The following is a 71,239-nucleotide window of genomic DNA, read 5'->3' on the forward strand; positions in this document are numbered from 1 at the left end:
TTCTCTCCTTGTATGCACTGGAGAGCCTACCATCCCTTCAGCAAAACTCGCTCTGCAGTTCAACAGTCCCTAACACCCAATCTTCTCAGCCCCTTTGAACACTCAGGTTTCTCACAGCAGTTTGGGGAAGCCCTTCCTTGACGTCCTGTACTCCCATACCTCAGAACAAGATCTAGCCACCATCTGTTAACAAACTTCTAACTGGGGTTGAATCAAAATGACCTTCCGAGACTTCTGCAATGGGACAAGAAGAAACATGTGAATAAATTGATCATAGTCACAGGTGGTGTGAGTCCTTCCCCTGCCTGATACCTTTCACATGAAAAAGGATGGTTGGATCAGTTAGCAAAGACAACCTACGTTAAGAGCCCTGTTTTGAATTATTAGAGGTTAGGAATCCTGTGTGATACCCTGGCACAGAGAGGCCATCTGTCACTGTCTGGGCTAACACAGTAAGCCAGGCTTCTATCTATACACCATCCGTAGACTTCTCCCTGAGCTTTGCATCTTGTTTGTTTTAGTTTTCATTTTAAAACACATTTTTATTAATTTGAGAACTTCATACTTGCATACAATATAACCTGGTCGTAGTCACTCTGACCTCTCTCCCACCTCCTCCCAGACCCACCCCACACCCCCCTATCCTTTCCAACTTCCTGTCTTTCCTTCCTTTTTAAAGTGGCCCATTGAGTCTAATCGGTGCTGCCCATATATTCCTGTGTGTGGGGCCATCTCCTGGAGAATGGGCCACCTATCAGGGGCCACACTCTTAAAGAAAATCAACTGTCACCCAGAAGCCATCAACTGTCAATAGCTCCTCAGCTAGAGGGTGGCAGCTGGGGAGGCCCTCTCCCCCACAAAAAAAAATGTTGGCCAGTCAAGAAATCAGCAGTCCTGTGATGTTCACAAGACACCATTTCACTCAAGTCCTCCCCAGTATCTATCTGGTTCCTACAGTCTTTCAGTTACATCTCCTACAATGGTCCCTGACCTTGGGAGGAAGTGGTGATAGAGTGGCTGGGTTCTCCACAGGCCCTTACCCTCTGTGCTCTGACCAGTTCAGCTTCTGTCCACTGCACAAAGAAACTCCTCGGATGAGGTCTGAGGAGCTGCCCATCCTAAAACAAACGGCTGCAGAGATACTGCTCCCAACAGCTGCTAATGGAATTAACAATTCCCTTGCTGCTGGTGAAAAGCACTGTTCTAGAAAGACTTAAGAAGCCCAAGGATAACAGATACTACAGCATCCACACCACATACAGACCTGTCTAATTACTGGGACTTAGAAGCTGTGCAAGTCTGGCTAATGTGATCCCCAATGTTCCTTTTGGAGAGGGCAATAAATAAGAAATGGATTACTGGAAGAAGCGACTCAGTCCAGCAGCCAGCTGGGAAAGAAAATTATATTTGTAACTAGTAAACAGTGGGCTCCAGTCAGGTGGCAAAGGGAAGTGTGACCCTGGGTCCTGGGGTCACACGTTAACCACTGTTGTAAAACAGAAAAAAAAATTCTAACCAATGTTTTTAAAAAGGGATTCGAAGAAAGGGGGTTCCTAAAACACAGCTTTCGAGACTGTTCATCTCTTGACCTTCAATTTCTGAGCCTCCTACCTGATCCTCCCAAGGACTTTACAAGCATGCAGCACCATGCCCAGTTTCCGTGGTGCTGGGATGCACAACCTGGCAAGTCTCTCACCCTTTCTAGGTGAGTCCTCCCCATAGTCCTAGCATGTGTACTGTGAGAGTCCCTCCCCAAGCCACTTCCATGGCTCTCTAGGCTCTCCCGTTCTCAGGGGACCCTTGCTGCAGCCCTACTGCTAGTGATTCTGTTTGTTACTCTTCATCACTTACCCCAGATGTGTGGCCATATCCGCAGAGTGAGGACCACATAAGCCCCGGGACACCTGAAGCTCGGATTGTTGCACCTTCAACAGTGCTGCCCCCACTGCTTGTGTCCCGCTGGACTGCCCCTCCCAGGCCATCTCTCCCCTCTCTCTGCACTGCCCCATGCTCCTCCAGGTGTCTTCATCAAAGTACTTGACTGTCCATGAGTACATAGAGACCTGGCAATAATGGGTTTTCTGAGACCAGCCCTTACTCATCTATGTAGATGGTATGAACTGTCCTTCACACTCTGACTTCTCCTGTGTTCCTGCCTCAGCTCTGGCATCCTGTCCACCTGCCTCTGCCCCTATATCCCCCCTTTGCATCCTTTAGTAGGGCTCACACCCAGGCTCCAGAGCACCTTCTACAAGCATTTTAGCCTCCCCCTTCCTGCTGCTTGCTCCCCACTGTCCCCAGAGTCTTGCTCCCCCTTTACTCCAGTCTTTGATGGAATGTCTCTGTTCCCCACTCCCCTTTTGTTTCTGTAGCGTTCTCTACACTGTTTGTTCACTTAAAGCAATCTCTGTCTTTCACCTTAGCCATTCTGGCCTCTGCACAGAGTCCACAGCCTTATTTCCTGTGAGTGCCAGATGCCTAAAGACAGCCATGGCAACCACAGGCATGGGAGCGGGGGCTCAGTGTCTGTAACTCAGCCTCTGCCTCAGCTTCCCCTCTTTGGGGAAGAGGCAATAAGGAGCAGCTTGGGGCTCCCAGGAGACTAAGGAAGATTATTTCAGAGTCCCAGGTCCTGAGCTCCCAGGGACTGTAAAGCTGGACAGGCCCACCTCTCAGGGCAACTGAGAGCTTCAGATACATGGAACAACACCCCCTTAATTGGTGACACTTGGAGCTGAGCATGGACAGAACACAGATGCCAGGTGCCAATGTCTGGATGAAGAGCAGTTTGCTTGATCCCCAGGCAAATGAGAGAGTGCTGGCCTCTGCTCAACTGGCATAACCATCCTTTATGGTTAGACTGCCTCCCCAGCATAGATGTCCTAGCCTTTCCCTACCTTGAAACTGCTGTCCTGAGCCTTACTGACACCACTAAGCATGCGGGTGGGGGTAGGGGTGTGTGGGGGGGGGACCACAGTCCAGCCCTAACTCCTGTGAGAGCGGATGGAACTACTTCCAGAGATGGCCTCCCTTTCTCTTTGGGCAGTGGCATTTCCTCTGTGAAAGTCACACCCAGCACAGAAAACGCAGCCATGCATGCAGGCCCAGCAGCCATTCAGCACTGGCTCTTCCCAGGGTCCTGCAAGCCTCTGTGAGCAGGCACTGCTTGCTCTCCTGGAGGACTTCTTAGCCGTGAGTACTGACCATGCAGCTTGGCAAGGGGTGGGAAAGGAACCCTGAGCTTTCAGCTCCCTGTCCCCACAGATTCTGCCCCACACCAGCCCTCAGTGTCCCAACCAGCCAGGACCGAGGCTGGGAAGAGTCCGCTCATGGAACTCTGGACACCATTGACACAGCACAAAACACCATTCTTGCTCATTGCCAGGGTACCCAGTGCCCCATGCTGCCCCCTGAGCAAATGAGAAGGGGCGTCCGGACATGGTCTCTCCCCCAACTGTGTCCAAGCAGGACACAGCCAAGCCCAGAGACAACAACCAAAGAGCCCCACTGTGTCTCATGTTTCCGAATTCAGTCACCATGCTTTGTGTCCTCCCAGTACCCTGCTGTGGCTGACTCTTTCCCACCCTTCTTCCATCTGCTCCTATGGTCTCTAGAAGCAGGCCTCTGGTTCTAACCCCACACAGCCCGTGGCTCTGGATTTCACCTGAATAAGCCATTCTCCATCCCACTTTTATGGGTCACCTTGGGTCAGCTGGTATTCCAGTCCACTAAATGGCGTCCTGAAGCCCGGAAGTGCCCCCTCCTCACCTTTCAGCCACCTCTACGGATGTAGACCCTCATCCACCCGTGGTTTCAAGGGACTTCTCAGGAGTTTTCCAAGACAGAGGAGGGTTCCCAAGCTCTGCCATGATGATGACACAAGATTAGTCAGTGGCAAGAGGATCCCGAGCATGAATATATGTGTTTAGAATCTCAGGACAGTCCAGTCAGTTGCTCCACCCCCTGCATGCTTTGCATAAATGCTAGCTAGAATCCTTTCTTGGTAACTCTGTCCTTAAACCCCTCCCAGGACTGGCCTGCTTCCACACTAGTAGAGGGGCAGAAACAAAGCCCATCCCAAGGAGCTGAACACAACACAAAGGAGCCACAAGGTTGGTGTTCCAGTTCCGGTGGGACTCCTTACCCAAACAAGGAGCTGACCCAAGACTCTGGGGCTCTTAGCACAGGCTTGAGCAACAGTATTCTCAGGTCTGGCTGGCCTGGTTCTGGAGGGGAGGAGGAGCCAGACACCTCTCTGTTAGCCAGAGATGGGCGGAGCCAGTGGGTGTGGGATGGTAAAGGTGGGTTACAAGAAGGAGGAACTTACCTGGGGAGCCTTGGAGGTCCAGGACAGTTCCAAAGGGTATAGCCTGCAGTCTACAGGCAGCCACTCACTATGCCCTCATCAGGGAGGGGACAGGCACCGGTTGGGCCTCCAGGAGGAACAGCTGGGAGGAAGGAGAGCAACAAGGTTATTGAAAATGAAAGGATCAAGCACATGGGAAGATATCAGAGGGGACCTAAGTGTGAATCTGGGGAGATGCTCGGCAGCCCTCAGAGGGGTATGAGCCACAGGACACAGGATAGGACCCGGAGCAGCTGGACCTTGGAGCCTTAGTGACACCAGTCAGAGCCACAGACCATCCACCACTCCCCAGAGCAGCATGTGCCTGGACAGAAATGGTTTTCAGGAGAAAAGATGACAGTTCACCTTAATGACCAGCACACCTTACTCAAGACCAATTCCTATACAAACTCTGCCCTTGGCAGTGGGGCTTCCCAGAATAGATCTCTCAGCAGAGAGTTGCAACCCAGCAGATCAGCACAGGTGAATGTGAGCAAAGGAGCCTGACCCCTCACTGACCTCTATGTCACAGGCGTTGTATGACACATCAGACTGGGAAGCCCTGGAAAGCAAACTGAGGCTCAAGCGGAGGTGAGTCCTTCACCCTGAGTGTTTGAGTGAGGACCAAAGTCCTGGCAATGTGTGTCCAGAGACTTGGGTTAGGGGTGCAGATGGCAGATCACATCCCCTTAGCCCAGGGCAGGGAAGGCTGCAGGAAAGTCGTCTGGAGACAAGGGATGAAGTCCCTGCACAGGGGCAGTTCTAGAGCTATGCTCAGTCTCTCATGAGGGCAAAGGTGGCAGGAGATTGAGTGGGGGCTGTTTGAAGCTTTTTAAGAAAATATCTTAACTCTAAGGGCTGGGGAGATGGCTCAGTCAGTGAAATGGTTGCTTTGTAACAAGAGCTTGAGTTCAGATTCTAGCATCTGTGTAAAAAGCAAGCTCGGGCCTGGAATCCCAGTGCTAGGAAAGCAGAGACAAGCAAATCCCTGGGGCAGCTGGTGGGGCCGTCTGGGGAGCTCGGACTCAGTAAGAGGTTCAGCCTCAAAAAGTAAGGTGGAGCATTATAAAGGGAAAGGGATGTCTGTCTCCAGCCTCCACATGTGTGCAGGCACACACACACACACACACACACACACACACACACACACACACACACACACACACACCTCACATGAATACTCCTCCTGTTTTACATATGGGAAAACAGGCACAGATAGGATAAGGAACATTCCTGGAGTCCCACAGCTCTTCTTCAGATTTTTTTTTTCTTTTTTTTTTTTTGTCTTCTTCTTCAGATTCTGACCCTCGTGCCCCTCTCAGCCTCACTGTCGGTGGGTGGGGAGCAGTGAAGGGTGGTGAACAGATGTGTGTATTGCTTCTCAGAGATTCAGCAGCTCACTGGGGAGATTCTCCCTCACCACTCCCAACCCCCATGCTCAGTCCTTTCCCCGGTAGCTTTAGCTTGGGGATAGTGGTCTGATATATGAGCACATCTCCTGGGAATTCACAGCAACAGCCAAGAAATTAATTTTATAAAGGTCACCAAGCACCTTTGCTAGGTGACAATAGCTTGTCCTTGAACCTCAGTGGTGGGCACACCAGGAACAGAGCCAGCATCTGTCTAGGAGAATTTTGTAAGTAGATAGGGACTCTGGTCTCCTCTAGTTTGCATCCTGGGCTGGAGGCCTATGTGAGCTATTTTGAGCAATCATAATTTGGGGGACAGAAGAGTCTGGAGGGCTTGTGTATGGGTAAGAACTGGGAAGCCTTCTGGAGAGAGGTAGTCAGCCTCAGGAATAGTTACTGACCCACTGGCTTCCTAAAGCCAAGGCAAGTCCCAGATACAGTCACAGACGGTGGAGTGCTGGCTAAACAAATGTCACAGATCAGCAAAGTTTCATTTAAGTTGAGCCCAATCACAGTGCTGGTCATGAGGCAAAGAGGCTTTATTCCTTCTGAAATTTAACTGGGGCTTCAGTGATGGCACATAGCAACAGCGGAGACCCTGACAGTATGACTGACAGTCATTGTCAACCACCTGGGCCATGTCAGACACAGCCACCAGCTTCATTGTGTGGCCTCTTTCTGAAATCTGCAAGAAGTGGCTCTGCCTTCTGCTTAGAGAGGCTCCTGGTTGCTAGTCTGCACACCGCCCATCTCATTGTGCAACTAGCCACCAGCTCAGAGACGGAGTACTGGGGATGCCCAGTCCGGCTTACTGGATCTCCATGGACCTCACTCCTTAGCCTTAGTGCAGCACACAGCACCCTTGGGAAGGGTCCTTAAGACTCATCTGAGTCAACCATCTGACCCCCTTTTATCTGCCTCAAGAAGAGGACCCTCATCAGCCTGTCTTCCAGGCTCTGCACTGGGAATGGCTTTCTGTGTCCCAGCAGGTGTTCCAGAAACTCCCAGGTTTCTCTCCCTCTGTAAAGTGCGGTTTTCCCAAGGCTCACAGGCCACACATGACCTATGCTCAAGGCCTAGGGTAGGTCCATGTGTGAACAATCACCTCATAGGTGACTATGTCCCAGAAAGCAGCAACAAGGCTTGGCTGGCTGGCAATCTGTCCTGCCTCAGCTAGTCCCTGTTGCCCAAGCCTTGGACGACAGCATCCAAATAGCTCCTCAGATGTAGCTGGCCTCTTCTAGCAAATCTGAAGCCCAGTGTGGCCTAGATCATATGAGTGTCTGGGTGAATTCACATTGCAGGTCACCCTCTTCTACTAGGTGGGAGGTGACATAGTGGGGCAACATACTCCAATAGCACATTGCGGGTGACATGCACCATGCACATCTGGGGGATGATGTATTTAGGCAGCTGGTGATGTATCTAATCTTGACCCCCCAAGGAGACAATCCAGTTATATGTGAGCTCTAGAGGCCAAATGCCCTGGGAAGGATTTCTGGGTAACACAGTCATGTTGGTCCTCACCGTGCATACCTACTGATGTCACAGGAGGGCTGTCCGTAGTTCATGTTGATGGGCTGGGCTGGTGGAGGGAAGAGATAATCTTTGTCACATCATCTCATGGATATAATCACTAGAGACAAAAAAAGGACACCGAGGGAAGACAGGAGTCACCTCCCTGTCAGGTCTCTTCTGACCTAATAGAGGGTCAGTTTGAGGCAAGACTCACAGAACAAAGCCCATCTGTAGGATGCCTTTTGGCCTGGCCCCAGCTCCTCAGAAGGAGCTGCCATTAGCCTCCTTCACTGGGAAGATGTCATAAACAGAAGGCCTCACTGAAGGGAAAAAAACCCATACATTGAAGAAAGTACAAAAGGCATGATGCCACCAGTCCTAGAACAGGGTAGGGTGAGGGGGGGAATCAATGTCCTTGCATGAGTGGTGTGACAGGAACAGTCATAAAAAGTGGCAAGGAGATCTCATCCTACATTTCAGGTCTGGGCTTCAAAGAAACCAAAGAAACTTTTAGCTTCAATGTAGGACAAAGCTCTTTTCTGTCTTGAAGTGACCCAGAAGGATCAACTCCTGGCCCTTCCTGAACACAGCTCTAGGTCCTGATGTTGGCAGTTCGGTTCTCTCTGACCTCCCACTCAGCAGTGCAGTGCTGAGACCCCAGCATCCGGCTCCTCTCATTTACAGAACGGCCTGAGAGAACCCACTGTCTTTAGAAGAGAAGGATGATGGGAAACCTGCCAGTGGGGTTCTCGTGACTGCATCCAACATCAGGAGTCAAAAGTTTAAGGAAAATCAGAATATCCAAAATATCAAGAGTCAAGCTCACATTGGGATGATTATTTCTCTTATTTTTAGTATTTCATTTTTTGTCAGCTTTATACTTTTATCAAGTGTGTCATTGATTTGCTCCCATTACCTTTGCTCATCTCCCTCTGACTCAGAGTCACTCAGAGTCACTCCTACATTCGATCTTTCTTAAATGTGTTCAGGTCTCTAATAGGCAGCCACAGCGTGGCATGTTCATGGCAACAACAGCCATGTCATGTGATCATTCCAAACCCACCAAATCCCAGAAACATCAAAAAGATGAGTTTTAAAGGAGGGCTCACTGCATCCCAATGCCCTCAGAGCTGAGGATGAGGGACAATCCGCTGCTGCGGCTGTAGGTGGAAAATTTGATAACCCGTCTACAGGAAGGCCAAAGTATGTCTCACAGTCACCATCATGGCATCTGGGCCACCCAAGCACCCTCTCTATCTAAAGTGGTCACCAAAACACACACACACACACACACACACACACACACAGGCTGTTTAGTTCTTTTGTTAACTTGACACAGGACACTTGGACAAGGGAATTATCAGCTGAGGAACTGCCACATCACATGGCCTGAAGGCAAGTCTGCGGGGTGTCTTCTTGATTAGTGATTGATGTGGTAGGCCCAGCCCACAGTGGGAGGTGTCATTCCCAGGCAGGTGGTCCTGGGTGGTATAAGAAAGCAAAGCAAACCACGGGAAACAAGCCAGTGAGCAGCACTCCTCCCTGGCTTCTGCTCCAGTTCCTGCCTCCACCTTCCTGGCCTGACTTCCCTCTATGATGGACTGTGACCAGACATGTAAGTCAAATTATGTTTTCCTCCCTAAGCTGCCTTTGGTCATGGTCTCTGTCACAGCAACAGAAAGCAAGCTAAAGCAGAGGTGATACAGGACCCTGGCCAGAGCAAGTCCACAGCCAAGAGGAAAAGTGGTTGCTTCAGTAAACTTCATCCCAGGAAGGCAAGGAGGGTGGGGTAACCGCTCCAGAGCTGGAGCGTAGATAGCTCCATGTGGACTGTACGCTCTGGGCTTGGTCCCTTCCCTGGGGAACCAGTGCAGCTATTTGTATTACAGAGGGTGGGTAGGGTGCTGACTGGAGTGTGGATGGACAGCATGGCACACAGACAGCACACTGTAGGACCAGGACGATCAGGTGAGGCTCCCCTGAGCCTCCCCACACCTCCTCTGTGAGAATGTTGACACTGAACACGCATGACCCTGAAGGGCGCTTGCAAGTGAACACAGCTGATATGACAAAGATAGTGGCTTCTTTGCTCATAGGATAGTGTTCTACAGCACTCAGTACTATCAAGATCATGTGGAGCACATGTGTGTATGTGTGTACATATATAAAGATCATGTGGAGCACATGTGTGTGTATACATATTTAAAGATCATGTGGAGCACATGTGTGTGTGTACATATAACAGGATCATGTGGGAGCACGTGTATGTGTGTACATATATGCACACACACATATAGCACTCAGTACTATAGAGCATGTGGGAGCTCCTGTGTGTATGTGTGGTATGTGTGTACATATATGCACACACATAGAGCACTCAGTGCTATAAAGAGCTTGTCCACATATGTGTGTAGGTGTATATGCACATACACACAATAACCTGGTGACACACCCTGTCATTGCAGCACTCAGGAGGCTGAGACAGGAAACTCTGAAGTCCAGAGTCAGCCTGGGCTACATAGTGAGACCTATCTCAAAAGTGGAGGTGGGAAGAAGGGGAGGAAACACACACAAATGTACACACCCCATTAGAAATATACATATTCTTTCTGTATGTACACACCCCATTAGAAACATACATATTCTTTCTGTATGGACACACCCATTAGAAATAATATACATATTCTTTCTGTGTGTACACACCCATTAGAAATATGCATATTCTTTCTGTATGTACACACCCCATTAGAAATATACATATTCTTTCTGTATGTACACACCCCATTAGAAATAATATACATATCCCTCCTGTAAAATAACTGCTAATAAACAACTGTTGACATTCACATCTTTTTAATGCTTTTTCTTTTCCTCTCTCTCTCTCTCTCTCTCTCTCTATCTCTCTCTCTCTCTCTCTTTGGCTTTTTTAAGTTTTTTGAGACAGGGTTTTCTATGTGTAACCCTGAATATCCTGGCACTCGCTCTGTAGACCATGCTGGCCTTGACTCAGGAGTTCTGGGATTAAAGGTGTGCTCCACCACTGCCTGGTTTAAGCTTTAAAATTGCACATGCACATGCACAGGCGTGTGTGTGTGTGTGTGTGTGTGTGTGTGTGTGTGTGTGTGTGTGTGTGTGTGATTGAGAATGTACCCTCAGAGGCCAGAAGCGGACTAGGATCCCCTAGAGCTGGTATAATAGGTGGTTGTAAACACCTTGGTATGGGTGCTGGGAACCCAACGGAGGTCCTCTGTAAGAGCAGTAAACACTCTTAACCGCTGAGCTGTCTCTCCAGTTCCCAGCACAACTTTTGTTTTTGTTTGGCTTTTGACTTGCCTTGGTTTTCCTCAGTGAGAAGGTACTAGCCCTCACTTCTCCTCCCTGCAGAACTTGCGTCTTCTCTGCCTCCGCTTCTGAGTTCTGCTGTCCTTCTCTGGCATCCTGAATAGTTTTGTCCCCTCCTTTGGGCAGTCACAGCTGAGACAAACCATAGTGAGTGAGTGGCACTTTAGTGCAAAGCAGAGAACACATTTCTTCCCTGGAGTGGGCACAGCCTTGTACAGGGACATAGCTTGGCAAACGGAACATGAGCTAGATTTTACCTAGTCACCTGGCAGGCACACAGGAACAGTACCGTGATCGGGGAAGTGCTCTCTACATTTTATTATCCTCACAAGATGGGGGGAAAAATGGTGCTAAATGGAGGCTGGAGAGACGGCTCAGCAGTTAAGGGCACCAGTGGTTTTACTGGAGGATCCAGGACAGTGTCTCTTGCAGGACTCATGTATGCAGAGTAGCTGGGCCCAAACATGTCACTGGTGATGTAACAACTTCCCCTCCACCCCAGATAGAGTCTAAGAATGATATCATATAGCAGACGGTGGCACATTGGCTATCCAAGTAACTCCCCACCTCCCATCTCAGTCCCCCCATGGGAGATGATGGGGGTGACATCAGGATGGACTGTGACAAGGGAACAGTCTTCAGGAGGTGCTTGGTTCTGGCTTCCCTAGGCTGAATATTGTCCTCCACATTCATGAACCTGAAAATATGACTTTATTTGGAAGTGAGGTTAGTGAATGATGTGATCAAACTAAGGGGGTATTGTCATGCTAACTTAGAACGGGATGACTGGTGTCCTAAGAAGGTGTCCTTATATGAAGGAGACATACTAGTTACATGGCCAAGTGGCCGCAGAGTCATACATAGCCTAGAGCAGTGCATCTCATGGCCAAGGACACAGAGGACTGCCAGCAACAGCAGAAGACAGGAAGAGAGGCTGACCTCCACTCCACCTGCAGACCTGGGGCATGAATTCTTGGTGTTTAAATTTCATAACCTGTAGCACTGTTATAGTGGTCCCAGTGAATGAATACCGTAGCACATAGCAGGAACGCAATACATTTTAGGTAGTATTACTATTTAAGAAGAAAGGGCTGGGCTGTAGCTCAGTGGTGCAGCACTTGCTTAGCATGTATGATGCTCTGTGTTTCAATCCCAGCACTGCAAGCAAACAGCAAATAAACCAGAAGGATATAAAAAGTGTCTGGAAATCCTGGCTTGGGATCAGACACAGGAAGGAAGCATTAGGGTGTCTTTAAAGGTGACAGAATGTTTGGGGGGTTGAGGAGACAGACAGGACCAGGACTGTGGGCTTCTCTTCCAGATCTCTGCTTGCTGGTTACTTAGCTTCCTTTATTTTCCATCTCCAAGCACTTTGACTTCTGCTATTCAGTGCTGTGTTTAGGTAATCCTGTGTTTTGTACACACCTGGGATGGGTGGGGGTGACACTGCTCCCTGCAGTTTAACAGCCCCTTCCACCAGGTCCAAGAGACTGAGTGCCTCAGCTTTGCCTGCCCGACTACACTGCTGGGGGCCCAGGCAGCTGTGGGATGTGGGGAGGAGATGCTCCCAGCCAGGGAAGCCAGGTTTCTGCCTGAGGCGGATGGAATGCTAACACACCCTGGAGCAGAGAGACAGAAATTGCCTTTTAGACGGCTGCCATCAGCAATATTCAGCAGGCAGGTTCTGCAGGGCAGTTTAACCTTCGGTGACCTCACAGCTCAGCTGCGCAGGGCGCTCTCACACATACTCCGGCTCATAGGCAGCTGTTCAGATACATTTGTGACTCTACAATATTCTACCCATGGTTGTATTTCAAAGGGAGAATTACAGGTGATTTTTTTTTCTGTTTTGTGTGACTGGGAGTACACACACACACACACACACACACACACACACACACACACACACACACCACACACACTCACTTGCTCTCAGACCTTCACACTCACCATCACTGGGAGGTTAAACCTGAGAGCTTCCTGCTAATCAGGCCACACCAAATATACAGTTGGAGCTCAGCAAATAATTAATAGTAATGAAAATTGACGTTGTAAAAATTAAAGTGAGTGGGCTGAGAGAAGGAACTGGTCTGGTTGTCAAACCACAGGCCTAAAGGGACACGAATGGCTTAGGAGGATCTTTTAATTAATTTCAGAGTTTCCCTGTTTCTCTCCCACCAAATGAGCTGAGCTGTCAGGACCCTCTGCAGAAAGACTATGGAGAGGTGATCCCATTTAAGAACCAGGCCTGTCCAGGGCCTCCAGAATCCTGCCCATGGCTAGGGAGGCTTCAAGTGGGGTAACACAGTCCAAAGAGGGGTTCATTTTATAAATGTATTTTTATTACTGATGAATAGAACGAAGAGGTCCACCTTATTCATAGCTAAAATAAAAATGGGTCTCTACTGCCTGACCAAGTTCAGCCATTGCACTGCAGCATTAACTTGTATTCTAACAAGATTAAAATATATTTGTCCTGGGGATTAGCATACTTAAGTCTCCTTTTGCCTTTTTAGTGGTGGCAGGGCACTTTGATCTGCCTTGCGTGGCAAGAGCGGCTTGGGCCCGGCTATCCGACTGCCAAGTGTGAAATCAGCCTGATGTCATCCCCATTCTCCATCTTTTACATCTTTCACCAGTTTAATTATATTTCCGCCACAAAGCTCCAGCACCTCATTGCATATTCAAGTTTGACCAGGAAGCATTTCTTTAAAAAGTACGAATGAAAATACCCTTTTGGGGGAAGGGAGGATTTTGGGATGGGGTGGGGAGGTGTAAACCTTCATGGAATGAAAGAAATGAATGGGTCTAGCGTTGACACTACAGCTGTTCTTACCTGTGTGGAAGGGTGTCTGTGACTTCCACCAGTCCCAGGAGGTGGGTACTATGTTCATTCTGGAACCATAGGGCCTTGGGTGCAAGGTGCAAGAGTTGCTTGGGCCTATGACTCCTGTATGTTGGCTTTACCTTTTCCCACTACAATCTATTTTCATTTCCAAATGGCATTGCCATCTCAGCATAAGAAGAGTCTCTCTCCACACACATGTTGAGTGAGCTTCCACCCAGCTGCCCCATGATTAGGAAATGCAATTGGCTAAGGACAATTCCTTGAGTCTAATTGGTCTTTGATCACCTTAAAAGAAAAAAAAATCAGGACATTACAACTAAGCCAGGCCTTCTCTCTCTCTCTCTCTCTCTCTCTCTCTCTCTCTCTCTCTCTCTCTCCTTCCCTCTTGCCCCCCTCCCTGGGGAGCTGCCCAGAATAAAACAAAGTGGGCAGCATAGCAGTAGGGACAGGTTAGTGCTGGGCTTTCCTCACACAAACCTTCAGCTAACACATATCTCCCAGACAGTGAATGTTTTCTAGTTTCTCTTACTCACAAGTGACCACACTGACCATATTGTGGCAATCTGCCACATATCCCCCAGGACTGCTTGGAAAGGCTATTCAGTCATCAGAGGGGGCCCAAAATCACCCTGATATAGTCACCTTCCTCCAATGCCACCAGAAACCTCTTCCAGTATGGCTGGAGGTTGGTAACACAGGATAGAGGAATATTTCAGGTAGAGTGCCTACCATGCCTTAGAGTTTGTGGCAGCTGCTCTCTGCAAGAAATGGAAATGGACCACTTATGGGATGCCTGGGCATTGACCCTCAGACCATGCTCATATTCTACTGATATCTACTGGAGAGCCTCAAAGGCCTGACGTCCCCTAGGATTCCCCAGCCCTTTGGGCACCAAGCTGCAGGGAATAGATGTGAAGATAGTGTTAGCACTGGGAGCAGGCAAGTGCAGTTCTGGGCTTCACTCTGCTCAGACAAGCCTCTTCTGTGATTTCCGATTTCTCTTACCAGTCACCACTGCTTTCTGTTAGCCAAGGTACAGCCAGCCCAAGAGGCCTTTTGACAGGTGCAGGCTTACAGTTGTTTTCTTTTGAATAGTCACTCCTGTTAAAATTCGAAGCTAACAACACATTGCTTCTTAAATGGGATGATATAATTATAAAATTATCTCCACATAATTAACTCAGGATTATGCTTTATTCTAGTTAGCATGTAATCAAAGCCTGTTATGCTTTTAGCTATAGAAACATCAATTAACTGAAAAGGGTTAGTTAGAGCTTTCTCTGTTGAATAGCTCATCATATCATAAGGATGCCCATTCATTCTTGTGGGAAGAGCCACATAGCAGAATGGCTCGATGCGAAGGGTGTGCACAGGCTGCCACCCACAAACAAGGGTTGGAGGTGACCTTCAGTCACGCAGCTTGGTTTGGGGCCTGCAGATGGGAGATTCCCCTTTCTGTGCTTGGGGTGAGTTTGGCCTCATTAGCAACCTCACCCCAAGCAACCTCTACTCAAGGCAGAAAAATAACATGTGAATCAGAAAACAAGGTGCATGAAATTTTTTTTTTTTTTTTGGTTTTTTCAAGACAGGGTTTCTCTGTGGCTTTGGAGGCTGCCCTGGAACTAGCTCTTGTAGACCAGGCTGGTCTCGAACTCACAGAGATCCACCTGCCTCTGCCTCCCAAGTGCTGGGATTAAAGGCGTGCGCCACCAAGGCCCGGCTTGCGTCACCAACACCCAGCTGCATGAAGTCAAAACCAATGTGTGTGTGTGTTGGGATGTGTATGCTGAATAAGGGACTGGAGATTCTTGGTTCATCTACCAGCACAAAACAACAAAATGAAACCCTAGAGTAGGAACTGCAGTGTAGCTCAAGAGGTACAGCTCATCCAGCATTCATGAAGCCCCAGGTTCCATCTCCACACCAAATAACCTGTGTGTGCTGGACGGGTCTGCATTCTAGCACTGGGAAGTGGAGGCAAGAGGACCAGATTTCAAGGTCACCATCAACTATTAGGGATCGTGAGGACGGCCCAAGATACCTGGGACCCGCCCTGGCTCAAAAATAAATAAATCACACCCTGGGATGGAGGTGAGTGTCTATGCTTGCACTCCACAAAAACAAAGAAAACAGACAGCAATTCCATGAAGTGTGGGGAAGCATTTTTTCTGGAAAGTGCTGGAAGTCCTTTACTTCAGCCATTGTCTCAGTTTCCATGACCAGGGTTTTCCTTTTCCTTTTTTTTTCTGTCTTTTTCTTCTTCCTCCCTTTCCCTCTCCTCTCCCTCTCCCTGTATGAGAGAGTTTTATTCAACAGATCAGTCTGTCCTCAAACATGCCTCTCCTAGCTATTATATCTTCTATCCTCTCTTACTTTTGCCTAGACAACTGCACAGATGCTGTGCTGGCTAGCAGAAGCAAGCGAAATGTGGGAGCCTGGAGGACGGAGGCACCTGCGCTGAGAGGGCAGGGCGCAGCTGTGAGCAAACCTAGGGACTCAGCAGCAGAGGAGGGTAAGCTGGTAAGCCTCCCGCTTGCTGAGCCTATTCAGCACCAGGCCTTTGTGCTCATTAGCTCACAAAAAGCCCTTGCAGGAAACTCATTAGGTAGATGTTCTTTCTGTTTGAAAAAGAATGACTCCACTCCGGGGAAGTCTATAACACACTAGCTCAGAAAGTAAATAGCAGAGCTAGGATTTGAACACAGGGATATCTGCTGTCAAAACTTGGGGCTAGGGGTGTAACTCAGTGGCAGAGTACATGCATTGCATAGTACACACACACACACACACACACACACACACACAGAGAGAGAGAGAGAGAGAGAGAGAGAGAGAGAGAGAGAGAGATTGATTCTTGGTCCATGACTTCAAAACAACAGCAACAAAGTCACAATAACTCAAACAAAACTTTGGTGCTTTCCATAGACCCATCACCATTCTTAAAACACTAGGGACTTTATAGAAGTATTTGCATGAAAAACACAGAACCAAGGGGTCCCCAGGCCGCTTTATGAGACTGTGGGCCTCTGGTAACACAGCTCAGCCTTACGTTTCTTCTGTAGGCTCCACTCTTCCCCTTACATACAGATGCCAGCATGTAAGCATCTCCATCATTTCACTTGGGAGACTGAAGAAGGGTCCCAGTTCTCACCTGGAGCTTTTAGTCCTGGAAGCCCCCAGGAGACTGTGGAAATGAATGCCTCACCCTTTGACCTTCCAGATACTCAGACCGCAGCGGAACAGACTGACAGTATGGAGAAGGTGAGAAAGCAAAGTGGGGAGCTGGAGGTAAGGACTGGTTCTCGTTTGCCTTTTTTTTTTTTTTTTCTCCGAGTTCTGGAGATGTGCAGTGGTGACGATTTCTCAGCATTGTGGGTAATTACAAGTGTGTTTAATATTACCACAGAAGTATACACAGAAAACTGGTTAAGATGGTGAGTGTTGTCATTTTACTGCAATAAAAATCCGGGGGAGCCCATAGTATTAGCAGGGTGGTTGGCAGGAGAAGAATTTTACAAAGTGCGGGTAATTGTGCCCTTTCTCTTAACGCCTAAATATAATGAAACTCCAGATTCCTTAACTCGATGTATTGTTGCTGAGAGTGAAGAGCAAAGCTCCCCAAACCATGAGACAAGTTTTGCCGAGGGATGTCCCAGAGACCCGCGGGGAAGCGGGCAGTCGCAACAGGAGGGGCAGACGCTCCTTGTGCTGCAGCTGGGGCCTGTGACTATCCATCCAAGGAGGAGAAAAAAGAGAAAAGGAAGTTAGTGGAGGGGGTAGAGGTTGGGGGAAGGAGGAGGGCAAGCCACGATGACAGAGCCTGACAGCCCCCATCCAAACAAAGGACTTGGCGGGAGACGAGAACCCCAATGCGCCAGCTGAAAGGAGCGAAGCCGGCCCCTTCCGCAGGCAGCGCGCTGGGACCACGCGGCCAAGTTTCACGTCTGGACAGACGAGCAACAGCAAGCAGCAGCCTGGCCTGGTTTCCCCCACCCCCCAGACCGTCCTGCAAACAGTGACCAAAACAAGGCCACCATTCCTAGCCCCACAGAGGACCAGAGGCGGGGTGTGACCTGGCCCTTCCCGCCTGAGCTGCCCATCTAACCCCCTCTCTAAAGAACAAGTGAGGCAGAGCACGGCAGCCCCTCAAGCCCACTGGGCCTTTGGCTCCTCGTTGCTCTGTGTCTTGGGGGTGGGGACAAGGGGAAAAGGCTCTCTGGGACGCCTTCCAGGCTGAGGGGGTAAAAAGGCAGCCGGGAGGCAAATCTCTCTCCACCATTCTTTGTTTTTGCTCCAGGCGCTGCATAGGACTCAGCGCTGGAGGGGGCGGGACCCGAAGTTCTCCTTTCCCAGAAAACCTCCCTGGTGTTCCTCGGGTAACACAGATGGTCCCTAGGGCCAGAAGAAATCCTGCCCTGCTCCAGGAGTTAACTTAGGCCTTGCTTGGGACTAGGCCTGAACCTTACCCCATACTCACAACTAGGCAATCTTTCCAGGGGAACCCTTCCCCCAGAGGGTGCCCCTAAATCCATCCACGGACTGAGCCTCAGCTGAAGTCTTACTGACTGGACCAGGCCATACTATCACCAACAACGAACGGTAACACCATCCTCGAGTTTTCTGAGCAAAGCGCAGGCCCACCACGCTTGATTAAATCATATAATTAGGAACGACTTTAATGAATATTATTACATTTCCGGCGATTTCAAGAATGCCCTTTTCTTTTCCATGGGCAGGCAGCATAAGCATAATGAGGTATTTGAGGTTATTAATAAAAACAGGCATGGTCTACTCAGGGTTCCAGCCCTGCAACTGTGAGGCATTAGGGCTTTGCTTGCAAATGCGCCCTAGAGTCCTAGGAACCCAACGGTGCACCCCTCTGTGGCTCCCTACCTCCCCTACTTCTAGGCCTAGATATAACTGGCCCTCCGCAGGGATGGAACCAAGGCGCAAAGAAGGGGTGTTCCCAGTCCCGAGGCCTGTGTGGGGAGCTCAGGGGTGGGGTGGATCGGTCTTGGGAGTGTGATTTCTGTCGCACTAGCGCGGTCCATGCCTTCAGGGGTGGTGCCATGGCCTGTGTCTTAGCCAGTCCTTATTAACCTCTCAGTGTGAGGTGGCTCCCCCTGGCAGGCTGTAGTTTTCGATGGAGCCGGGAATCTCCTGGGGACTCTAGGGAAAGGGCCCAGGCAAAAGGAGAGCGCAAAGGTCGGATATTAAACCAGCAGGGGACAGAATGGTTTTTAGCAGAGGCCTGCCAAAAACTCTGCCTTCCAGCCTGAGCTCGGAGGCTGACAGGAACGTTTGCTGCATACATAGGTGTGTTGGAGTCTCGGCATTTGTTATGGGCGTCAGTTATACCAGTGTCAAGCCGCCAGAGTCCCCCTACATTTGTCCTGCCCACTCAAGGAAAAAAACAAAAACAAAACCCCACAGAACTGGAACTCTTTGTGAGATCAAGCTGGGAGACACCTGGGAGTCTCCTTCCTCCCCCTCCTTAAAAGGCATTTGAAGCCAGCTCCACACTGGACAGCTTTTAGGCAGAGGTGACCCCTAGTTTCTAACGATAGTGTAGGCCCCCAGAACCACGTCAGGAAGAGCGCCTGATATGAGAGTGTCAGGCTGGTCTTTTCAGCACCGTTGCTGCCCCTGACCCCCCATGCGGCCTGCAGGTCACAGCTCTCTCTGAGTTGGATTGCCCCACTCTCCCTTCATTTCAGTGGGTTGTAGAGAAATGTAGAGAGGCATACCAAGGCCCAGGGCAGGAGAGTGAGTGAGATGTAAAAAGCAAGGATTTCTTCACAAACGGAACTTTCCTGTCCTACTTGGGATTCCTGCCTCCTGCAGAGTGACCTAGCCAGAGTCCAGGGGCTGGGCTCCTTAATGCTCTGGAGTCTTCATTCCCAGTCCATCTCCAAAGCACACAGCACTGCAGAGGCCGGGTCAGAACCTGGGGATCTGCAATACCTACAAAGGTGCCCTGCACTCCCAGCCGGTAGGAACTGTTTTGCTTTTTGTTTCTTTTTTCTGCTTGCCCCAGGTGGGAGAGTGAGGCTGGCAGGGTTGGGGTTCCGCATGAGTCACAGGCTCTGGTAACTTGAATTTGAAGAAAAAAGAAAGGAAGGAAGGAAGGAAGGAAGGAAGGAAGGAAGGAAGGAAGGAAGGAAGGAAGGACTCGAAAGAGCAGGTAGTAACCGAAGGAACTGAAGGCCCTTCCAGTTCAGTCTCCTATCACAAATAAAACAAAGTTTAAAAATCCAAAAATCTGGCATTATTGGCTCGCTAGTGTCTGCTTGGCTGCCTGTGGGACCTGGGAGCTCATTACCCCCTCAAAGCTGTACACCCTCCTCCTACCGGTGTTATGATTTGAAAATGGACCGATGCTGATATGCTTTTATTAAAATGAAGGGAGGCCAACAGATTAATGTAAATTGTGCCAGTGTTTTAAAGCTAAACGCTAGGAGTATGTAGAAAATGGGGACCCTGGAATTCTCCTGGGGAGTGGCATGGGGGCTTTTGGTGCCCCTTTGCAGTGGACCCCACCCTATTCCTTGAGGGTCCCGAGTGGCAGGAGCTGTGGTCCAGCATCGGCCTGGGAATTCCTGATGGCCCAGTGGCCAGAGTTGTACTGAAATTGCCTAGAAGGTAGCCCTTGGCAACAAACAATCCTTGACACTGGGTTTCTCTTCCTGGGAATACAAGCAAAACAAAACAACTTTCTTTCAAGCCAAGAAAGTTTGAGAACACAGCAGTTTGGCTTCATGAACTACAAAACACCCTGCCTCAGAGCCAGCCACTTCAGAGCCATCCCTTCCCCAGAATCCAGCAGATGTCCGTTGCTTTGTGGGGTGAAAGTGAGGGAAACAAAAGTTGCATTTAGGGAAAGGCCATCTCTGGAGGACCACAAGTTCTTCCACCCAGCCCACTTGCAGCCAGCATGCATACAGTGGGGAGGGGTGGGGGAGACCTATTAGTTAGATTCTCATACATGGAGAAACTCCAGTGAGTGGAAGCAGTGCTTTGGTTCACTCTTCCTGGAGACTATATGGGGACAGAAACTACTTCTCTGTTCTGTGCTTTCATGCTAGATATCCCTAGGTCAATATTTAAAAGAAACTATCTCCTCTTGTCCCAAGGGTAGTGCAGCACCTGGGTGCTGGGGAGACCACCTCAGGGTGGTTCCTGGGCTCAGACACAGACAGGGAAAAAGTCCACCTTCTGCCACTAGCATTTTATAATAAAGAGTTGTTTCTTTTTTATTTAATGTAACTTTCAAGAATTTAAACACACGAAAATGCACAGGCAGGAATGTTCACAAGTTTGATAACCACAGTTGTAAGTAGGGAACATTCATTCATTTCTCATAAGATTATAAATATTTGATAAGGTAAAATGCACATTTTATAAACTTAAAAAAGGACAGATTTGCTTCCTGCTAAAAGGCATGTTGTTTCACTGATTCCCAAGCAGCAGATGGTTGTTCACAGACTTTTAAATTACAACTTTTGTTTTTATAGCTTCCTTTTCAGAAGGTTGGCACTAATATGTACAAAGTGAAAGTATTGGCGCAGTGAAATAAAGAGGTTTAAGGCAAGAGAGAGATCCACCGTCAGTCCTCAGCAGGCAGCTTGACAACCAGCTCAGCCGAGAATACCCCTGGGCCACTGTGCTGGCCTCAGGTGGACATTTGGACACCTTTTCCCATACACTAAACAGAAGACAGTGTGGAGTTATATATAATGTGTTTGCTTATATATATATATATATATATGTACTTGGTGAGGGATATATTGAATATATTTAATTTACACAGTACCACACCTTCAAAAAATAAAATGTATATTTTCTTAAAAAAACAAAAAGACAAAAAGTGGTAAGAAATGATTATTTACACGCTTCCTCTAGATTCAGGAGGGTTCCGAGTTCCTTTGAAAGTCAAGGTAGCTTCAAGCTCCAGAACCCCAGCTTCACACAGGCCTGGGGTGTGCATGCGCATGCACACACGAGTATGTACACATACATGAATTTACCACTCAAAAATAAGTGAAAAAGAAGAAACAAGGAAAAGGGAAAGGAAGACATACCAACTCGCTCTGCCGGCCCGAAAGCTGACCTCAGTGGGGCTTTTGGGTCAGGGCTAGCTGTCCCTGAAGCTCAGCAGGAAGCCTGCAAGCCTGCAAGTCACACTTCCCCTTCTTCCTAGACCCCAAGCGCTACCTACAGTGTTCAAGGCGGGAGAGCTGGCGCTGGCAGGTCGCCATGGGGCTATGGCTGGACAGGGGTCAGCGACACAGGCCTCTGAGGTGGTTGGGAGGAGAGGCAGTACAAGGCAGGCAGCCTGGAGAGCTGTGGACTTCCTAGGATCTCAGCCAAAGAATTGCACCCTCCCCTCCCCACTGAAGTCCCCACACTGGCACTTCCTACAGCCCTCGCCAAGCCAGCACAAAGCAATCGGCAGAGCCCACAGACCAAATAGGAGCTATTTATTCGGTTCACAGTCCTGTGAAATGCAGCAATAAAAATTCTTTGGACTTTAGCAAGTTGTTTTAATTTTTTTCTTTTGAAAAAAAAAAGGGGGGAGGTGGAATCCGATGTCCCATAATAGAACTCAGGGAATTAAAAAAGAAAAAGAAGAAAATGCTGAAACCCTAACCAGCCCCCTTTGCAGAAAGAATAACAATAACATAAAATTAGCATAACCTCTTAAACGCAAAAAAAAACTCAAAAAATATTTTATAGTCAGATATTTTGGATTTTACACCACCTGTAAATTATATGTACATAGATTATTGTAGAACCATAGCTAATACACGGGATTTTCACAGATAATGCTGGTATAATCTTTATACACTGGCCCTTTGTTCACGGTTTTTAAATTATTGCATTGTTTCGCGAGGCCCTAGACCTGGCCGGCCTGCCCGCCCTGCGCGCCCTACTCGCTGTCCGACTTGCCCTCCTTGGCCGTGGTGGAGTGGTTGTACAGGCCCTGCGCCATGAGGTGCACCGCCAGAGTGTTCTTGTTGCCCGTGGCTTTCTTGATTTTGGCCCGCTTGTTCTGGAACCAGATCTTGATCTGAGACTCGTTGAGGCTGAGCTCCTGCGCCAGACTTTGGCGCCGCTGCTCTGTCAGGTACCTGTTGGTCTGAAACTCGGCCTTGAGCCTCTGCAGCTGCTCAGCAGTGAAGGCGGTGCGTGGCCTCTTGTCTTCTTTGTTCGGGTTCTTCTTCTTTGGTTTTCGGGACCTGGGACCTGTAGGAGAGAGGGCAGAGGTTACTAACTGCTGGAGCCTATCTGTTTACCAGTCACCCAAGTTTGAGAGGTTCCAGAGAATCCGGAGAAAAAAATGACTCGTCCAAGGCCACCAGGGGCGAACCGCGTTGGGTGTGAGTGGGGTAGGGGGGACCAGAAATGAGGTGGATTGGCAAATTTAGCTAAAAGGCCTATAGCAATCTAGGGAATCCTCATAAAAGCTAACTAAAGAAGGAATGCCCAACCAAAAACTTTCTGGCCCTGTTTGTTTTTTTCCCCCATCCCTTTCCAAGACTTTCCACACAAAGTCCTCTTTCCAGCAAAGAGCATGGTGTAGTTGAGAGGAGAAAGGAGATAGGGTCAGTGAGAGGGAATCCTGTCCCCCTTCCTACATAACCTCCAACAAGGAGGGCTCAGGACTGGGCCATAACTGAGTCCCCTCCTGTGTGGCCTGGTGAGTCCAAGTTCACTGTTTCCTTGAAGGACTCCAATGGAACACCTCTACGGCGCCTCTGGGATCTCTCTCTTGAGTCCTGTCCAGCGGAGAGGCCTGGTTCCTGCCCAGGTGCTGACCACGGTGGCTTGTACCTCCACCCCAACCCTGGGGCTGCTTCAGCGGAAGCAGGTCACCCAGCTGACCTTGGGCAAGTCTGTAAAGTGACCCTCCTAACAGCTTCCTCACAAAGGTTTCCACTGGGGCCCCACCCCCTTCTTCCTATGGAGTTGCCAGCGTTTGAGGCAAGTGTAGGTGAGGCGGGTGGTAGGGCCCCATTCCTAGAGAAAGGGTAACGTGTTAAGAGTGTTGGGTTAGAGGGTTCTCTTTGTCGGGGTCAGAAGGTTCACAGGGTGCTGGAAAGGCCAGCCGGACGACCGGCCATAAGCAGAGACCTTCCTGGGTCTTTCCCTATGCAAGGAGTATGAAGCAACTTTGCCATCCTTCCATTGAGGCCCCTTCCGCTGGAAGCGGAAGAGGCTGGAGAGGGTCAGACCCTCCCCCTTTATGGCTAGGAACTGGTTGTTCTGTCCTGCGCTGTGGGGGTGGCGGAGGGAACCGGCTGTGTGGTACCTAACTCCTCCACCGGTTGCCTAGAGCCGTCAGGGGCAGCCGACTGGAGCCAGGGCGGGAGAGGACTCTCACCTCCAGCAAAATGGGATCTGAGTGCTCTCATCAGAGGGCAAACCCCCAAAAGGGTCTGTGTGCACCAGAGGAGATCCAGAGCGGTGCAGACTCAGAGCGGTGCAGACTCCTGGTGTTTTGGGTGTACCCGTGGCCACACACACCCGCCATGCCACACAGTCACCTTCGCACCCATGCTGAGGGCAAGGAGCACAGGCTCGGCGCCCTTGGACCTAGCTTTCGCTGAGGCTTCGAGGGCCATGGAACGACCCTGGAACCCGCAAAGATGCTAGGACAGGAGGCTGGACATGGAAGAGGCCTGGCCTACTCAGCCCTACCTCCCACTCCTGGAGCGGATCTCAGACTCCCCTCGTCCCCTCCCCGGGAAGAACGAGATCTCTATGTTCCAGCCTCCTCCACCCCGGGGTCCGTGTTCTTTAACACACACTCCGGATTCAGATAATGCTTATTTCGGAGAAAGAACGTCTCCTTAAAAACAATAGTTTCAGTTCCTCTTTCTGTGAATTCTCTTCTAAAAGGCAAACACTTAGGGGGCTCAGGGAAACAGAACTAAACCTCGGCAAGTATCCTCTGCCCCTCCTTTCTTTCTCAAACACCCAGAAAAGAAATATTACTTACAGGAAGGGGGTTCGTTAAGCCTAAGAAAGCTGCGAGATGGGCCACGCGGGCCATGCTGCAGGATCCGCAGGCCGCCAGGGCTTGGTGCAGCCGGGACTTGCGCGCGGGCGCTGCACAAAGCCGACCGCGACTCAAGGCCAGTCGGCTTTGTGAGCTTATATGTTAATTAAATATTAACAAAGGAGGGAGGCGAGAACAATGGAGCAAATTTCAGGTCTAGCGGCAAAAATTTGGATTTCATAAGAGACATACGGGATGCTGCAAGAAGGTAGTCGAGAGTGACCCAGTCTTGCTCTGAACATTGGTAAAGGACTCCCGTAAAACTACTGAGGATTCAGGGGACGGTGGGGGTAGGGAGGTGTTTAGCAGGCCTCACTCAGCTCCCGGACAAATGAAACCCGTTGCTAATGGCACTTCCTAATCATAGACCCGCATCTAATGTAGCTGGTGGTTTCTAAGAGGTCTTTAAAATTATAAATGAATGAAGAAAATATGTCCCAAACCTCCTCACCACCCCCCTCCTCAGCTCACTCTTGGCAACACCATAAAACCCTTAAAGCTTCCTTTCTGCTAGCGGGATGCAGGCTCTGGGATGGCTGCACCTTCTCCAAGCTGCCTACTGGCAGGACGCTGTGCTGCTACTGCACGCTTCACCAAATAAAGTGACAAAGGAGAAAAGGTGTCTCCGTTTTCGCCACTTCCCTGCAGTCCTTCCGCTGCTCCTCCGCAGTGGTCACCCTAGGCCAAGAGTGGAGAAGAAGAGCACCCAGCCTTGGAATAACCAGCTCTCGAGGGACTCTGGACCTGAGGGTGGCGGGGAGCTTCCGGGTTCCAGACTTTTCAGAGCAGGGGCGGTGAGAGACATGGGACCAAGTGCTCACTTCCTGAGCATCCTCCAGCTACCCTCATTCAACTGAACAACTACTGTGGGGCAGGGCATCAAAGGCAGCGAAATGTCCACAAATGGGGAGAGGGGGAGAGAGAGAGGGAGAGAGAGAGACAGACAGAGAGAGAGAGAGAGAGAGAGAGAGAGAGAGAGAGAGAGAGAGAGAGAGATTTCTGTCCTAAGTCTATATTCACAGAACCAGTGCCGCTTCCAACTGCCTGGCCGCTACTCTGTCCTGCATTGGCGAGACAGTGCTGCCGTGCGTGAGGAGTGTAAGCCTTTGTGTGTGTGTGTTCAGGAGAAAATGTGATTCTTTTCCCCGGGAAGCGCCCGCCCAAGTCCCGCGGGTCTCCCCTTAGCGGGCTGGGACACCCGGTCCCACGGGCTCACCTGAAGAAGGCCGGTCAGAGTAGCGCGTGCAGTAGACCCAAGCGGGCCACAGCATGGGCTGCGCGCCCAGGGTGGCGCTGGCTTGAGAGCTGTCCGAGTCGGAACTCACCGACAGGTCACCGCCGCCTAAGCCTCGGGCCTTGAGCGCCCCATCCAAGGAACCCCCCGGGTCGCCGGTTTTTTTAGCTCCGCCGTGCAGCGATAGTGTCTTGGAGCCGCCCTCCCCGTCCGCCGCTGAGTCGCCGGCAGCAGCAGCGGAGAGCGGCCCTCCGGCGCTGGGCGCGCACGCTGCGGTGGACCGGGACTCCCTGGCGCCCGACCCCAGGAGCTGTTCGGCTGCGCTTGCACCGCCGCCACCCTCTGCGCCGCCAGAGCCGCCTTCGCCGCCTCTCGCTCCGCCCGCACCGGCACAGCACGTCCCGGTGTCCTTTCGGCGGCCGAACTCGGGCCGCAGAATGTTATCGATGAAAAAGTTGGTGATGCGGTGCGGATGCTGGTGGTTGCCCGGCGCCTGCAGGACCGCGGGCAGCATCAGAGCCCGCCGGCGGCCAGTGTCCGAATCGCCGGGGCTGCTGCCGCCGCCCGAGCCGCCGCCGGGGCTGGATTCCGGCTGCCTCTGCGCCTCCGCCGCTGCCTCGCTGGGCTTGGAATCATGCTCCTCCATGCTTCACAGAAAATCCCAAACCGCCTCTCCACCGGCCCTCCTCCAAAGCAACCTCAGGCCGGCCCGGAGGCACACACCGACACCCGCGAGCCCCCACCCAGAGGAGTCCTCCAAAGGCGCGAGCGGTGGCTGCGGCCAGGGCTGAAGTCCTACAGGTCGCCGGGAGCGCTCCGAACCGAGCCACGTTCGGATCCACGAAGTGCGTTAGCGAAACACCAGATTTCCCCCAGCTGGCCAGGAACGCGAGGACATTCAAAGGAGGTAGCTCCCGGTCTCGGCGACGCACCCGGCTTGAGACAGTCACCTACTCCAGCGGGGACCTGGGACGTCTGCTCAGCTCTGCTCTGCGCTCCTCTTGGTTGGCCAGTAGTCTCGGGCTCCGGCGCCGCCGCCGCCTCGGCCACCGCCGGCCAGAGCTGCACGCATGCAGGCAGCGCGCTCCCCGCGCTCACCGCCGCCGCCTGGGCCCGCCCGGGCCGCCACCGCTCGGCCGTCGCCGTCCGCCTGTCCCGGCCGGCCCTCGAGGCTGAGGGGCGCGAGCGCTCAACGCGCCCGCTGCCGCCAGCACGCACATGGAGGCCCGCGGGCCCGCGCTGCGCTCCGCCCGCCCCGGGGCTCCCCGCGCCAGGCCGCCGCCCCGCTGCGGGCCGGGGCGCCCCACGGGCGAGCGGCTGCGCCCCCGCTGAGCCCGCGCAGCCCCGCGGCCCGAGCCGCATGGGTGAGGGGCGGGAGGCCGGGCAGGGCTGGGCCTCCCGCACTCCCTTCCCGGTCTGCGCGCCCTCGCCGCCTCGGCCTCCGCGAGGGCTCGGGAAATTTTTCAGGCCACTTAGCGCAACCTGAGACACTTTCACTCTGGATTTTTGTTCTTATTTTTAACAGAGCCCCCTCGAGTGACGTCGCGGGCCGGTCTCCTGGACACGTGCCTCGGGCCAATGGCCGCCGCGCCGCGCATCCACGTGACGCGCCCGCGGCAGCTTGGTGACAGGAACCGCCTGCCGCCCCTCCCCCGCCGCCGCCTCCCCTCCCCCCCTTAAAGCAGCCGCGCTCAGGGCTGGGGGCGCGGGAGCCTGTAACCCAGCCCGATCCACCGCCTCTGCGCTGCCTAGCGCTTCTCCCGGCTCCTCTCGGCTCGGAAAACCGAGGAACCTTGTGACCGTCTCGCCAGGTCACTGCTACGCCTAAGTGGATACGCGCTGAACATTGTTATTTGTAACATTCCTATATTGTTTACGGTGGGGAGAGATCCCACAATTCCTTGCACAAAAATGCATAAATAAGATTAAATGAGCTGCCGAGATACAAAGGGAGGTTTGTAACCCGCTTTCCTTGCTGGTGGAGGGGAAAATTGTCACTTACATTTGACTTTGGTTACCCGGCAGCATTGAGTCCTAATCGCCAGGCGAGAACGCGGGGTGCTCCTCCTACAGACACCTACTTCCTGAGCCTGTGCAGGGCGCGCATGCACAGGGAAGGAGTCCACCCTTGGACAGTGGCGCCTCAGAAACCTGAACATAGATCTTTATCTATGCGAGAATACAGTTTAGGGCTCCATTTAAGGAAGGAGAAATAAAAGAGTTGTTTGAGAAGGGTTATAACACAACCTTCTATTTCAGAAAGGAGTGATGACTGCTTAGCCAAATCCTTAAAACCATCCGAAGCAAGAGTGATCCTGATTGCAGCTGTGCCGGCAGGCAGTTCAGCACACACACACACACACACACACACACACACACACACACACACACACAGAGAGAGAGAGAGAGAGAGAGAGAGAGAGAGAGAGAGAGAGAGAGAGAAGGAGTCATTAGCGCTTTCCAACCCCTACACTGAACTACTAGGCTACCCATCTCATTACCTTTGTCTTAAACCATTTAAGCTGGTTTTGCGGGAAAGCAAGGCTAATTTGAAAGAATAGGAGTGCTGTGACAGGGTGGGGCCCCAATTTGTTTTTCCTTCTCTTGTCTTTATTCCCCCTCTAAACTTCTCTCCAGCTGCTGACAGAGTGGCCCTTCTCTATTCTTTTCCTCCCACCTCCCCCAGGGTCCATCCAGTTTGCTTTCCTCTCCCCACCAAGCATACTGGTTACTACAGACTTGTCTGTCCATTAAAAAAAAAAAACATTTTTATGGAAATGCATTAACTTTGAGAAACAGAAGGGCAGCTGATGGGTGCAGGAGTGTTGGCATAATAAGTAAAAGTCCTCAGACAGCCTGGGGTCAGAGGGAGGCCCTAGGCTTGCCTTGCTGGCTGACCCCAGGCTGCTGTTGTTCAGACACCCTGCCTAGTGGGCCACCACACCTGAACTCCAGGTGGCACCTATAAGGAGCTGTCAGGTCCTGGTGAAGGGCAAGGATCATGGCTAGCAGCTCTCAGGCATAGAGGCCTGTCAAGCTATCCGGACTTGTGGCATATCCTGCTGGCAGTTGTGTCTGGACTTGGACCTACACCCAGCTATGTCCTTGTTATGTACACTGTCTACTTGGCAGGTTTCGTCGGAGGCAAAACATTCCTAAAGGCTGCTCCAGGGAAAGTTAGCCCACAGAGAAAACTCCTACCAGGACTCATGCTACTGGAGGGTCTTGGTCTAGGTAGGTGTTGAAGACAGACAAGATGTCTAAGTAGAGAAAGCACTCTACATTGGGGGAAGGGTGTGTTTCTTCCTGCCTCTATTTTGCTCATTTGAAGTGGTGAGGTTTGTTGTTGTTGTTTGGTTTTTGAGGCAGGGTTTCTCTTGGTAACTGGGGCGGGGGGGGGGGGGGTCCTGAAACTGGCTCTGTAGACCAGACTGGCCTGGAACTCACAGAGATCTGCCTGTTTCTGCATCCTGGTTGCTGGAATTAAAGGTGTATGTCACAGGCCGACCACTGGGCCTCACTAAGGTTTTTGACTAGGAAAATACCTGTTGGGTCCTTCCTAGCAAGAGACAGAGCAGGGCAAGAAAGAGAGGCAAACAAAAACAAAAACAAAAACAAAAACAAAAACAAAAACAAAAAACCTTCAGAGTCTGCACCTACCTGTCTCTATGAACACGGGGCCAGTGAGTGGGGATGGAACATCCTACGAACAAAACCATTTTAGGACTTGAACTATTACCAGCCAGTGAATGAACTCTCTGATTTCTCCTAATGAACATTCTTGTCTCCTAAACTAGACCACGATAGGGACTGCTAGAGCTCAGAGATTCCTGTACCCGTTCCAAGTTCGTTTGCTTCCCTACCTGTCCCATGAAAACAATTAGGCCCTCATCTGATGTATTTTCTAATTTCTTGGGAACCTCTGCCTCGGATAGATTGTTCCAGCATTAGATAAGCCATAGGCGCTGGGCTTTGTACTCTTTCCCTTGCCCCAGGCTCAAATTCAGGTCTGAAACGTAAGCCCTGAAAACAGCCTTGACCTCAGGACCTAGACTGTTCCTGGGCCTGGGTCTCCCGAGGCAAGCCCAGATAGGCCAAGAATAGAGGTAAGTTCTCAGGTTGTTCCCAGGAAGGGAGGGGCTAAAGGTAGAAGGGAGGACTATGAAGAAAGGATAGAGGAACCCAAAAAACAAATACCGAGGCGGCTATGGGGCTACCCAGACTCCAGGAAAGAGTAACTCTTTAGAATGGGCGCTGTGCACAGGACGGGGACCTTTTCCAATGGGCGAAGCTGAAGTGAAGGTACATGAAGCCATAGTGTCTTTGGATTGGGGAAATTCCAAGAGTCACAAATAGCGACCTGGCTTTCAGCAGGCTTCTAGTGCGTTTTGGGGGAAGGGGTTCAGTCTGGCCTTTTGCGCCTTCTGGAATAGGGGCGGCAGTGCTTTCGAGGGAGGGATGCCTTGAAAGACTGGTTTTTCAGATCTCTGCCCGGAGTCTGCGATGCGGAGACACTAGCTCCCTAGCTTAGGCTCAGACACTGAGCTGCACCGGCTCTCCTTGGCTTTCAGCGCCCCATGGTCGCAGACCTCAGTGCTCCCTTAGAGGAACCACAAGAGGCCATCTGTCCCTCTTAGAGCATTTCTGGCGGCTCCAGCCTCGGAACACCGTTTCCCTCCTGCGTGTATCAGGGACCAGCAGCGGGCCCGCAAAACACCCGCTTACATGGAACTGTGCTCCGTGTGTCCGAGGCTAGCGGACAAAGAGAGGCCTCCGAGGGTACAAAGGGGAAAGAGGCGTCCACACAGCGGACTTAGGATTGCAAGCTTAGGAAGCAGCTGCCACAGATGCTGGCGCCTGGCTGCGCATCCAGCGTCGCAGGCTTTTTGTGTTGTTGTGTTTTGTTTTCCCCATTCTGGAGACGAAGCCCGGGAAAGATGACTTTCTCGGCCCTTCTACCGTCCCTCCCGCACTGCCCTCGCTGCCCTGGGAACCGCAGGAAATAATGAAAGCAGCGAGTGAGAGGTCTTCGTCTATCAGAGCAGCTCCAGAGAGAGACTTCTCTCCCCCCCCCCCGGCCCCCCAGCGAAATCAGACTTGATCAGCCCCGCACCCTGGCAGGAGTCGAGGCCGGCACTCTGGGCTTTGAAAGCTGGGTGGGAAGTAAAGCCAGCAGCAGAGATGCCTCCTCCGGGGAGGCGGAGGCGAGCAGCTCTAAGCTCCTGAGGCTGTCGTTCGGACCAGCCTTCAAACAAAGGCTAAAATCAAAAGATGATGGGGAGGACAAGGGCAGAGGACATCGAGGTCGAGGTCTCCTGTCTATGCTCACCTGAGAGTGAAGACAGGCCTGCAGACTATGACCCGAGTTAGGGGCCAGGAAGACCTCCAGATAATCCCCCAAAAGGAAGAGGTTAAACTGCTTGGTGACAGCCCTGGAAAGGGGGCTGGAGACACCAGGCCATAATCTACTAGATCCTTAGCCTTCCCTGTCTCGGATTTTAGGAGCATCCAGTGAGGCTAATAGAGCCAGGTTTGTGATTTGGGGCCGGCACAAGCCTGGCTCCGAGCCTGGCACCACACGGCCCTTTCAGCCTGCCAGACTACGAATATGTACACCAGAATCATTGAGGAAACGGTGTGGCTTAACCAAAGTTCATTGGGTGTCATGGAGGGAGGGGTGACGTGCCCACTGGAGACACAGGAAGGTAGTATGGTGGTAGAAACAGAAGGAAGATGCACTAGGCCGGCAGACTTCCAGGTGGAGAGGTGCAGGAATCGCTTCCTACCAGCATCTCCTGAAGGCTGCTTCCTGGAGGATCTTCAAATTGCCTTGCTGGCGCTGGCACACCGTTCAGGGCACCACCCAGGCTTCCCTGGTTTTATCTTCTTCGCCAGTACTCTTGCTTCTTCCTTGGCAAACCTGATTTCCTGGAATTGCGTACAGCTGTCCCCTTTCTTGCCTACCATCACCCTGCTGCTCTGCCAGTCTTCTTCCTGGCACAAATGTGGAATCCGTGGAAGGCCAAGCAGGGCCCACTGTTGTGAAAGCGAACACTGAAGTCAAACAGACTTAGACACCTTACATAGAGCTGGGCTCTGGTTAGATCTTCCACATCTGTCACTGTAGGGGTACAGTCCCTTTGCTTGAGGTGTTAGGAAGCCAAACAGTAGGAAAAATGCCTTCCAAATGGCATCCAGGAAGGAAGTAACACCAAGTCTAGAAACTGCAGAGCTTGAGCTGGGTTTGCAAGGTGGCTCTCAAGGCCCAGCCAACAAAGTACTCCCAAACTAGAAGGAATGGTTTGACGTTACGAGTTTTGAGAAAATCTAACAGACTCCACTTGCATAGGTGCTGGGTACCTACCATCTTCCTCTTGGTTGGGGTGGGGACTGAGCAAGAAGTTCAAGAGAGAATCGTAGTGTGGACTCACCAGGCAGAACCATCTCTTCAGGCTCCTGTGGGTATCGCAGAAAGGTGGCTTTCTGAATTTTTTGGGAAATACTGTCTGAGAGGCTAGTCTATAAGTACAGGTTTAACATTAACCATCTGGGTGGGCCCAGCTGAACTACCTACATCTATCTGTTTGAATGCTAGCTAGCCCCATTGGGAGAAGATGCTACCCACACATTATCCCCTTTCCGAAAAGGAACTCACTTTGCATGGACTTGGTTAACTTGAGGGAGAAAAGTTTTTAAACGAATAAATCAGAATAATAGAAGTAACTAATTTCCACCCTATCAAATATAAAGATGTGAATAAGCAGTTCATTCAACTCAGAATTTTTTACATTCGTTAAACCATTGCCTAACACCTCTGAGTCCAGCAGAGTTGATAATTTCTTTAGTGTTCTTTTCATTGACCTGTGCACATCCTTAGACGAGCAGTATGTGTGGGGGGGAGTCCCTGCGTCCAGGCAATTCCAGTGTTAACATCAGAAGCAACGCTATCAAAGCATAGCGACCTTTTTCCAAGCACAAAGCCCCAGTCATGACCTCCATGGACTCACTTATATGGGCTCTAGTGTCACACCTCTAGTCCCCAGAGTTTGCCAAGGCCCACCTTACCCTAGCCAGATGTCCTATCTCACTGTCAGCAGGGATGGGACACCACTGCGTGACTCTCAGTAAGAGTACCTCTCCGTTTATTCCCATCCCAGCACCCCCTAACTCCAAAGAAAGCAAAACCCAGGGAAGATTCCTGCTTTCTCTAGGAGCCTGTGTTGTGACCATTTTATTTTGGGGTGTTTCTGGATTTTGTGTGTCTCTCATCAGCTAATCCCATAAGACAAACAGCCCCTCTGAAGAAGGCAAAGGTGAGCAACTCTACACCATTTGGAGAATTAACACGGCCTGGAGAAAGAAATGGGATATGCCAAGGATATCCCAGGTTCGTAGCTAATGCCCTTACATTCCTGAGGATTTTCACTCCCCCATCCATCAGGAGCAAGAAATGCGAGCTCTTCTAATTAGCTGCCCATTTTTAGTTCGCAGTCTGCCCTGCCAGGGCTGACCTTGGAAGCCTGCTGCGGCCTCTGGGTTGCAGGTGTTGGGCGTCGCGCCTGGGGGAGGGGTTCCCTCTGTCCGCTTTCCGCCTAGTACCAAAAAAAATCATAATGCGTTCGGTAGGCAAAGCACAGGTTTCTTAAACAAAGGTCACACGCTGGGCTACACTTAAAGCTTTAAGGCCTTCTGCACAAGTTCAGCAGAGCCTCCGGCAAAGCAACCCTGAAGGCTATGGCCTGAAAATACAACGCTGAATGAGGTCTCTTTGGTTTGGAAACTTCATTGCTGGGCTTTCTCCTGAGCCAGAAGCCAGAAGAGATTTGGGATAAAGATTCCCCCCGAACGCGATAGGACGGGGTCCGAGAACAGCCTAATTAGAGGCTTGTAACCCTTCTCCGGGAATATTTTCTTTTTCATATTGGAAACTTCTAGAAAACACAAAACCAAGAGGGGGGAAAAAAGCGGCGACCCTGCTGCTTGAAGGAGAGCTCCCTCTCTGGGGAACCAGGTACTTGCAATTCTCGGAAGTGATGGTGGAGCTAGGAGAGGGGACGCCCGGTACTGGCTTACCCTGGCTCTTGGCTTGAGGGACAGGAGCGTTCCCAGGCTCCCGCAGCGGTCCTGTCTACTGGCCGGAGCCGGAGGAGAGGGGCCCCACGCTCCCCACTTCCCTGTGGAATGATGCAGCACGGCAAAGCGGAGCAAAGAGCTCCTCTGTCCAGCGGAGAGCCAGACCGCCCGGGCTAGCCTGGGGGCAGTGGCCGAGTTCAGCCCGGGTGAGTTCGTCCCGCGTGTGCTCGCGTCAGCGCGAGCTGACAGTGTGTTGCTAGGGTGGGTGGCGGTGCGTGTGGGTCGATGGGTGGGTAGAGCTCTCTTCATTCGGGAAGGAGCCAGTGATCCAGCCTCTCCTCCCCAAATTAGCAGTCTCCGGAGCACAGCTGCTCTTTCCGGTCTCCTAATTTCATTCTCCCCCACTCGGCTTTACCAAGCTGGTTACGGGAATCCCTTCGCCTGAGCTTTTAGTGTCAGATTCCCAGGGAGACAATGAGTAAGTTTCCACCAAGAGTGGAGAAAATCAAATCCTTGTGGCTATCCGCCACCCACTCATCTGCTCCGGCAGCAACTTCCTGGGCAAGCAGTTTAGGAGTGATTCCTAGTGACTTCGTGTATACACCGAGATGCCCAAAGAGGGAGGGAGTCCTGGGAGGGGTATGGAGGTCTACACTTGCCTCCCCTGGCTTGAAGCAAGACGCTAGGGCTCGCCCTTGCCTTCTAGGGAGGAGGAGTTTGTCCGGGAGTACCCAAGCCCTGGGCTAGGCAGTCAAAACTAAGGACTAAGACACTATTGGCCCCAGTTACCCGACCCCCACCCCCACCCCCATCTCGTGTCTTGAAGGGCCTACTGGAAACGAAGACACGACAGAAATAAGGCCCCCTCCCCTGCGTCTACCCCTCCCCCCCCCCCGTCACATCTAGGGACCGCTAGGCGAGGATTTGTGAATGAACCACTGAGCTCTTCCCAGCTCACAGATCAGAGGGCTGTGCTCGCCCCACCGACGTGGTCCAATGAGCGCCGGCAATAAGCGCTTAGCGACAAAGCTGGGGCTACGGCGGGCGGACTCGGCGGTGCTGCGCTGGGCAGGGCGGGACAGCGGAGGGGGACAGAGCAAAGACTGCAACTTCAAAGCCTGTTGTCAGGGCTCAGTGAAAGGGTGGCCCTCCGGGGTGGCACTGACTCTAATAGCACTAACCCACCCACCCGAAAACTAGAAGGCTCTCCCAACACGGACCTTGGTGACACAGCTCCCGCTGACACCCCCCTTCAGTCCCCCCTCCGCGAGACCCTGGGCAAAGGCTTACAGCCTGAGACCTGATCTGGCTGCTTCCGGAACGAAAGTCTCCACCCTGAACAGCCGTGTGTTTCAAGGCCCTCACTGCCAACTCGCACCTTTTAAAATTAACGTCGTGGTTTGATTGCTTCGCCGGTGTCCTCGTAATGGAGGAGGGGACGGGAGGAGCGGACACCCACAACGGTCCTCGGCGGGTGCAGGCGCCGCCTCCCCACCTCATTCTCAGCTGAACCCTCCGCCGCCCCTTTAGAAGGAGGAATTGATCCTCAGATATCGACCTGCAGGCGCGTAGGGTTCTCCCTGGCCAGCTGAGTTTCAGGGGCATCTGAGTCTCCCACCTGGGAAGAAATGCCTCCCTCCTAGTCGTTGCCTCCTGAGCACCCTGACGTGTAGATTTTAAGTTTGTATGCTATTTTCCTAGAGAAACCTGGAGAAGGGGGAGGGCAGGGGAGGGGAAGCGATGGGGAGTCGGCAGAGGTCAGAGGTTAGAGAAGATTACGGATCGGCGCCCCTTCTCATCCTCAGTGGCCCAGAGGGAAAATCACTGTAGCAAGAGATCCGGACACCTCGTTTAAAAGCTATTGTTTGGGGAAAGGCCTGCCATCCAATGAAGACACAGATAAAGTCTAAATGGCTAAGCATCTGGCTAGATGGGAAGGGCTTCGAAGAGGAACCTAGCCGGAACGGAACGGCACGGACAAGAACACCCATGGGGCAGAACGCTGCTTTCTCTTCCTTGGACCCATCAGAGCGAGCTCAGTTCCAGCTCCACTAGCAGGGAATAACCATTCTATCCAGGAACGAGCAACCAGGCCTAGACAGGGCTTCCTGGGCAGGGAGGCGGAAGCCTGGAGTTTGGCTATGCCCCGCCCTTTCACCCAAGGTCCTCACATTAAATTCTCTCAGCGGCTGAACCGCCCTCACTCACCTCTCCAGCCACAGGAGTGGATCAGATGCTATGGCAGCCTAGGGAAAGTCAAAACATGCAACTCTGATGTTTTCTCTTGAATTTGACCACTTCCTCTCTCATCTACTCCTGCCGGCAGCCAAGAAGCGGCAGAGTCTTGAACTCCCACCAAATGACTGCCCACCCACCTCTCTGAAATGAGGCTTCAATGTGGAGCTGTCAGCTGAGACTCCCCCTGCAGGCTCTAGCGGGCTTTGAGTCCCATTGCCCAGCTTCTGGTGGCCGTCCCAGTCTTACCCACTCACCCAGTTGCATTGGCACACTTTTACCTTGACCTTGGAGGCCTGAGGCTCTCCACCCTCTGCCTTCTTCCATAGGCAGCCTTATCTGATCTTGTGAGTCCTGGGCCACCAAACCATTCCCTCACTGGGTGGGGACAGGGGGGGCGTTAGAGGGTGAAGGTGTGGTGTGGGGGTTGTCCTTTAGTCATAGCTTTTCCTGATGCACAAGAACAATCTCCCTCTGGATCCTTGGACACACACTGGTCTAGAGATACCATGACAGCTGTCCAACTTGAAAGGACAAGCTGTCCAACTTGTTAGTTTGGTGACTGTCAGGCTCGCCATTGAAGGTGAGCTTCAGGAGCTTGGTGTGGCTGGCATGCAGCAGCAGGGCCCCAACACCCCACACTTTTTGGTTTCTTTACACGCTTAAAAGTTAATGAGAACCTGAAAGTACATTTGCTTATTTACAGCCTATCTATTGATATTTACTGTGTTGGAAATTGCAATGTTTAAAATACATTGGTGAATCTAATCATTTTCAGTGACAATGTTTTGATGAATATTTGTTTTAAACCCCCAAATAGAAGAAGATAAGCCCCAAGAAAGAAGAGTGATATTTTTTACTTTTTGATCACTTCTTTAAGGACTGACTTACAGAAGATGGCAGGATTCTTACTTATGCTTGTACAACTCATTGTTTTGATTCACATGCAGGGAGAAAATCCTAGTGCATATGTAGCCCACGACGGAAGGCATAATTCACTGGTCAGAGAAATAACTGTGGGCTTTCTGAGACATCACATCAAACTTCAACAGGTGGCAAGCTTCTCTTTCTTCATTTTTTCCTCCTCTCCCTCTTCCTTTTTCCTCCTTCTCCTCTCTTTTCTCTTTCCTCTCCCGCACCCCCTTTTACGGTACTCGGGGCTTGAGCCCATGGCCTTACACATGCTAGGCACGGGTTCTACCACTGGGCCTTCTTTTCAGTTTTGAGACAGAATCTAATTTGTTCAGGTGGACCTTGATTTGCCATCCTCCTGCCTCAGCTTTCCAAGTAGTTGGAGTGACATACTTGAGCCACTGGCACCTGTTAACACACCCCTGGATATGGCTTGCTTGTTGTTTCAGGACGCGCAGGCCTCTCTTGTGCTCTGAGCGTCAGTTTTGTAACTTCGTATGTCTCAGACTGTTGGACACAGCAGCACTCCTCTGTACGGCCACTGTGTCCTGCACACTACAGCTCCCCATGGGAGATGCCCACTTCTTCCTTGTTTCCAAGGGCTGAGATTGACAAAATAATATTCATTTTTGTTTTCTTTTTTAAAAAATCATGGTCATGTTACATAATCTTGGCTATCTTGAAACTCACTGCACAGTTCAGGCCAGCCTTCAACTCAGCCTTCTCCCTGTGTCTCCTAAATCTTGAGATTATGAGTGGGAGCCATTGTGTCTGGACTCAATGGACTTCTTACGTGTGTATACATGTTTGTGTGTGTGCACCGGTGTGATCTTGTAAGCTCAGGGGTTGTAGCCACATATTTTCCTCTATTGCTCTTTACTTCTTCATTTATTCATTTATTAATGAACCTCCCTGTGTGGTTTCAAACCACTAGGACACAGGCACTCCCAACACCTTTGGTCTTCACCTCACCTCTGCTGAAGAATTTGGCTTTCATGATGACACACTTTCCTGACTCCAGAACTCTGTAGTAACCCAGCTGTACCACATCGATGATAGGAGCAGCTCATTATCACTTTGGGCAACATTTCCCCATGTCTGCTACTGACCAGTGTCCACAGTTGATCCAGGCTGACCATTCAGCGGAGGCTTCTGGTTCTTTTTAAGCGGGAACACCTTGTACCAACTCCCCCAAAGTCACTTGGATGGTGCTGGTTTTTGGCTAACATGAGAATAAGACGAACATGTGACCCCCTCCCAAGGGCACAAAGCAGTTAACTCTCCAAAATGCTTTAGGGAAGAGAGGAAGGTGCTTTGTGGTTCCCTGGGTGACGGTTAGGTGGTTGCTAGATCACTGCCTGGACCTGGCTTACCAAGAACTGGTGACAGGAGCCGGGTGGCTCCTGCCCATATGTGATGTGTTCAGACTGCTGGGTACAGGCAAGTCAGGTGAAGAGACCAGAACAAGGAAGGATTCTTATTGGAGCAATGGCTCTGATGGGTGGGCAGTCCCCCACAGAGTGAGGTGTAGGACAGAGGTGCCTGGGCTGCAGCTCTCTGCAGAGGTGAGCTGGCAGTGTGGAGGAGCTGAGCTGAGAGTCACATTCAGAGCACAGGCTGAAGTGAGATAAAGGAGAAGGTTCCAGGGTGAGAAGAAGGTAAAGTTGGAAGAGGAAAGGCCGGGGAGATGCTCAGTGGGCAGTGTGTTTTCTGCCCAAGCATAAGGACTTGAGTTGGGATCCCTTGCACTCACACAAACACTAGGACACAGACCTGTAACCCCATTTCTCTGGAGAAAGGGAGGAGGGAACAGGAGGACCTAGGGCCTTGCTGGCCAGCTAGCCTAGCTCAAACAGTAAGCTCCAGGCTCAGTGAGAGATCCTGTCTCAAAAGCTGAGGTGGAGAGCAATAGAAGACAGCTGATGTGGACCTCCGGACTCTGTAGGGCACGCTGATGTACACACACACATGTGTGCACACGAGTACACACACAGACAGACAACACGGACGACACAGACACAGAGGAAGTTTGTTGTGAACTTTACTGTGTGAAGATGTGTCATTGTGATTGGTTTAATAAAAAAGATGAAAGGTCAGTAGCTAGGCTGGAGAGGTTAGGTGGGTCTTCTGGGCATAGGGAGGAACTGTAGGTTAGAATCTGGTGTGGCAGGAGACACCAGAAAGATACCAAGGAAGTTATATGTACAGAATGGAAGGGAGGTAAAAAGCCATTTGGTAGAACATAGACCAGTAGAAACTGGTTAATTTAAGTTATAAGAGCTAGTTGGGAACAAGCCTAGGCTAAAGTCCAAGCTTTCATAATTAATAATAAGTCTCTGAGTCATTATTTGGGGCCTGTTGGCCAAAAAGAAAGTCTGACTATAGAAGCTACCTGCTGGAGAAGGTCAGGTGAGCTGCCTATCATTTTCTTTGCTGTTTCCATCTCTATTTGCATTATGTTGAGGACAAATGATAGTCAGGTCCAGGGCCATTATCCTTTTCATCCCAGTCAAACTGGTCACCCAGGTTGTAGAGGGTGTGATGTTTGAATGAGAATGTCCCTCATAGGCTCATATATTTGAATACTGCCTGGTCTGGGACTATATGAGAAGGATTAGGAGGTGTGGTTTTGTTGGAGGATGTGTGTCACTGGGGGTGGGAGTTGAGGTTTCAAAAGCCCATGCCAGGCCCAGGCCCAGTTCCCCCTCTGTGTGTGTGTGTGTGTGTGTGTGTGTGTATGTGTGTGTCTCTGTGTGTGTGTTTGTGTGGGTATGTGTGTGTATATGTGTGTGTGTGTGTGTGTGTGTGTGTGTGTGTGTGTGTGTGTGTGTGTGTGTGTGTGTGTGTGTGTGTGTGTGTGTGTGTGTGTGTGTGTGCCTGCCTATTGCCTACAGATCAGGATGTAAGCTCTTGGCTCCTGCTCCAGCACCATGCCTGTCTGCCTGCTTCCATGCTCCCTACTGTGATGATCATGGACTGACCCTCTGAAACTGTAAGCAAGCCCCTAATTAAATGCTTCTTCTTATAAGTTACCTCGGTTGGTCATGGTGTTTCATCACAGCAATAGAACAGTAACTAAGACAGAGAGGCTGGGGCAAGGACGGCACAATCTGTAGAATGCTGAGCCCGGCTAGACTCGGATGTGGCAGAGAGTCCAGGAGCAGAGCAAAGAGTGCGGACTCTCATTTGGTCCAGCCAGGGAAGATTTGAAGGCCTGTGGGTCACACAGGATGCTGCATGTGGCCTCACCTGTACAAAGGAAAGGGATTGCAGCCAGTGGCCTAGAAGGGTCACACGGGGAGGACTTGGCTCTTGAAACTGGGCTAGAGGAGTAGAGGAGAAAGGGACCACATGGTCAGGGAAGGAGGTGACTCCAGTGTTTGGCCAGTGCCATCTAGGAGCTGAAGCTCCTTCCAGCAGACCTGGACAGAGGCACATGTTCCTCTGAGCCCTCAGAGCTGGCCCCACCTCCTCAGTCAGATTCAGCTGCTGCCATCCATGCTTCCTCTCCCTGGGAGCCTCTGAGGACCTCAAGGAACTGAGTTCTCACTTCTAGCACGAGAACTATGGAGCCCAAAAGGACAGGACTCAAGAGTTAGGATAGCATCACTCATCTCTAGGTCAAGCCCAGCAAGTCTGGTGCTGGCTCTGAGCATGCCTAGTGCCAGCTTTTGGTGTAGAGTCTCTAGTTTCCTCTCAGGTAGTTTCCCTGGCCGTGTCCCCTGGACTGATGAACATTACCCATCCATAATGTCCATCTTACTCCCCATGTATCTGGATCCAACCCCTGTACCAACTGATCTACGCTGCTCCCCATCACTTCACCTGTTAGTGGAAGCTCCAATAAAGTACCTGTCTGTCCCCTCTTCAGGGCAGGCTGTGTCTCTGTACTGTGCCCTCACATACCACATATGATCTGGCTACTAGCTATTCTAATTCAGGGTATTTATCCAAAGAAAATGAAGTCATCATACCAGAGAGACCTGCCACACCATTCATGACCCAGGTGTGGACTAGCTTCAATATCAGTTGAGGGAGGGATGGCTGGAGAAGGTGTGGAATGGACATAATGGAATATATTATTCAGCCACAAAGAAGAATGAAATCCTGCCATCTGTAGCAAAATGGATGGAATTTGGGGATGCTGTGTGAGATAAAGGAGCCAGGCACAGACAGACAAGCTCCTGATTCGGTAAATTTCTCCTCTTATTTGGTATTGTGTATATACTGATCTTTTAAAATTTAATGCATAATTAAATACAGATTATATACTCACCTATAATAGTCAGAACTTATAATTAGGTTAGTTAGGTTTTCTAGATATACTGAGATGTATTTGAGATGGATAGATATTCTTCAAAGCTTTCAAAGACCTACAGAATACATTGCATTTAAATGGTTTAGGGTTTTTCATGGCAGTGAGACACAACTGCTCCTGGCACACCAATTACATCTGATAGGAAGATGGGCATCGAAGAAACTTGTTATAGAGTTTGCTTTCAACATGGCAAGATTAGCCATTTGGGCAAGAAACTGCTCTTGCCTGGACTGTTTGTTGCTGTATAAACTGGACATTCAGGACCCACAAGAAAGTGACTGCTGAACTTACAAAACAAGATGAACAGTCCTGAAGGGTTCCTGCTTCATGGAGAAGTGTGCCAGACACACTATGGCCTATAGACTGAAGATGGATGCCCCAATGTCACAGAGGAACTTTGGGTGACTGTCCAGGCAGTGAGATGTCTCTGTCAGATCTAGATTATCCTTCTGTGGTCTTTGATGGAGTTGAAGACAGATAGTTATAGTTATAGTTTTCTTTAATTATTATAAAAGATAAGTTACATATAAGAATTTAGACTCACAAAGATAGATGATAAAATATTTTCTTTAAATCTTGTTAAATGCTAATGGACTAAATACCGTAACTATAGTTCTTATTTGATAACTGTTTTGTTACATATTTTACTATGTTAATGTTAAAATCCTTCTTTTTATTTAGACAGCAAAGAGGAGATGATGGGGGAAGTCCTTCTGTGTATATGTTTGTCTTATTGGTTGATAAATAAGCACAGTTGGCCAATAGGAGAACAAGTTAGGTAGGGCTAGGAGTTGAGGAGGATTCTGGGAAATGTAGGAAAGGGAGTTACCATATGATCGCCAGGAAGGCAGGATGCATGCCACTGGCATCCTCAATAAGATGTTAATAAAATATATAATTTAATAGCTATGGGTGATACTTAGACAGAGCTGGCAAATAAGAAATCTTAGTCATTGGCCAGCAGCATTGTACCTAATATAAGACTCTGTGTGTTATTTCGGGAGCCCGTGGCAGCGGGACTCAGGCGGCTTGGCATAAAGACTTACCGCTACAAGCTCCATCCATGCTCTCTCGATGTAGAAGTTAAGGAAAAGCCATCTGAGCACAGAGTGGTGATGAGGAGAGGTTGGGAGGGAAGAAAGCTGGATGCTGGGTTCATTAAAGCATGGGGCACACTCATAGAAGTGGCATTCCAAATCACATTAATTTGTGTAATTAAAACATCAATAAAATGTAAAATAATAGCTGCAGGTGGGGGCAGGTGGGGGCAAGTGGGGGTCAGTGAGGGGCAGGTGGGGGGAAGGTGGGAAGGCAGTAAGGAGGCAGGTGGGGGCAGGTGGGGGATAGGTGGGGGCAGGTGGGCAGGTGGGGGCAGGTGGGGCAGTGAGGGCAGGTGGGGTCAGGTGGGGGGCAGTGAGGGCAGGTGGGGGGCAGTGGGGGCAGGTAGGGACAGGTGGGGGAGCAGATGAGGAGGCAGGTGGGGGCAGGTGGGGGGCAGTAAGGGCAGGTGGGGGGCAGGTGAGAGCAGTGGGGGCAGGTGGGAAGGTAGTAAGGAGGCAGTTAGAATGCAAAGCCAGTGCAGGCTTGGACCACCTCATTATGCTGGGAGCCTGAGTCTTAGCATGCTTCCACCTGTTGGTGGCTTCTGACAGCACTTCTGCTCAGAGCTGTCGGTATTCTGGGGTGGAGTTCTGTCCAGGCTGACCCTGGGGATACACTTGTCATTTGGTTCTCAAATGTCCCCACTGTGGGGACAAGTGCTCCAGTGCCTTTTCTCTGAGCTTGCTCCTGAAGTGTCAGGAGCAAGCAGCCAGGTGGGCCAGAGGTTTAGTGGACAGCTGTGAAGTGCTCCCTCCTCTCTGCAGTGTAGCCCTCCCCTGCACCAGCTCCGCCCTCCAGGCATACTGCTTCACAGCCTGTCTGCCATTGACCCCTGAACTTCAGTCAGGCCAGCCTCACATCTTGCTCCTGAGTCAGATCCTCTCAATGCCCGTTAGGCCAGAAGGCCGGATCAGCGAGTAGAAGGCACACCTGCAAAGGGCCTTCTGTGTAAGGTGACAGTCACAGGTTCAGATTGGGGAATGGGCATTGTTCTGTCTACAGGAATGTTCGGGAGCTACGCCTTGTCCTAGGCCTGGCTCAGGTCCTGTGAGTACCCAAGCTTATGGTGATGCCTCTGACCATCAGAGTGATTCTTGCTAGGTGTGGGAAGGGGATCAAACAGAAAGTCATTCTGAAAGCTCCATGTTATTCTCTCAAGTCCCATTGTCCCCTGAGTGCTGGGTGCACCCAAAGAATCTACATTTCCCCAAGTCCCTTGGGTAATGTTGTGCACACAAAGATCTATCTGGTCATTGCTATTCTGGACGGAAGCAGCTGGTAGAACTTGGGGGCTGGAGACCTTCCTGAGCCTGGGGAATCGGTATGCCTGTCTCTCTACCCCCGCCTGCGGTTCCAGGAGGGGAGAGTCTTCTGACTTTGCCCACAGTGACTGTGCATCTGGTAGACCCGTAGTCAAGGTGGTGGAAGAGCTGGAGGAAGGGAGTTCGCAGCTTAGGACAGGAGCACAAGGGATGTGCAGCCAGCCAGGGCCTGACACTGTCTCCCCTAGTGCTCTGAAGGGTGCCAGCCTGACTCCCACTAAGAAATGTTGTGCCTCCTGCTGGGCTTGCTAATGTTAGACCAGAGGTACAGAGAGGAGAGCGCCAGACTGGGGGGAGTCAAGCACCCACTTATCATTAAATAGCTAGCAGCCCTGGGCAAGTCCCAATACTTCCTGGTCTCCCAGAAGGAAGAGCTGTTGTAGGACTCCCAGGAGTGATCCTGGTGGGACTGCTCATGCTCAATGGTCAGGCTGAGGGGACATTTTCCAGGTTAATTGAGCTTTGCCCCCAATTCCACCCTCTCCAGGAAAGAGACACCTTCTTATTCAATTATTAGAACATGCTTTAAATAGTATCTCCATTCTCTTCCTCACCCATCAAGTGTTGAGGAGGGGGCTCCATGGGGAGGAAGTTGCCCTGGGGAGCAGGCTCCCACTCTACATCTGAGAAGATGTGTCAGTAGAGGAGCCAGTCTCCCCACCAGGGATGGAACCTGCTTCCATTTCGTTTCCACATGAGGGTGATTCTCAGGCTGTGACAATTAAAAAGGAGGAAAACCCATTTGCATTTTTCCTGGGTGTAATGACCTTCCAAACCAACGTTCAGTCGTCTCATTTAAAACAGTGGCATGCACGGCATCATGAATAATTCAACGGCCTGTAGTTCTCCCACGCACAGGGGTTAAAAACCTTATTTTTTGACCTAGTTCCAAAGTTGAATTGGTTCATGTAATCTCATATCTGCATGGCTTCCATTCTTTAAGGTATATTCCGTTTTACTGAAAGATCTCATATCCTAAGTAAACTGAGAGTCAAGGTTTAGAGACATAAATTGGTGAAGCAGAGACTTAATTTGTTTTACGTAACCCGAAGCCTTAAACTTAATTAATTTTCCGTTTGGGGCACAGAGGCACCTACTGGTTCAATGCGATATGGTTATAGCCAACACAGTAATAATGTACAGACAATGAGAGGAATGGACAGGCCCTGGGGGCCTGACCATCTCAGAGGAATCTCAAAGTTGTGGCTGTGACCTAGGGCGGGGACTTGGGTGGTCAGAGTGGACAACTGTGGGGAAACAGGAAAATGGGGTGAAGACCTGGGGTTCCTACCAGGAAGCCTGACACACAGCAGAGTGATCTTCTCCATACAGAAGGCCCATGTGTCCCACTCTCCATGAAGGACTAGGTGCCACCATCCTAGCCAGAGTCTAAAGTTGTCAAAGCAGAATTTCTGGACTGGGGCTAAAGAGCTGTATTTTAAATTTATTTCCCACACAATTCTTAGCCTGTCAGAATTGGCATCCTGCTTAGCAGCTGTGTGTTAGGAAACAGGGCTGCTGCAGATTTGTTGTGGTGGCACACTGGAGTGAGAGACCTAGTGGATGGATGGGTTGGAAACAACCGACTCTATTTTGAAGCAGAGCATCTCTAATGACCTTCATGAAAATGTGGACTGTAAACACTCCATCGAGGAGGAAGAGGAAGATCTAGAGGCTCCTGGGATTCTTGAGAGGTCCTTCATGGTCCCTGGGACTCTATTTGCTAGGATATAAGAGGTGGGGCTTCTCAGAGCTGCCTTTGAATTACCCATGCTCTCATTAACTAATTAGTCCAGCAAGTCGGATTTGGATAGAGCATTAGTCAGGGTTCTCCAGAGGGACAGAGCCAATGGGATGGATATGTATCACAAGAGGGTTTCACTAGACTAGCTTGCATGGTAGGGACTGAGTGGCTGTTTGAAGACTGGAGAGGGTAAGCACCCAGGAGCTGCTCAGTCCACCAAACTGGACACCTCGGCCTCTTTATCTGGTGCTGAAGGCCTGGAGGACTCCTGGGGAGGTAAAGAAGCCAGCATCTGATGACAATAGAGGATGAGAACAGCAGGAACAGAATGGATGCACTCACCAATAAGATACAAAGGCAGACAGGCAAACAGCCCTGTCTTTCCTTGGACTTGTTCATACCCAGGCTGCCCTAGAAGATGCTTCCTGCTCTGGGGGAAGGTTTCCCCCATCAGTTAATCCTCCGTGGAAATGTTTTCCAGATCTGCTCAGAAATCAGTCTTAGTTGATTCTGGATCCCTTTGAACTGGCAATCAAGATTAACCACCACAGACAGAGCATTTCCTTTGGTTGGTCAATGCCTTCATTATCGGGAGGGAACTGACATTTCAGTCTCTCCAGGAAACATCTTGAGACAGAGGGGCATCCTTCTAACACCAGGGTCACCAGACCAGAGAGCTGTACTGTTACACCCTATGACACAATGGTGTTCTGAGGTGGATGTGGGGGAGGCTGTAAGTATCCCATTATTGTGTGTACTGGAGCTGGTGGGGCGGGGGTACCCAGCTCAGACAGTTCCTGAAGAAAGCAGCACTGCAGAAGACACTGATTCAGTCTCTCAGCAAGACTTTGTGCCTTGTGATGAACCAAGCTTTTTTCTTCCACCTTGCAGTATGTGGCTTGGGGCTGCTCCTGCCCTGGGGGTGTCTTGAGTCCTCTTAGCTGTAGCCTGAGATGTTGCATGAGGCCATCATCAAGGCTGAGAGGCAGTTGGTGGTTGGGCAGTCTGTGTGTTTTTGTCCGTTCATCTCAGCTGGTGGGCTCTCCTCCATCACTTTTAAGTGTCTGGGTCCCATGAGGGATCAATGGGGAGAACATGATAATTACAGAACACGTCTTGCCAGGAAAAGAATGAGTATCTCCAAGTCCAAAGAAGACGCAGGGAGAAGAGTTGAATGATACTAATGGATAAGGGTTTGTGTGTCACTAGGGTCAGAAGTGACCAGAGATGGCTCAAATGGGATCAACCAGCTGCAGGACCCAATGGCATTCCATTTACTGCTCAAATCTGGTTGTTCTAGAAGATGAGAAACAAGACAGCAGAGCTGCTGGGTGTCTTTGTGTTTCCACTGACCTTGCACTCTGAGCTGGTTAGTTTGTGTCAACTTGACACAAGCTGGAATCATCTGGGAGGAGGGAACCTCGGCTGAGAACACCCTTCCATCAGACTGGCCTGTAGGTAAATCTGTGGGACATCTTCTTGTCTAATGATTGGTGTGGGAGGGGCAGCCCACGGTGGGTGGTGCCACCCTGGGACTTGTGGTTGTAGAGTGTATAAAATGAATCAAGCGACGTGAGCCATTAGGAGCAAGCCAGCAGGGATCTTCTGTGTCTCTAGGCTCCTGCTTGAGGCCTTTGTGTCCTGGAGCCTTCCCTGCACACCTCAAGTGCTCTTGTCCTGGACCCTGCTTAGCAGCAGCTTAGAAACCCTTCTCCCTAGCTCATAGGAAGCTGGCCCGTTCCCAGGCTGGGCTGCAACAGGCCAGGAATATGGAGACCCGTTAGAGATTCAGAGTGGGGATCAAAAGAGGGCAGGGATGACTGTGACCTGAGTGTGTCTTGCTAGGGACAGCCTTTGGAGCATGTGATGAATCCATGCTCTGAAGTTCCTACACCCCATGGCCTACATTGAGGCTTGAAGGCTGTGTGTCACAAAGGCTTCCACATCACCACCTGATGAACAGGGGGGCATCAAGGAGCAGCTGGACAGCTGCTGGCAGGATTCAGTGAGGTTTGCAGACTGCTGTGGTCAGGACTTTCCAACCCTGGCTTACTAACATGTTGAAGCTATGCTGGCAGGAACAGCAAGGGGATGGGGGGAGAGGGTGGCACTAGCTTGCCAGCTCTGGCTAGAGGCCAGGAAACATCCTGAGTTATCAGCACTGAAGATGCAGTTACCAGTGGGTAATGGCCATGCTTTCTGCGTGCTAGGTCAACCCCTCTAACCACTTTCTTCTCTACAGCCAGTTTTGGGACAGCTCTTTGGTGACCTCTGCTCAGGCCAGTTGAGCCACTTGCAAGCAGACATGGTGATCTGGGAATACTCAGCCATGTCCTGTTCTCTGTTACCCCACAGAGCCCTTGGTTCAGGATGGGCACCTGCTGAGTACCCATCTGTCCTACTATGGTGAGTTCAGCCATGTGCATCGCTTCCCCAGGGTACCTGTGGCTCTTGTGTAGGCCTTGACTCCTAGTCTCTCCTTTGGCATGCTGTCCCAATGCTCTGAACATTTCCTGAATATATCCTTTGTACACCCCCGTCCCCAGCCCCTGGAATCTGCTACTGTATTTTCAGATGAGGAAATGGAGGCTCAGAATAGTGTGTCAGATGGTTCTGGGTCATTTATTTAGCTCACAGGAGGGGAGGCTGGTTTGTGAGCACCAATCTGCACCTAGGTACATCCCTCTTCTGCAATGGCGTCCAGGGCATCGGAGCTATCATTGTCTGTCTTACTAAAGACCACTGAAAGCTTTCCCCAGATGAGCGACCTCTCACTGCAGGGTTCTGCAGGGTTGCAGGGATGGGGCCACTGATGATAGCAGTCTGTGAAGCTGGGAAAGCCTTGCAGAGCTTGGTGCTGCCCAGGGTAGAGAGGTTGCTTGCTGGCAGGTGGCTTTGACCATATGGTCTCTGGGGCTCAAGGAGGCAGGGGCGATGCCTTTAACCTTAACATTTTTTCCACCCAGTGGTGCTGCAGATCATCACAGAGGCTGACATGTGCCCATTCTGACATCTTAATTTCCAGATGTCGAGTGTGCATCTTGGTTGAGAATTATAGATCGGAGGCCCCAAGCACCCTCAGTACTAACATGGAAACTGTGTCTGCCGAACTGAATTAAAACCGAGCACAACAAATCCATGTCGCAAATGCGCCTGCGATGTCAAGAATGTCCACAGGATGACAGCACTTAGTTTTCAAACAGGGTTCTTGTGTCTCTCACCCAGAACATGAAAGGCTCTGAGAAGTCCTGCAGAAGGGCTCTGGCCTGTCCTTGCTGCAGCCACCACTCAGGGCAACGATGAGCAGGATGCTGGACTTGTTACCTTAACATTCTTCATGCCTGCTCTCTTTTACTTCATTTCTTCCAGCAGGGGCCCCTAAGCATCTCACACCGAGGTCTGTTTGGGGGGGGCAGAGTAATGTGGAGCTTCAGGGGGCATGCAGCCTTTCTTCTAGAACTCTTGACATTTTTCTGACCATTCTAGAAAGGGGACTGAGCATTTAAGTGGTTAAGGACTCATAAGCTGTGCCTGCTGGTCCCATGGATGAATGTCCCGGCAAGGTACGGTGCCACCAGGAGCTGGGGTACTGTGGGAAAGGGCACAGGGAACTGTGGGAAAGCTGACCAGGGGAACTATGGGAAGGTGCACAGGTGCACCATGGGAGACATGCATAGGACACTGGATGGTTCTAACTGTCTCTGTGGTTGGAATACAACCCGGACAAAGCTGCTGGTGCCCTGCATGGGACTGTGCAGCTCAAAGGGGATTGTGGACCTTCTGGGGACTCAACATCCCCACAACATGACATTCAGATGATTCAGATGGCACTTAGGACCTTAGGTTTTACTAGCCTGTGAGTGCCCAGTATGTGCTGGAGTGTATGGGACCCACCCCCCCCAAAACCACAGTGGAGCCCCTGCACCAGGCTCTACCTCCAAACAGGTAACAACAGCACACAGTCAGATCACACCAGCAAGTGTATGACATGGGGACAGATGCCTTGATTTTTTTGGCAGCTCTGGCTCTCTGTGGATGTCATGGTGATAAAGTTATGGCAGAGGTGTTCACTGAGTATTCACTGTGCACTATACAACAGTTCATTGTCCCTAGGCTGCTTCAGTCTGTGGCCACCCAGCTATAATTCCCAATTAACAAGGACACTGGTCATTTTGAGTGTTTAAGCTGCTTGAATTCACAACTGGTAAATGGAAGTTTGTCTAGATCCTATGTCTCCCGCACCCTTGTCCTGTTTACTGCAGCCCCTCCCCACCAGGCCAAACTGCTAGCTTCCTTGTGCAAGAGAGCAATATTAGTTAGTGATTCAGAAAGCCCTGGGCCTGCCTGTGTCCCGTGCTGGCTGTGCACGTGCTGTGTTATTGAACGAGTGTGGCTAAGAACATGTGAGGATGGCAAATGTGTCATTTGTACCTTCCCTTTTCCCGTGTCTGATCCAATGTGATCTGAGGGTCCATGAGGCGTGGATCTGAGGGAGGTCCCACACAGATAACGATGGGTGGGAAGTGGTGCTGGGTATCTAGAATGCTGCGATTTCCAAGAAGAGGTCTGGGCCATTGTCAGGAGTGTGACAAGTGGCTGATCAGGAGGAGGAGACTAAGAGCACCTGAGAGCAGCAGGAGACTCCAAGTCTGAGGTGTGGGCTCGATGTTCCCATTACTGGAGTCTGTGGGCACCTTTGTCTTCTCCCCATAAGATGCCTTTGACCTAATGCTGACATGTGTCCTGTGTTTGTCAGGTTTTTCTAGAGAAAAAGAAGCACGTGTGTGTGTGTGTGTGTGTGTGTGTGTGTGTGTGTGTGTGTGTGTGTGTGTGTGTTATGTATTTATTACAAGGGTTAGACTCTAGTGTTTATGCAGGGCAAGAAGCCCCACTCTTGTTCATCTACAAGCTAAAGTCCAGAAACACTAGTGGGTTAGTTCCTGTCCAGGGCTGAGGCATAAACCTTGGGTGAGGAGCTGAATTCGGGACAAAGTCGGTGTCCTGGATAGAGGACTCACGTAGACTGAATTCTCTCACTCAAGCGTTATTGTCTTATTCAGACTTCAGTTGATTGGATAAGACCTCCATGTGAGGGGGTACTGTCTTCACTCGGGCTACTGGTTCCAACACTCTCTAGGGGAACTGCCCTCAATGCTCAATACTGCTGATCCAGCTCTCTGAACAGCATTCAGTCAAGTTTGTGCAGAAAACGAGCTGTCAGAAGCCCTCTGGGGACTGATCCAGAAGATACCACTGAAGTAAGAGGACCAGCAGCAGGGCAAGGATAGAGGGCTTAAAGGCCGTCTCTCTGGGGGAGTCCCTGAGGAGTGTAAGAGAGAACTGGAGAGAGAGGTGTTTGGGGTAAAATTTTAGTATAATGGTAGAGTTGGACAGTGGGCAGAAGAGGCAGGCTTGTCAGGTTCCCTGGCCTCACATAGCTCTGTGTAGGAGCTGTGCATGTGGCCGTTGCCTCAGAAGTTGCAGCTGAGCCTGCTCCACACTTGCTGAGGTCTGCATGGCTGCCCCGGTGAAGCATAGAAGATCATGTGCACCTTTGCTGGGAGTCTAGGGGCACTTCCCATCCGCTGAGACTTAGTTTGTAAACCCTGCCTTGGCCCCGTTTCCTGCAGCACAGCTGCTGGCTCCCCTACTAATTCGCCTTCCCATCTCCTCTGTTGGCTTCTGGGTGCTCCTTTCCTGCTCCTAGCCAGCAAGAGCTTTGATAAATCTATCAGCTCTAACAACCTGGATTCAGGCCACTTCTCAGATGAGTGGCAAATCTGTCATAAAGTCCTTAGTGGTAAGCTGCAGTGAGTTTAAGGGTAAGCCCTGGATAGTTATTAAACTGGAGGCCTTACAAGAAGGAAGGTAGATATTTTTAAAAAACGTGATAGAATCCCTTTAACAAATATCCCCCCGTCCCGGTTTGCTGAGTTCTAGAGACCCGCTAAGGCCCCTGCAGCAGTCAGCCCCATCCCCAGCTCAGTGTTATCCTTCTGGTTGAGGATAGCCTACTGTGCCTGGGAATTCTGGTCTCATTGCATCATACCTCAGTTTTGTGTTCAGTTACTTGGCTGCTTTGGAGCTTAGAGCATTTGGGTGTCGGGTAAATGCATGTATGTAAAAGTGTGTAGGCACCACACCGTATGCCTATGCACATACACACGTGTACCTTATGTATATGCAATTGTGTGCATATGCATCCATGGCACAGTGTGACTCACATGTATGTGTGTGTTCACACATGTGCCTGTGCACAGGCATGTCTACTCACATGTATGTGTGTGTGTGCTCACATACGTGCCTGTGCACAGGTATGTCTACTCACATGTATGTGTGTGTGTGCTCAATACGTGCCTATGCACAGGTATGTCTACTCACATGTATGTGTGTGTGCTCACATACATGCCTGTGCACAGGTATGTCTTTGTTGTGAACATTGCACAGATGTGCACTGGTGTATCTGTACTTGTACAAGCATATATGTATGTATACATATGTGTCAACGTATATATGAGGGTATATGTGCACATGCACATGTGTGTAAATGTTTTTGGGTTGTATACCTAGGTACATAGGAACACAGCCACCTTCTCCCTGTGGAGGGTAGAGGGAGACCCTCTCAAGCAGATCTGGTTAGTGCTAACGGGATTGGGAGCCGAGACTCTGTATATCCGTATGGGAATTGGAGCCCTTATGCTCTGCTCCCCACTTACCTGGAGCCTGAGGCTTCCACCAAGATAGGGATGGGCCAGTTGGCATTGTGTGAGGATGGATTTCATGTCTGGTGAGCAGGCACCCAGCCTCAGGTAGAGTTCCACCTGTGGCAAAGCCTTAGAATAGATGGACAGGGGTGGGGGGAGCCTTGGGTCAGATGGTTCCAAGGCCTGGGAGAGCCACCTCTACAGCCATCTGGTATACCCCTCTCCAGCCATGTGAGAAATGGGCCAGCAGCAATCTCATTGCAAGTCTCATCATCTCAGGGCTCGGAAGAAGTACCCCCTTCTACTGTCCCCAGGGCCTAGGGCCTCATGACTCATTGCAGTTTTGAAAATAGAGCTTTGGAATCCAGACATTCTTTATGCCCACTGGAGGGCTAAGAACTCGATCCCTGAGTCATAGTGTGGAAAGGATAGTGATAGGAACAGGACTATGCCAGCCCTGCTAGGGAGCAACTGTGGTGCTCCAGATAACTCTGCACAGAACCGAAGGTCAAGGGAGATGTGCCAGCACTGACTCAATGTCTGGAAGGTGTGGGGAGCTGAGAAATCCCTGAGAAAATGAGCAAAGAGTAGATAAGTCTTGAGTGAAAGCACTTGGCTAAGGCTGGTTCAATGGCCCCAGTGCCTCAGACACGTGAGAGTGGCAAAGCCTTCCCAGGTTAGGCTCCAGCAAATGTTGACAACTTCTTCCTCCTGGACGACTACAGCCTGAGAGCGCTATCTTACAGACATTCTGCCAAGATTAGCTAGCCCTGCTTCCTTGTTTAGCTGTATACAATAGACCTACCTCCTTGATTTGGATTAATGCACTGAATTTCCAGGTTGTTGCTGGTGTTTCTAACAGAGTGCACATGGCCAACCAGATCCCAGCTTTTTTGTATGTGTGTCTGTCCTTTCTTTCTTGTTGCCCCAGTCAGGTTTCCAGGACTCAGCCATCCAGGGTGTGGCAGGAAGGGGCATCAAATATAGGTAGGAGGAGAACAGAATGTACAATATGGCAGCCATAACAGAGAGTGGAGCTGACAGTGGGTCCACAGTAGTGCAAGGAGGCACGATGGTCTGTGGATATTCTAGAAATGAGCCATCCCAAAACTTCCTATTTGCCAAAGATGCGTGGCCCTAGCCAGGCCCCTTCTGGGAAGGACCTGTGCGAGGTCACTGCACAGACTGCTGCAAAGCCACGCCTAGCACCATCCTTGAGTGCCTGCAACTATCACTGCTTTCACCTGGGCCTTCTCTCATGGTCAGGCATCCTCAGTACAGGCAGGGACCTGTGTCAGCCACAAATTTAACCTTCTCTAACTAGACAAACATCATGTACCATTAGACTTCTTCTGGTTGGGGTCAGAGGCGGGAAGGCCTGAATTTGAGGCTCTCCAACTAGTTCCAGACACAATTCAAGGAAAGATAATATCAGAGCAATTTCCTTTGCGGGGCCAGGTGTAACTCCCTGACCCGGTGTGTGGGGCAGGAAGGGAAGGCCTGCTCTATGGCTTTAGGCAGGTGCTTTGGCATGTCCTGCCCTTTGAGAGAGGGAGCTGATCAGACCTGCTCTTTCCTGTGCTTTTGGGGAGCCCTGGGAATCCCACGGGGAAGAGGAGAGAGTTGGGTGTCTGCCTTGTCTCCCTTGGGACACCCATGATGGACAAGGCTACCTCTCCCAGAGGAGAAAGAGGATCAGAGAGAGGCCAGGGCTTAGCCATTGAGTACATCTTCCTCCTCTTGGCCAGCTTCAGAGGTTTGAGGTCAGTTGTGGAGAGCTGCGATGCACCACGCCTTAAAGATGAAGCCGGTTTCCGCCTTCCACCATCCCGAGGGTGAGCGCTCTCTGGAATAAGCAACTCCTTATTTGGCTTGGTCTAAGATTCAAACTTGCATCGGCAAATGGGAGCCTATCCGCCTTAGCCACGTGGCGTTCTGGGGTTGGCTGGCAAGAGTGCTTTTAAGCTGTGGGCGGGCTTTCCCCGGGGTCAGAAGATTGTTCAAGGTTCCTGAGTAAACTGCTTAAGGAAGAGTCTCAGCATTGCGTCTTCCTTGCTGGTCGAGGCAGTCTCGACAGTGGCCCGTATGGGGAATTCCTCCTCTGAAGAGACTCAGAACCTTCTGCAGCCAGGGCAGTGCACTGCTAAGTCCCAGGTAAGAGGGATAAAATTAAGGGCCCGTGAAGAGGGCGGAAATCTACGGACCCCGGCTAGAGTGGTGATAAAGTTTTCCTTTCTCCGTAGATAAAGAGAAACGGGGAGGGGGGGAATTTTTGTGCTATGCTAAATATGGGCGCGTTGATCTCACACCCAATTTTTGTGGCCCTAAATGAGTTGCTTCACTCGAAGGGCTTAAAACTAAAACGAAGCACCCTAGATAATTTTTTAGAGCAGGTGGACATAATAGCACCCTGGTTTGCAAACACTGGACAGCTTACAGTCCCTTCATGGGAAAAATTGGGAAGGGACCTGGATTTTGCTTGGGAACAGGGGACGCTGAAGCCAGGTGTCCATTCTATCTGGAGATTAGTGAGAGGCTGCCTGGAGGACAAGAGATGCAGTGAGGCAGTTGAACAGAGTCTCAGAGACCATGAGGAGCCTTCAGATCCCAAGGTCCTGGTTTTCCAAAGAACAGCTATTGAGAGCACCAAGCTTTCAGACTTGGTGTGGGATAGGGGAATTCTCCTCAGATAAGGCTGCTCCCAAGAAAGATCACCCATAGCTTGAATGCATACACACCTCACACATTCTACACACACACACACACACACACACACACACACACACACACACACACACTATACACTTCATTCTCACACACAGACATGAGCACACATGTTTGTGTGATAACCTAACACGTGTGCAGGAGCTTCCACACTCTCTGTAGACACACACACTGGCAGACTCCCATGCACATTGTCTCAGGCACTTACACTCTCACCCATCCACATCTCTCCAGGACCCATTGCAGCCCACAGCTCTCAGTCTGGATTTCCTGTTTAGCTCCTGCGCTGGGATAGGTGCCCAGAACACATCACCTGAGGTCTGATGGACAGATGTCTTCTCCCTTGGTGTCTCAAGAGGGCTTCTGAAAGCCAGGAGGCAAGGCTGGTGGAGAGCATCCTGGCTGAGTCCATCACAGCCACTGAAGTGCCATCCATTGTGCCTACTATGAGGCTCTCTTTGGGTAAAGGGGGGAGCATAGGTTTGGCCACAGTCTCACTTCTGAGGGCACCCTCTCAAGGCCATGCAGGGACTGGAAGTTAATTTTTTTAAAGAAAGAGTCTCACTATATGGTCCTGAAACTCACTATGTTGATAGACCAGGCTGGCCTTGAACTCACAGATATTTGCTTGACTTTGGGTGGTATTAATGATTGAATGATTAAATAATGTCTATGGATCAATTAGAAGGTAAACAAGATAATACCATCAGTGTCTGTAAATGAGATAAAATATTGTAAGTAAAAGTCACCATCACAGCTATGGTCTTGATGCCATCCCCTCCTGGTCTTTTTTATGGATTGGGATTTTATACATAGGTGAGAGATTTGCCTTCAACTCTATCTGGCGTAAGCACCCACTCCCACCACCTCCTCAAGTGGCCTGTGTACATGGTTCAGGACTCCTGGGGACTTTGGGGAGGAAGAGTGAAGAAGGAGATGTAGCCCTTGTCCTGGGGAGGGTCAAGGTAGAGGAGTCTGTAATGACCTAGGGAATGCGTGCCAAGTGGGACTAAGGGACAGACAAGGCAGGAAGCCCAAGGCTTCTCCTGCGGAGTACTTCCTATGTGCCTTGCAAGTTTATGGCCACCTGAGGACACAGAAGCTCAGAAGGTTCACACAGGAAACTCAGGTCATGGAAGGCTGGGTGTTGTCTCACCTATGGGCTATCTTGCTTCCAGCCACTGGGTCTTGAAGGCCTCATGCAATTGGGTGCCCAGTATGGGGAGCTGCACCCCACTGCTGAGCTGGAGTGCTGTCTTAGTTTTGCTTCTGTTGCTGTGCTGGTTGGGTTTTGTCAACTTTGACAGAAATGAGAATCACTTGGGAAAAGGGAACCTCGGCCTGTAGCCATATCTGTAGACTATTTTCTTGATCAATGATTGATTTGAGAGGGTCCAGACCACTGTGGGTGGTGCCAAGCCTAGTCAGGTGGTCCTGCATTGCATAAGAAAGCAAACTGAGCTGGGTGGTGGTGCACGCCTTTAATACCAACACTTGGGAGGCAGAGGCAGAAGGATCTCTGCAAGTTCAAGGCCAATCTGGTCTACAAAGCGAGTCCCAGGACAGCTAGGACTGTTACACAGAGAAACTCTGTCTTGAAAGAAAGAAAGAAAGAAAGAAAGAAAGAAAGAGAGAGAGAGAGAGAGAGAGAGAGAGAGAGAGAGAGAGGGAGGGAGGGAGGGAGGGAGAAGAAAGGAAGGAAGGAAGGAAGGAAGGAAGGAAGGAAGGAAGGAAGGAGGGAAGGAAGGAAGGGAAAACTGAGCAAGCCACGAGGAACAAGGCAGTGAGCAGCACTCCTCCATGGCCTCTGCATCAGTTCCTACCTCCAGGTTCCTGACCTAACTTTACTGGATGGTGGACTGTAAAGTGTAAGATAAAATAAGTCACCACCCTCCAATTTGTTTTGGCCAGTGTTTTATCACAGCAACAGAACAAATTAAGTCCCTGTGATAAAAACCCTGCCGAGGTAGGAGAGAGTGGGTTTATTTTAACTCACAATTCCAGGTTATAGTCCATTATGGCAGGGAAGTCACAGCAGCAGGAACTTCAGACTGGGGCCACATCCCATGCAAAGTCAGAGCAGAGAGAGAAACACATGCATGCTTAGTGCTCAGCTCGCTTTCTCTGCTCTTACACAACCCAGGGCCCCGACTATGAAATGCTACCACCTGTATTCAAGGTGGCTCTTCTCACATCAAATAACTGAGGAAATCCCTCAGGCACGCCCACAGCCCAACCCGAACCAGAGGCTTCCTCATTCAGACCCTTCCTGGTGATTCTAGGCTTTCAAGCTGACAAAACTAACCACCATGGGGAGGGACTAGAGAGATGACTCAGTTGCTAAGAGTGCTTGCTGCTCTTCCACAGGACCAGAGCACCCACATTAGGCGGCTCACAACCATCTATAACTCCAGCTCCAGGCAATATGATTCCTTCTCCTGGCCACTGCAGGCACCCAGACATGCACACATGTACACACAAATTAAAAACAAACAAACACCCCTAACCATCATATGGGTGTGGACCCCTAGAGCTGTCCGCCCATGTCCCCAGCCCTAGTCAGTGGTAAGAGGACTGAAGAAGATGCTGGGTAGGAAAACCCTGCAAATCCAAACAAGAATTTTCTGAAGGCTTCGGACACAGGAGAACAGCACAGCTTTGGGGTGTCTTTGAGTAGCTCTTAGTGGGGTGGTCACAGTGACACTGGACCACCCTCATTCCAAACAAAGGGTGCCAGGTCCTAGAAGCAAGCCCTCAACAAATGTGTTGGATCCTGGAAGCCATTCAAGAAAACAGTTCTCCCCCAGGATGGCAGAGCCACCCTTGGGAATTCTGCCCTCTTCTGACCATTGGCCATCCTGAGGATCTACGAGAGAAGATCTCAAGGGATGATCCTCACTGGATGAGCTGGTAGGCTGAAAAAAAAAAAAAAAACATGGGAAAGCTGCACCATGGCAGGCTTCAGTGTTGAGCATGGGAAAGCTGCATTGTGGTAAGCTGCAGTGTTGAGACCATCATCCAACATGGATTATTTTTAAAGCCAGATCCTAGTTGGTCTTATGTCAACTTGACACAAGGCAGAATCATCTGAGAGGAAGAAACCCCAGTTGAGAAAATGCCTCCATAAGACTGGGCTGCAGGCAAGTCTATAGGGCATTTTCTTAATTAGTAGTTGATGTCAGAGGGTCCACTCTTTGTATATGAGAACATCACCGGGCTGGTAGCCTTGGGTCCTATAAGGAAACAGGCTGAATAAACCATAGAGAGCAAGCCAGTAAGCAGGACTCTTCCACAGCCTCTGCATCAGTTCCTGCCTCCAGGTTACTGCCCTGCTTGCCTTCAGTGATGAACTTTGATGTGCAGGGTGAGTGAAATAAACCAACTTACTTTAATCATGATGTTTCATCACAGCAATACTAACCCTAAGACAAGGAGTTTGGAATATTTTTCTTTTGAGGGAAGTCTTATTTGATATTCCATATTTTAGTTAGTCTTCCCATTGAAAACAATGAAAAAGACCATTTTGTGAAGGACAGAAGCAGGGTGATGGACCTGACAATTCTCCTGCCTATGGGCACGGGTGTCTCTCAGCAGAGCCAGCCAACGTGCCAGCTTAGTCTGCTATAGCTCCCCTCAGGAAGTGGGGAATGCAGGAGGAGCCAGAATACAGAAGAGTAAGACCCAAGACCAGAGCAGGACCCATGAGTGCAACAGGCTGGCACCGGGAAGGTGTGGACACATGGCATCAGAAAGACCTTGAACTCTGAGCAAGGACAGAGTAAGTGGCTGTTGGAAGCTGGCTCCTAGCCCCTCAGGGTCAGGTCATCTGGGCCTGCTTCCTCAACTGCCCCCAGGAACCTGGAAGCCACCTCACTGTACTTATTCTTGGGGGAAGGAAAGAAAGGGTGACGAGCTTTTCCAAGTATTCAGACAACCATGAGAGTTCCTGTCTCTGGAAAGATTCTTGGAGCTGGTTCAGATGTCACTGCCCTTTCAGCCGGGGACCTGTCCCTCAGACTCCAGAGATGTAGAGAGTGCCAGGTGCTATCTTGGATCTCCTGATCTTCCCACCTAAAAGCTCTCTGAACTCCCCACAAGCCAGGTGTCCCCTATCCTCAGAGGCCTGTGTCAGCATCCATATACAGATCGCAGTGGCTGTATGAAGTTATGTGCTTGGGAGCTGACAGCAGCCTCCAGGCTGGCCCTTTGATCCTCCTGGCTGCTGACATCTTCAAAACCCAGTGCTTTCCCAGCTCCCTGCTCCCTGGTTGGTGGTGGCAGATCTCCTGTGGGGTGTGGCAGGGCAGTAAGCACAAACACAGCACACAAATGGATGGGTTAAATTGTCACACATACCTCCGTGGGCTGGTTTCAATCTATCTGACTTTGGCCAAGGGATTGGGGACCAGGTACCTCTCCTGGGACCTGTTTCCTATCCCCTTCCTCCCACCCTCCTGGGTCCCTCCAGGTACTAATGAAGATTCTCCTGGGGCACCTGTTGGAGGCTGTGAGGGTTAGCTCCCTGTGGGAGTCAGTAGTCACTAACTGGGCAAGACACTTAAGGGTTGCTGCCCATCCCATGTCCTCAGTGTCTCAGAGGAGGGCCATGGTTGTGTCTCCAGAGAGCATAAGCAAGGGGGTCCCCCAGGAGGCCAGGAGACTATCCTTGCTGAGCTGAGTTACACAGAGGTCAGGAAAAGTCATGTAGGGAGTGGTACAGTGGTGAGAGAATGGAGAAAACAGGAGGAAGAGAGCCTCTTGGTATATGAGGCAGGTCATGGGAGCATGGGCAATTTCTGTCTCCCCAAAACTGCCAGGGTTCTCCAGGCAAACCAGGCAACTGTATGTAGGTATAATCTACTATGAAGGATTGACTCACACCACTATGGAGGCTGAGAAGGCCTCAGTTCTTCCATCTCCAGCATGCTGGAGCCTTAGACAGGCTGGTGGAGGATCTGATCGCTCTGAGAGCATCAAGGTTAATGGTGTCCATCCAAGCCTGAAGGACAGACATGCGGAGCACCTGAGTAGAAGAAGCTAGCTCCATGCCCCAGCCCTGCGGTGAGGCTGAGAATGAATGCAATCTCCCCTCTGTTTCCATGCTTTCTGGCCACCACTCTCTGAGCATGCCCACTATTGGCACTTGGACTGTGTGGTCCTCTCTCAGCATGGTGGAGAAAATGATGGGGGAATTTGTTCTGGGCTGCATGTAACATGAGACACAGTGAAGAACGGGCAAGAATGGGATGTATTATCAGAGGTCCCAGAGAGGCTGGGGTGCCAAAGAGAAGCCAGTGAGAGGTCCAGAAGTGGCCTGCGACTCAGCCACTGAGTAAGGATAGAGGGCAAACCGGCCATGGACTCTGGCTTTACTGAGATCTAATAGTCTGGCTCTTAGATACCATGGGTTGGCATGCATGAAGAAAAATACACTCAAATGGAACATATTTACACAATTTGACAGAGTCCCATGCTGGCATCCTCTCTAGCATAACTACCAACACCCACAGAAACACTCCCAAATCCCATGGACCTCAAACTTAGAGACAAGAGGGACAGACTTACACCTGGCCAGCAGACTGTAGCAGGGCTGCCCTGATGCCCCATGGAGACCCTCTGGCTGCCGGGGCCATCCTTCTGTGGCCCTATCACCAGCAATAGCTGTCTGATACCTTATGCCCCCTCAGCTCCAGGCCTCATGCTACCATTCTGTATCCAGATAGCCACCACGATTAGTTTTTAAAAGGTTTTTGCTTTTAGGGGAAGAAAAGCAGCAAAAAGCAAACAAGGCAGCCACACTTTCTCTCACAGCAGTAGGGGCCAGTTTGGAGGACTTTTCTACAGGACTCATTTGCCAGAGACCCCCAGGCTGAGGCCAGCGAGTGGGAGGACCGATGCACAAGAGCCATGGGAAGCTTTTGTTGAGTTAAATCCAGACTCAACCACCTCCTCCTCAAAAAAAAAAAAAAAAAATCTTCCTCTTTGGCTTAACACTGTGCTGAAATCTTAAATTCAGGACCCTCTTCCCTATGCCATCATTTTTCAGCTTGGTTCTCTGGCTTGGAGCTCTGGAGGTGAGGAGGCATGGCTGCTGAGGCCTCTGTCCTTTTCTGGGTGTGTTAATCTGGCTCTCAGACTGGTGCCAACTCTTCCAAGCTTTGGTTCCTCCTCCTCTAACTGCAGGGAAAACAGAGCCCGACTTAACTTTTGAAACCATGCAGAGAATGTAGGAGGCCACTCCAGGCTGGATTAAAACCCACTTTCATGGCAGCTGGCTTTCTGACAGAAATGCCACAAGCCAGCACCTGGCAGCGTTTCTGGGCTGGCAAAGTGAAAACTTTGATTTTGTGCAGCTCACACGGTGGAGCCTGCAGCACCATGCAGCCCTGCTGTGTGACTTGCATTGTTGAGTGGGGCTGGTGCGGGAAGCCGTGTCGGCTGCTCGCATTTGACCAGCAGCTAGCTAATGGTGCCGTCTGAAGTTCCAGGGGAATTTGAACCGGGCACCATCCACTCCTGTCAGTCACAGCTCAAGTCCACCCGGGTGGTGTCACCAGGAATTCTGACCCTCTCCCTTCCCACCTGTCTGTTTAATTAGAGCCATGCTGTCATTAAAGGGCTATCAGCTGCTCTGAACAGAGGTATAATGTACCCTCATTTTTTAGGCTTAATAATTGAATTTTAGATTAGAGGAATCTCCAATTAAATGAGGAAATGTATTGTCCTCTGCAAAGGAGGAAACTGAGGTTGACTCAACTCATATGAGAAAAGCCTAGCAGGCTTGCAGACATCAGGAAAACGGGCCAACAAGATTGCTCAGTGATTAAACATGCTTGTCCCACAAGCTTCGAACCCGCAGCGAGAGAGATTGACTACTGAATTGTCCTCTGACCTCCACGTGAACACTGTTGCAATGTGCGCCTGCACACACACACCACACACGGTAACAGTGAATGCAATTTAGATAGGGGGAGGAGGAAGGAAGGGAGAGGAAAGCAGGTTGACAGCTGTAGCTCATGTAGTAGAGCGACTGCCTAACATAACGGAAGCCCTGGTTGATCCACAGAGCTGGCTAAGTGGGTGGGATGGCTCATACCTGGAACCGCAGCACTCTGGAAGTGGAGACAGGAAGATCAGAACTTCAAGGTCATCCTTGGCTACATAGCCACTCTGAGGCCAGCTTGGGATACGTGAGACCTTGCCAGACCCTGTCTCAGAAAAGAAAAGAAGGAAGACTAGGAAGAAGGGAGAGGGAGAGCAGATGACTCTGAGGTACAGGTGAGCGGGACACACTTGGCACATCCTCTACATCTGCCACCTTGGGAGCCAGGGCTGGAGAAGCAGGACAAGAGGAAAGTCCAAATCACAGGCTAGACTGGAGGGGGCCACGATAGGCATTAGTGGGCAGGCGGGTGTGGCATGAGAGAGAAGCCACCCTCTACCCTGGCTTTCTGTCACTCAGACTGAGGCTCTAATAAGGCTCCCTGCTGCAATTCCTTCTCCTTGGGCTTCTGAGAATGCCTGTAAGGGGAGGGCCAAGAGCTGAGGGAATCAGAAGGTGGAGGAGCGGACTCAGTGTGTACCTCATGCGTGTGTGTGTGTGTGTGTGTGTGTGTGTGTGTGTGTGTGTGTGTGTGTGTAGGGGGTGAGAGGCTGTGTGCACATGTGGGCAGCCTCTCACTGGCCTCCATCTCTGTCTCAATTGGGGAGCCCACTTTGAAGACAGTAGTAAATCTGCTCACTGTTCTCAGGGTCCAGTCCCCCATGCCCCCTCCTTCCTGGAACTTTGCCTACAAGACTCAACTGAACTGTAAGAAGATGACAAGCTGGTAAGCAGTGTTGCCTTCAGGACACGTATTCCTGGGGGGGGGGGAATCACATGCCTTGACTTCCCTGGAACCCCTTTCTTCACTTGGAACTTGGGCATAGTCCCCTCCAACCATGCAGGGAGTACCACACCTGGAGAAAGCAGAGCCCTGGGGCAGCAGTGCCTGGTTCATGGCAGCCTCGGGAGCACAACTGCCGCCCTCCACCTGTTTGCCACTCTAGGCTGAGGGAGGGGGTTGAACCCAAGGTGGTTTTTATGGCACTTTCTTCCTCCTAAGGGTCATCTGAGGTAGGTGCCCTTATTAGCTCCTGCATACAAGGAAATCAAGGTGCCCAAAGGCAGTGAATGGCAGAAGACTAGAGCCCAAAGACCAACTCCAGGCTGTGATCTCAGCCAAGGAGCTAACATCTATGGACACCAGAAACCAGGCATTATGCAAGGCTCTGGGAATTTAGGACAAGGTCCCAGCACTCCCTCGCTGACTGGGGGAAAGAAGCAGGCAGCCTAGGTGACAGTGCCACAAGGACCCCTGACTTCTGTCTGAGATCAGATGGCTCCGTGTCTCCAGTACCTCTCAATCTTTTCATAAATAGCAGCACCCATCGCTCCTTCAAGAAAACTCAGTACTGCAGAAGTGCAAGCTCTATGATTATGCAAATACCTGCTGCATGCTTGTCTCAGAAAATTCTAGAACCTTCAGATATACCTTTAAAAAGCAGTCAGGCAGCTAAAGAGGGGTTCTGGGGTATCCTGTAGGCAGATGATGAGCAGGAGTAGAGTCCACAGCAGAGAGGATGCAGGCTCCAGAAGCTTGCTAGACCCCCTGCTGAGGATGCAGAAGTTAGAGGCTGAGCAGCCAGAGACAGGGGTGATGCATTGAGCCCTGGATGGAATACAGGAGGCCTGAGCTCCATCTTGCCTCTAGTTCATCAGCTGCCTGATACTTGGTGGGGCCCAGCTCCCTGAGCCTTAGTTTCCTTATCTATTAACAAAAGAATGCCACAGCCTCCGTGGGATTTCTCCACCTGTGTCTTTTAGGTCCCATTTCTAGGATTAGTGACAGTCACTGTTGTTTGGATACTCTGCCACCCACAGTCATGTCTTTGAGATGAATAAATTCAGATTAAGGGTTTGGGACTAAAGGGCTGCCCAGGTGAGATGGTTTCCCTGCCTCTGGCCATCCTGTCTCCTCAGGTGAGAGCCATTTCTATGTCTACTGACTATAGCATCACAAGCCCTGGACACCACCAACCAAACAGCACAAAGGGCTGTGACTTTATAGATGACCAGCTAACTAGCATGGCTTTGGAGATGCAGTGACAGTAGGCAAGCATGGAAGAATGCAGGGGAGAAGGAGCCAAGGGTAAGAGCAGGATGCATGAGCCATGGGACAGAGCCCCAGGAGTCAGGCAGAACAGAAGGAATTGAGGATTCGGAGGCAGGCTCTATCTTCCCTTCTGGTAGCCTGCCTTTGAACATGTAGGAGTCTCCTTTATCCATGGTTTTGTTTTCCTTCATCAATCATGGCCTGAAAATGTTACATGGATGATTTGAGAGTAGATAATCAAATTTTAAAAATTGTGAGCCATCCACACTAGAGCAGGGGAACTTCACGTTATTCTGCCGTCTAGCCCTGGACTTAATGTATCACTATGCAGCGTTTCCATGCTGTACACATTGCCTCCCTGCTGTAGTTTTCGGACCACATAGACCATTGTGGTGCCATTATGCTGGCATGATAGAAATGTGCTAATCCTTGTCATTAGCGTGCAGGGTTAGGGAAGAAACAAACATCATAGCCAGGGCTCAGTGCTGTCTGGGTAGGAGAAGCAGCCTGTGTGGGTAAGAGGAGAGCACTGTATCTTCTGAAAGGAGCTTCACCTTTGAAATAGTTTTCCGACAAGACTGGCATGAGCTAGGTAGAAATGAACTCTCCAGTATCAACTGTCAGCATCAACCTGGCTTCTGGGCAGCCAAGACACCTGTGTCCCCACACTGAAGGAAAAGACACCTTCCGGCTGAGGGCCGGGAACAGGTGTGCTGGAAGCGCTGCTGCTCAGGCACCAGGATGGGAGCTAGGAGTGCATAAAGCAGGTACTGACCAGTAGGCAGACCCAGAGGTGGACTCGGGAGGCAGGAAATGGGCCTAAGGAGAGGACCAGGGACACACTTCCTGCACCCGGGGTCTGGAGAATGAGCATCAGGGATCAGATGGCAGCTGACTCCGAGCAGACAAGCTCGTTCTGGTTTCAGCTCTTGCACAGATTAGGAAGTGCATTCCAAGCCCTTACTATGACTCTGCCTTGTTTTGGCAGGGTTATCCTTTTAGATCAAATTGTCACCAATCTTTTCCCTGATCAAAAACCTGCCCCTGCCTCCTTCACAGAATAGAATCCTGGCTATTTGTGCACAAGCTAGCTGGAGCCACACCTACCATGCACTGCCCCTGACCTTCAGCTCTGAACACCTGTCTCTCAGCCCACATGGTTCTTTCCCATCTCATTTATGCCTCTGTGCTGTGTCTGTCCCTCTTTGGTATCCAATAGAAGGACAAATTCCTTGCATCCCGGGTATCTTATGCAAGTCATGCCCCTGCATAAATTCTTGTCATGTGTGGTTTGCATGACCTGTGGGCTTTTCCAGGATGAAGGTGTGTGCGCTTTGCCTCTGCATCCGTGTCTTCCTGCAGCACACACTTAGTAAGTGTTCAGTGAGCATGCTCCTGTGAGTGGGGGCCCAAAGCCCAAGCTTGACACAGAAATAGCAAGGTGAGACATCGCGGGCACAATGACCCTCCATGGGGCGAGGCTTTAGACCCTGTTATCTGGTATGTAAGCATATCCTGCAGATAGAGAACTAGAAGCCTAAAAGACTGGAGCATGTGCTCTGGTGCCTCACAGCTGGGGACAGCAGGGTTCCAGCCAGCGCGGTGACTCCACAGCCCACTCACATTCATCTTCACCTGGCTGGAGCCTCCAGTCCAGGATTCTTGAAGCCACTGCTCTCCCTTTGTATTTCAGGCTCCCTGTTCCTGAGGAAGCTTGAGCACGCATGTTGGACACTTGAGAGTCCACACGACCACTCTCCCACATCTCAACAGAAGCATGGGTGTTTTGTTTTTAGTGGTAGAGAAAGGGATAAGGAAGGAGAGCGGCGGCAGAGGGGGCAGAAAGGTCAGCACTGGGAGGGATTTCTTTCTTGGGGCTGCATTTAATGTAAACATCACATCATAACAGTGCCTCTTCCCAACAGTGCCAGCCCTAGCCACAGAGAAGGATGCCCTGTGCTGTTCTTTCTGAGGATGCCTTCAGAAAGAGCCTGCATTGTAAGAGTGGTTGAACAAGAATGGCACTCCAGACACCCCTACTTCCAAGTAGCCCATGGTATAGGTGCTTGGGGTGGAAACGGGCAGGCCTGCAGGGCAGGCTCAGGCATTTTACCGCTTGCCAGCCTCTCCACCCTGGTCCTTGGTACTCACTTCTGTGCCATCTAAGGAGAATCCAGACTGAGGTTGGAGAATAATGCAGAGAGGGAGGCACCAAGATTAACAATACACAGAAGAGGCTAGTGGCAGAGGAACCTGCTCCATGGAAGAGGCTTCATGTCACAACAGCAGACATGAAATCCCTCCATGATACTCAGTTAGGATCTCGAAGTGCCAGAGAAGACGATCTATGTAAATAACTTATAAAGGGCCAGGGTTCTTACTGCCCAGGGCTTTCCAGCCGCCGACTGCTCCCAGCTTTCTGGCTCACTTCCATGCCTGTTTCTTTTTTCTTTTTTTCTTTTCTTTTCAGTCCTTTGGAAATGGATGCTTTAATGTCTTAAGAATTTGGCCTCAGATAAGACAGAGGTTCAAATTCCTACTGTTGCTCGGCGTGTGGATCTGGCGCGAGAACATAACTGACTCCTCCAGCGAGGTGGAGCAGGGAGCCACACTGACGGCCAGGCTCTCTCTAAGCCCAAAGAGGGCTCATCTCAGGCCTGGCATCTCCGAGGCCTTAGGGGACTGAGGAGTAGAAAGTCCTGGTAAACTTGTGACTTAATTCCAGGCTCCAAGGGACGCTGAAGCCCCTTCCTCAGGGAGTTTTCTGGTCCCTCCTGAAATGTCTGTGTCTTTTCTAAGCTGTGTAGTCAGTCACCGGCTACTTCTCAATATGGTGTCTCAGGCTTGTCATCCCAGCACTCAGGAAGCTGAGGCAGGAAGACAGCAGAGAGGTGGAAGTTAGCCTGAGCTACACAGTGAGTTCTAGGATGGCCTGAGCTATGTTGTGAGATTCTGTGTATAATAATAACAATAGTGGGGGGACATGTAGAAGGAAAAGGCTTACGCAACCAGAAATCGCCCTAGGTTCTTGAAGAGGGAGATGGGTAGAAAAGTTAGCATAAGGAAACACATACAAGGCTCCAGAAAGAGACAGAAGCTGGGAACCGTAGCATATAGCTTTAATCCCAGCACATAGGATTCAGAGGCCCTGAGAGAGGGAGAGAGAGAAGGAGGGAGGGAGGGAGGGAGGGAGGGAGGGAGGGAGGGAGGGAGCAGACAGTGGCAGGGGTGGAGGGCAGCAGGATGGGATGACAGGATAGAGGGCAGAACAGGAATGAGGTCAGGGCCTGAGATTCCATGTTGAAGGATTCTCGCCAACTGTGAGACATGATAGATAACTCCAGGACACAGGGACAAATTGTCTGAATTAATAACACACACAAAAAACTCAACCAGGCAAATGACCCTGGCAACCTAGGAGTGGAAAGGCTTGCCCTGTATCATGGGGTCCTCCACGAGGCAGGTGCGCCCTCAAAGGCTGATCAACATTCTTACCGATTAACGCCAGCACTTGGAAGGTGGAGCCAGGAGGATTAAGAATTCAAGGCCAACTTAGCTACACAGTGTTTATCTGTGTACCACATGCATGCACCTCCCACAGAGGCCAGAAGAGGGCATCAGATCCTTGAAACCAGAAAAACAAAAGGTTGAGAGCTACCACGTGGGTGCTAGCATTGCAACCTGGGTCTTCTGCAAGATCAGCCGGTGTTCTTAACTTGTGAATTGTCTCTCAAGCCCCTATTGTTTTAATATTTTATTTTATTATTTTATTACATAAGTGTTTGCCTGTAAGTATGTCTGTGCACCATGTGAATGTCTGGTACCTATAGAGACCAGAAGGTGTCAGATCCCCTGAAATGGCCACAGAAGGTAACAGTGATGAATGGGGATGTTGCCAGACTGGCAGGGCTGAGGCTGTCACCCCAAACCATTCTAGAAGCTGAAATGACTTGCACTAAGCAACAAGGAGCCAAAGTTCCTGATTCATCATTGAGCCTTGCCTTCAGTTTTATTTGTATTGAAGAGAGCAAGCGCTCAGCCAAAGCAGCCTGGCCTGGAGCTCAAGAATGCATGACATCTGTGGCTCACACATGATTCTCAGTACAAACCAGCTTTGACATATAGAAGAGACAGGGAGATGGGCCAACACATCAATGCGGTTCTCAGTAAAGACAGAACTGACTTCCTGCATACCAACATCTAAATTCAAACAGGTTCCACATTATGTCTTAGGAACAGTGTGTCTTCATAAATTGTGTATGTTTGAGTGGAAAAATCATTAACCAGAAAAACCCACAGCCTGATCTCTCCTGGGAAATATCACAAAATGAAAAGCATAGAGCACATATCTTCCCATTGCATAAAACCATGAGTGTGACATGCCTTGAAAGAGGTTGCTGCGCTGACCCGCCAGCGGGCTCAGAGTTCACAATCCACTGCCAAGCTCCAAATCCTGCCTGCTCTGAAGCGCTCCTGCCTGCCTGCCAGAGTCTTTAAAATGTTGGGGAGCTCCTTTACAGCGCAGCCTGGGAGGAGGATTAATAATGCATTCTCTTTGCAGCCACAGGTTCCTCAGCTGCCAGGGAGACTGCAGAGAGCACCAGGCACTGCAGTCTGAGCAGCCTGGAGTCAAACATTTATCAGCCCCAGCTCAAAGAGGGAGGCAGAGGCGCAAGAAATTTGCAAGTCATTCCGAGACCACATGAGTTCTTCTTTTTTAATGGTAGTGAATTGATGGAGTTAAGAAGCCTGATTTCTTTGTTCTTTTCTTTCCCCTTCTTCTATTTTTTAAAGGTGTTGAGACTAAGGGACCCCACCTCAATGAGCCTTCCCTGCAATGTGACCTGAAAGGTACCACCGGGGCTCCATCCACTCAGGGAAGAGACAACTTCTCCATGAGGTCCTTCCTGATGGATGGGTATAGGTGAAGACAGTCACCAGGGAGCCAGGGAGTGCTGGGGTTCCTGGAGGTCCAGATACAGGAGGACACAGAGAGTCTGGGGCAAAGACAAGTGTCTAGGCTTTGTGGCAGCATGAGGCAGGTGGTCAAATTGAGCATCAAATCAGGAAGCAGAGATTGGTGGATGGTGGTACACAGTTACCTTTTGTCTCAGCCCTTGGGATGGTGCCATTACATTCAGGTTGAGTCTTCCTCACTCAGTTAAACTTCCCTGGACATGACCCCAAGACTATGTCCAGAGGTGTGTCTCCTAGGGGATTTTAAAGTCTAATCAAGTTGACCATTGCATAGGAGCAGAAAGGGAAATGTGAGGACAGAGGCCCCTTCCCGCTGTGTTCCTGGATTACTCGCCCTTTGGATGAGCCATTCATTGACTGTTCTCACAATTCTCCCAGCAAGCAGGTGGATTCCATCTATGTAAGGATCGCAGCTTGGTAAGGCAGAGGGGCTTTCCACACCTTTCGGGCCCCCTTCATCCATCCTCTGCCTGAGACAGTCTCTACACCCACCCAACCACCACACCTCACCACCTTTCTCTGTCTTCCCTAACTTCAAGGAAGTTAAACTATTTGCATATAATTAATGAACTCTCCAGATCTGTGGCTTCCCCCTAGGTTTGGCCTATGGGAAGGACCCACAGTGCATAGGAAAGATAGTACATGTAGGGTGAAGGTTTTCTTGCCCCTTGCCTGCTACCCTAGGGCTACCCCATCTCATCCCAGGCAGAGATGACCTATCTGTATGCTAGAGGAGCTGTTCTCTCTGGCATCCTTAGCTGCTGCCTGCTAGGCTCCAACCATCCATTCTCCTCATAATCTAACTATTCACTTCAGACCTTAGCAACACTGCCTGAGGACAGAGCCTGATCTCAAGGTGGCTTTAACCTGACCTCCTTTTGCTTTTCCAAGCAAGTCTCATTGGTGGCAGCCCTGCCTCTCACTCCAGTCTTTGGGGGTGAACAGAATTCTCTTGGGTTCTCAGGCTGAACTCAGTATCCTCAGCCTCTCCCTGGGGTGCCCTACCCAACCTTCAACTGGTCCCTGGAGATTTTTGAGCTTGGCTTGGGTGTTTTTCAGCTGCTCCCCCTGGGGATCCTGGCTTGGTCTTCAGCCAGGCCCTGCTCTGAGGAGCCATCAGGCTTTAACTGCCATTTTTGTGTTCCTGAAAAGCAAGCTCTCCTGTGGGGATGGCCTATCCTGCTGGGTTTGCTCCTCAAAGACCTTTTTGTGTAAGGAGAGGATAAATGGAAAGGGATTACAACAGTAGCAGAATTTTGCTCTTTTCTTTTCTTTTTTTCTTTTTTCTTTTTTTGTTTTTCCAGACAGGGTTTCTCTGTATAGCTTTGGAGCCTAGCCTGGCACTCACTCTGTAGACCAGGTTGGCCTCAAACTCACAGAGATCTGCCTGCCACTATCTCCTGAGTGCTGGGATTAAAGGCGTGTGCCACCAATGCCCAGCTTGAATTTTGCTGTTTTCTATTTTGTTGTTTTCTGGGCCTTTTTCTTTAACTTTAAAATAAATGTTTCTACAATTCTGTTCAGATGACTGTGAACCTGGAATAGCTGATACTGCTATTGATGTAGGATGTGCTGCTATTATTGGTCTTTTATTGTGAATCCATATTTATTTACAAATCATATATAATTACACAGTTATATGTGTAAATATAACCCACACATATTTATATACAAAGCCATGTGTAAATATAATGCACTTATATTTATATATAATTCATATCTACATATGATTTGATACATTATGTGTATTGATCTAGAAATGTTAAGCTTCATTTCCCCATTTGTGCAAGGTCACACACAGTACAAATTAAGTAAGGTTTTTTTTTTTAAAGATTCATTTATTTATTATGAATACAACATTCTGCTTCCATGTATATCTGCACACCAGAAGAGGGCACCATTATCTCATAACGGATGGTTGTGAGCCACCATGTGGTTGCTGGGAATTGAACTCAGGACCTCTGGAAGAGTAGCCTATGCTCTTAACCTCTGAGCTATCTCTCCATCCCCATAAATAAGTAAGGTTTTAACTACATGGATTTGACTAAGAGACTAACGAAGTGTTCTCCAAGTAATGAAAAACAATAGCAACAACACAGAACAGGGAAATCTGAGGGTCTTGTGAAGGGAGTCATCCCTGTCCCTGAGTCACTACAGACCGTGCTTGGCTCCCCCAGACTTACAGTTCTACTGTTGGTGGACCCTGAAGTAGCTAC

The 71,239-nt window shown here is 50.4% G+C and overlaps 1 protein-coding gene across 1 annotated transcript; it reads right to left on the bottom strand.

Moving 5' to 3' along the window:
* Positions 1-22,391: 22,391 nt before the first annotated feature.
* Positions 22,392-26,404, bottom strand: En2 (engrailed homeobox 2). Its single transcript, XM_027428635.2, has 2 exons — positions 25,741-26,404; positions 22,392-22,708 (listed from the first exon to the last, which is right to left on the bottom strand). The coding sequence occupies exons 1-2, from the start codon at positions 26,402-26,404 to the stop codon at positions 22,392-22,394; spliced, it is 981 nt and encodes a 326-aa protein (XP_027284436.1).
* Between the last annotated feature and the right edge of the window lie 44,835 nt (positions 26,405-71,239).

Source organism: Cricetulus griseus, chromosome 8, assembly GCF_003668045.3.
Source record: "Cricetulus griseus strain 17A/GY chromosome 8, alternate assembly CriGri-PICRH-1.0, whole genome shotgun sequence".
Lineage (NCBI taxonomy): Eukaryota > Metazoa > Chordata > Mammalia > Rodentia > Cricetidae > Cricetulus > Cricetulus griseus.

What these genes read in the sequence shown, in the direction of transcription:
- En2 (XM_027428635.2), bottom strand. Translation starts at nt 26,404, where the DNA reads ATGGAGGAGCATGATTCCAAGCCCAGCGAGGCAGCGGCGGAGGCGCAG. An exon ending in CTCTGACCGGCCTTCTTCAG is followed by an intron (nt 22,709 to 25,740) that starts GTGAGCCCGTGG and finishes TCTCTCCTACAG; the next exon opens with GTCCCAGGTCCCGAAAACCA.